The 72,089-nt window shown below is 36.4% G+C and overlaps 1 protein-coding gene across 1 annotated transcript; it reads right to left on the bottom strand.

Moving 5' to 3' along the window:
- Positions 1–17,655: 17,655 nt before the first annotated feature.
- ASHR2 (ASH1-related protein 2) lies at positions 17,656–70,132 on the bottom strand. Its single transcript, XM_089800426.1, has 2 exons — positions 69,371–70,132; positions 17,656–18,441 (listed from the first exon to the last, which is right to left on the bottom strand). Exons 1-2 carry the CDS (start codon positions 70,054–70,056, stop codon positions 17,943–17,945), a joined length of 1,185 nt encoding a protein of 394 aa, XP_089656552.1. The 5' UTR covers positions 70,057–70,132; the 3' UTR covers positions 17,656–17,942.
- Between the last annotated feature and the right edge of the window lie 1,957 nt (positions 70,133–72,089).

The raw sequence follows: 72,089 nt of genomic DNA, 5'->3' as shown, positions 1-72,089 counted from the left end.
AATGGGGATTTTAGATGTTGGCAAGAAGGGGGGGAGGGGATAGGGCCAAATGAGCTTCCACGTTCACGTGGTTGGCCTTGATTAGTAGAGAATATTAAACAATTCTCAAAACTAAGTGAAGCTCAATATTAACCTATGATTGCATTACAAACTAACTATGTGAATCTCTTGGTTTCAAGCAATGCAGAAGGAGGCCATAGTTCAATACGCAATCTCAATTCATATGCATATGACATCAAGTGGACCTAAAAAAACCCAACAAGTTTGCATTTTTGTTAGAGGTATTTAATTAGGTATTTTAAGTTATAGACCATCACGAACATTTTAACTTTGACTCTTATAGGAAAGGGTAATGTCCTCAACATGCAAGCAAATCAAAACTTTTTATGTGTTGGCTTGTTGAGGACATTCTCTCGTCCATAGAAGCTAGAGTTCTAACATTCATGATGTCTTATAATTTTATAAACTTCATAGACCTATTAAATAAATATAAATGTGGTGGGTTTTTTTAGCTTTGCCTATTGTCCATACATATAGAACACATTTGCACATGCATTCTCGATTCAGAGTGGCTTTCACAAGTAAATCAAATCAATGGTATGATGTCATTCACATCTACAATTTTGCATTAGCAAGTTTAGTTAATTACTAGGCTATTGTTGAAAACTATACATATGCTTAAACTTAAGATTTCAGAGAGTGTTCACATAAATTTTTATTGTCTTTGCTATCAAACCACCAAAAGAAATAGTATACCTTGATTTAAACTCTAGTTGCAAAGCTATCCTTGATGTAAGTTAGGATTCCAAAGAAATTATTATTTGAAGCTGACTAAGTTCACTTAATTGCTCCAGTATTGATGAGTATATGCTCTTTAGAAATATCCCATAGTCCATTTTTAAAAAACAAGATTAATCTCAATTTGACACTACATCAAAATGTTATGGCTCCTCTTCAATACAAGTCCTTTTTCCTCTATGTATTGTCACTGAAGTAGAATGGCTATAGCTACACAAAATGAGTAAATATGTGCTCCCATGTACACTAGAAATGTATTAGTCACCCTTTCAAGTCTCCATGAGAGGAAAAATTCTCTCACTATAAAAATTCTCTCACTACAAGTCACATCTACATAGAAACATTGTAAATTTGCAAGTGAACCTATGTGAAGTAATTAGTAATTGATACCACTACTTGCCATCATTTATATTAATTAAATCCTGTGACAAAATATAGGCTTAAGAGCATAGTATCTCATTTATATTACTTAGCAAATTATCATGTTGAGGAACACTTTATATTTTTCAAAAAGATTTGATTGCAACAAATGGACATTCAAAATTTACAATATCAAAAACTTTTTTGAGAATCTTGTGCATATCTGTGTTCTTTTGTTGCATAATCAATCCTCACATTAGTTTCCTCACTGTGTTACCTCAACATTAAGAAGCTTTTAGGTCTTTCTTATTACAATTCATAATTTGCACAATGTTTTTAAAATCAAGTAATCTATTGTTTCAAGAAAAACGTTCTTGAATCATAAATAAGAATTCTGATTCTTATTTCAAAATTATGTTTCTTCTATATATCAAAATTGCTTGTAAATTTTCTTCTTTTATTATATCGTTTCCTCATTGGGCTTCATTTCAATTGCTTGGAAGAACTTTTTTCCGACATGAGCTATTGTGCAAGTAAAGTTCTGTCTAAGTTTTGTGCCAAGTTTCTACATCAAGTTGTGAAAGTAAGGAATAATAAAAAGGGTCATATATGTGAAAGCCTTCAAGCGGCATTTTTCAAGTTCTTTACTTTTCATCATTTTACAATGAATTGATAACACAAGTTTTTGTAGATTAGAATTGGAGAAAGATTTTTCCTTTCTTCATACGCTTTTAATCATATCTAAACTTCTTAATCTTATGATGGTTTGATCATTCAAATTCAACTTTTCTACAATGAAAAGTGTATAAACTGAATTTCATTAATAGTATCTTTTAATTATCATTTGGATTGTGGTGTGGAGACTCCTAGTTAAAACCTCTCCTAGCTTAACGCAAATTGCAATTCAACCAAGCTCCTATGTCCTAATCTACTCCAGTGGTGTTTTCCAAACCAAAAGATAGTTATTTGTTCAGACAAATCTTATGCATTTCTCTATTTGGAGCTTCTATATACATTGCATTAAAAATATTAAGAGCCAAAACTTCAATGTGGTGAATCTAGAAGCTCCTGATCTAAAAAATTATATTTTGAGCTACAAATAAGGTAAAATGTTAAATTACTCAAACAAGATTGGGGTATCTTATCAAACTACCCAATCTTGCAGCCTTAACATATCATTCAACCCAGTATATGAAAAAAAAAATGTATCTTGATTATAACTATCATTTGTACATTTATACAACACACTACCTGAAGAACAATTACACACATTAACAATTTACATAAGAAAGAAAATACATAATTTTTACAAAGGTGTCTAGACATCTCATGCCTGGATGTCTTCAAACCTTCTTGACTTTCAATCATCTTTACAAATTTGATTGTATTCTTTATCCTATAGGTCTCGTGGTTTTCTTGAACATCTGCAACACACCTAGAAAAAAAAATTCTTCTTCTATTTCTCTTCTCCTCAAAAGCTAATTTCCTACATTATTCCTTATGAAACTCACTAGATAAATCTACAATTTCTCTCTCCAACCTTGCTACCATTGGTTGTTACTTCTGAACACCATGAAAGGATACATTTAATAGAGGTTAAAATGTTTGTGAGACAAAGAGAGACGACAATATGCTCTTTCATTTCCCATATTATGGCCTTTGGAATTCCTTCAAAATTAATGAAATAAAAATATAGTTTTCTTCCAAAATGTGTATTATGTTGCTTCATATCAAATGCCTTTCTGTTGTAGATGCCTTTAGAAAGTGGACAAAATACTAGACCAAGTTTTGCTAGTTTGGTAATGGAAGAGTCATTAATTATTTTTCCTAAAGTTAGTATCTTTTCATTCCTTATTTTGACAAGTGATCTGCCAAATCCTTCTCTTTCGATCAATTTCCATGTGACAAGACCCATTGAGGATGCACAACAATTGAAACTAGCCCTTCTTTAATTGTATCCATGGTGTGAAGGGAAAGTAAATGGGTAGGAAAGTTGGTCATCCACTTTAAATTTGAGCACCCAAATATTAATATCATTTAACATTAAGAAATATAACTAATGTCTTGGTAGATTAAATGAGTTGAAACTCTGTGGCTAGCAACAACAATCTCTTATTAGCATATGGGTTGTGTTATTCACTATTTGGTTGAGACTATAAATTTTGAAAGCTTGAAATATGTTTCCACAATAACATTCATGACACCCTATGCACAGATTTGTGGTGGGCCAAGGTTAATCTATAAGGCTTGAGCATAATTATTCATTTGAAATTCAAAATCAGTAAGCTATTACACCTCAAGACACAATTTCCCATCAAATGTTAAGTACTTTTTAATAGAGAAATGATGTGGTATTTACCTGTTATCATGATCCCTACACACAACAACAAAATACAAAGACTTGAAATTGGCTAGTAAATTGTGAGTAAATAAACAAAAAAATGCCCAAAAGCTTTTGTTCTCTTTCTTTGCTTCAAAGCTTTCAATTAGTTGAAAAAATTGCCATTTATGGCTAAATGAATCAAAGTCTATGGCTCAAAGGAAAGAATGATCTTAAACCATAATTAATAATAAATAATAGTAAAGATTTAATAATACATAATAGTAAGGTTTCAAAATCTATGCTTGAACTTGTCACAAAGGCCTCAATGTGCAAATAGTTCATTCACCTTAGAGTGGGCTTACCCAACAATATGTTTTGCATTATTGCTTGTTGGATACAAGTATCACTAGTCCAATTGCAGAAGTGAACATAAAACAAGAAAATGAAAAATTAGGTGTTACAAGCAACAATTGTTTTTTTTTTAATTATGGGGTTATCTATCGCGATTGTGATGACATGTTCTGATGGAAAGTCGTCGCTCCCACAACACATCTATCGCAAAACTATCATACTTACAATGGCTAGTTCTGATGGTTCAACATCACTTCCATAGAACAATTTTCATATGGACATCCCAATTGCGATGGCAGACTGGAAGATTAAGATGTCATCATTGTGACGGTCTACTATCGCAATTGTGATAGCATCAACGTGAACTCTTGCCTCTTCCTTCTTCCAAGTTATGACAATTTTATCCATTGCAATTGCAATGGAACCCCTTGTCATCACAATTTGTGACAGTAAAAGTCTAACACCCATCTGACAGGAGCCAATTCATAGTTATGTTGCTTGGGCAACAGGGGGTCATCACAATTATGACGGCCTACTATCACAATTTAGGCCCAAGTGCAGTAGTGCTTGTATGTTTTTATAATTAAGTTATGATGTGTTGAACTCTAATGTCATGGAGTATATAAAATGATTTTGCATAGGTACCACACATTAAGTAGAGGTAAGGAATTTAAAAATATACAATGACTTTGATGAATGCATCATGTAATTTTTGTCTTCTATGTAATTTGTAGCATACAAATCATGTAATTTTTGGCTAAATTAAGATAAATGATTTGCATATGCAGTAAATTTAATGCCTTTGACTAGGATCATGCACAGTGACATGGATTGATAGGTATAAGTCAATACACCCTACAGATACAATTTATTATTTGTGTGTCAACTCTTTACTGTCCACATCAACTTTAGTCCTACTACATCTCTTATTTGATGAATCGTAGGTATCACCAAATAGGTATTTGTTTGATTTATCTTCCTCAAGTGAGGAAGATGTGGGAATAGAAGACAAAAGTGAGACATCTAGTAGGTCTAAAATAGGGAGATCAAAAGATTAGAAAAAAATTCAATAAATGAATGCAATTTTTCCTTGTTGAGGGGGGTTCATGTCTTATGATAATGAGACCAAACGCAATAGGAAGGTTCCCTTAAGGTACACACATCTTCAGAAAGAATGGATACCCAAGGAACCACCTCTAGTTAACACTGATTTTTCTATTAATGAAAGGATATATCACATAGTTTCATCTTCATTATATACTTTGGGATTATTTCCCATGGACGGTATAAAGGTCACTTATAATAAAGTTATTGAATTAATGGAGTATGTACAACCTCGTTACAACTACAATAATTGGATGTGGATTGTGCAATATAATAAAGTATACATAAGTATGCATTGTCGGAAAGTTCTATACAATGCAATGAAAATGATCAAAGTAAAAGGTTTGCTATGTATATTGGTGGAAGGCCAAAAGAAAAAAGGAATATTGCAAGTTTTATAAATAGTTCTCAACCTGTGTCAAATAATGAGCAATTGAATCATATATTCAAGGCACGCAAGGGAAATTGTGTTTTTGTATGTGTGATGAAACCAATAAGTGCAGGGGAAGAGCTTATGATAGATTACAATTTAAATCGTGTAGATACAAAAAAAAAATCACTATTGTGGGACAGGTAAATATAAAATATTTTAAACCAATTTCCTCCAATTAATATTTATTCTAATATACAATCTATTGTTTTATTAATAAATTTTTTTGGTAAGTCTATTACTTTCACTTCGTGATTGCTAAGAATTACTAATCTTTTTCATAGGGTGACATGGATCCACCACAAGGCACAAGTAGGGATGTTCCTCACACACCTTCAACAAAGGTAAACCTTAATTAGTGTAATTATAAAAATTATATGGAAACAAATGCCATATTATTATGTTATTTTCTTTATGGATTTGGAGTTATTTTCATATAATTTTACTAATATTGATGTCACAACTTGATGTTGATAATAATTATTCAATTGTATATTTTCATTGATGTTACATAAGTTATACTCTAACCAAGCATCACCAATTGGAATTGAGTTTAGAAGACTCCAGTATACGCTAAGCATAAGTTCAGAAGAAGAGAAGTTCAGGGATTCCTATGTAAACCGAGTCAGATTGGTTACCAAAGGAGTTCAGTGTAAATCGAGTCAAGTCGGTTACCAAGGAACTCAATGGTGACCGAGTGACCCAATTTTAGCTAACCTTCAATAGATTAATTTTATCTATTAGTTGGTTTGTGCAAGCCAACTCAGGGGATATTATTTGTTTATTTGAAAGGGTATTCAAGTTGAATTGACATTGTGTCTCATATATATGAAAGGTCAAGTTGTGGATTGAAAAATGAGAAAGTGGTGAAGAAGATAAGATGGAGATAGAGAAAGATATCTAATTACGAGCAGAGTATCCAAGGAGTTGTAAAGAATATTTTGATCAAAGAGGATCCAAAGGATAAGCCAGAACAGTTATCTGAATCTGCCATTTAGTTGCTTCATAAATCAGGTCAATCATTGTTACTCTAACAATTGTAGCAGTGAAGAAATCCCTTAACAAAGTTGACATAATAGTCATTTTGCAAATCCTCTAACTAGGTGGAATTTCTAGATTGAAGTGTCTTAAGACCTCTAACAAGGCCACTCCTAACTAGGTGATTTAAATCTTTTAATAGGGTCACACCTAATAGTGTGTTTTATAACATTTAACAAGGTTGGCTCCTAACAGAGCTCACTTCAAAAGAGTGGAAAATTGTAACTAGTTGCATTGGTGGTTTTCCCAAATTGGGTTTCCACGTTACATCTTGGAGTCTCATGTGTTCATATTATTTTCTTATTGCTTTCTCTTTCTGCAACTAAGTTACTTAAGGTTAATACACATTAATATATCAAATTATTTTGTTTATCGAGTTACAGTGAATATCTAGTTCTAACCGAGCTATGAGTTTAAAGGAATTTCGTATTGACATCTAAGGGATTTGGAATGGTTTTAGCGGTAATTGATTCACCCCTCCCCTCTTAGTTACTCTTCTTATATTTCCAACACTTGATACTTATGGATAGGGAAAATAAAAATTCACAACAAATCAAGTGTAGTCTGAAATTGAGGTAGCATTTTTAGATGACATCGCATGTAGCGCTGACCCCAGCTTCATGGCTACTCAGATGATAAAAAATATAGTAAAAAAATTCTTACCCTTGTCATGGAATAAAACAAAACTAAGGAGATAGAGACACTCAAAGATGAATTGATACATAGAGTCAATTGTATAAAGGTAAACAGTAATTAATCTTAAGAAATAATAAAAGTTCAATAGATGCTTATATTTTATACTATCTTATGGATGATGATCTAAAATATGATGTGTTCTTCTTACAGGAATTTTTGACACCTATGAAACGTGGTCAACATGGCGAGGGTTGTAGTGCACAGCCTTCATATAAATAATCCTTAAACCTTTAACCATTCATTTAACCTTTGCATGCATTATTGACTCAACTTATGTTTGGGATGCTTCTAGTACCCCATTTGATTATCCATTGCAAATGTCTTTGCTAACAACGTATACTTCAGCTCATAATGAAGGGTGGACGCCTCCTTCAATCATCGCTCTTATATTGCCGACTACAATGTCAACAACAAGGAGCTTGCAGACATCTTCATATGTACCAAGTACAATTGGTAAAACCTTATTTTTTAATATTTTTTTATGTGCTAATCATACATTGAATTTTTTTGTTGCGTGCATTTTATACTCATGGACCTATTTTATGCATCAATATATACACCTACAACTAATACAAGAACAAAGACCACTACTATTGAAGTTGAACCATTTCCTGGATCAGCTCTTGTTACTAGTACCAATTCATTTGTGGGGTCATTGTTGTTGAACAAGAAAACTATGTTTCGGTTAAAAGTACCAAAGCTTCTAGGTGGTTTAAAATTGTTATTGTTTACATTGTAATTGCAGTTTACTTATATATAACTTGTTTTGGACTGATAATCCCATGATTTTTTTGTAGGAAATGATATTTTTTTATAATACTCTTTTTGAAATGACATTTAAGTTATTTGGGGCCACCATATGTAAAAGGTACATAGCTTCATATCATTGGTACAATATTTCTCTTTTCTTCCATTTATTGTACTATATTAAAGTTATTGATCTAACAATTTTTATTTTTTCATAAAAGATTGAATAAACAAGGTCCAAAATTAAAAAATCAACTCATTACATCTTTAGAGGACCTCTTTGAAAAAAGCATTTTTGACAGTGCCCTACTTAAAAGAGCATCCAAACATATAAAGACTATGAGGGACCAATATAGAAGGGCTCTAAAGGATAACCCAAAGTAGGAGCGTCCTCCTATGATTCCACTGATGGAGTATAATGAAATAATAGAAGATGCAAAAGAGAAAAGGCTACAGGATAAAGGAATTAAACTAGAAGAGGGCAAAAGAAAGTATGTCATGATATTATTAAGTAGAATGTAATCATGTACTGATTAGTGATCTTTGTAAATATAGTCTAACATGTTTAAAACTTTTCATAGACTGGAGGCCACATCAAAAGCTACAGAAGCGAGAGTACAAAAGATTGGCCAACACAAACTTGGCTCCAGTGGCTATATGAAACTTCACTCTTGACTTGTAAGTAGAAGCAATGGAATTTCATATCAATTTTTTTTTATATAAGGTTGCAAATAATCTTGTTTAATCAAATCATACATGCAAAACTTACAATATTAAGTGAAAAATACAGGACACATAATTCAATGTAGAGCCCACGGATGAAGACAAAAAAATTGCCTTGAAGGAAGGCTATAAAGTTGTGGTTGCACGACTACGCCAAGAATTTGCAAGTCATACTGAAGAATCTAGTGCACCAGATCATGAGACAGAGGTAAATTGGTCAAATGAAAAGTAAATCAAATTGAATAGTTGTGAAATTTCATGTTTGACGTTAATTTCCAACATAAATTGACTATTTATGTTTTATATATCAAAAAATGATAATAATGTGCATGACATTTCATTGCAGCCTTCAAATCCTATCACTGAACCTACATGTGACGAAGGCCATGATGTGCATCACAATGGTGAAGGTATTAATTTGTTATTGGAAATAAATTATGTAATTATTTATAAAATTAAACATCTTCAATTGCAATTGGCCATACGTGTAACCTTTTTTTGAATATTTTAGAGCATGTTGAACATCATGGTGAACAAGTGGAGCATGTTTGAAATGTTCAACATGTTGGGGTGGCGGCTAATCAAAATGTTATTGTACATGACGTGACATTGTCTGGTAAAGAAAAATGCATGTTATGTTCTACTGGTTAATGAAATACTTATAACAGTACAAAAAAAAATGTGAATCTAACCCATTTACTTGTAATTGTAGGAGATCCCCCTTTAGTGCAGCAACCTCATGCTCCTCAAAGCAGGAAGAAGCATCATAATTTGACATTACAGCCACAAGAGGAGAATGAGAAAGCTATGATGTTCCTATTAGCCTTTTCCTTAAAAAATCTAAGAAAAAGAAATTAAAATTAAAATGCTCTTTAATAAATGTTATTTGATAAACTTTGTTGGATAATGAAAGAACATTGTTTTAAGTAATTATCTATGAATGTTACGTATTAATGTTGAATTTTATGTCATGTTAATAAATATTGTTATGTATTAATAAATGTTTGATTAGTGTTTACTATTAATGAATGTTATGTGATTGTATTGATTGAATATTATAGTTCATAAATGGATGAATGAAGTATGTAATTAGATGTTAATAGGAATTTAGATTGATGTTAGAGGGAGGGGAGGTGAGGCAAGATGAACTTCCACCTTCATGTGGTTGGCCTTGTTAAGTAAAAAATATTAAAGTATTCTCGAAACCAAGTGAAGCTCAAACTAACATACCTTCATTATTTAATCAATTTCATTTGTTCTAGGTCTTTGCTCATAAGTGAATTTTGAATGTGTCATTGTCAAGCAACTAGCAAATAACAAATTGGAAGGGTCAATACTCAACTTGTCTAGCATGATTTGGCTTCATTTTCTGTACGTATTCTCTTCTTGAATGCATCAAATCTGCACAATTTATGAACTATTTGAGATCTTATTAGTCTATTTCATTTTTTCAAAACTCCCTTTGCTTCTAAAAAACTAACATTAAAATCATATTCTATTTCATATACAAATAAATTAGTATATGGACACATTGACAAGGCTTGCATATAGGGGTACTCTATGTTTAATCTTGAACAATTAATTTGTGCTTAGTGATGATGCTTGAGTTATTTTATCTAAATTTGACTAAAAATACTCTATTCACACTTATGCTATACTGAACTAATTTTATTAGCAAATCATATGTATGATGCAAACACCAACGTAATTTGATAGAGTTTTAGATTTGGGTAGATTAGTTTAGTAGCTATTTTGATGGTATGTTTAGACAAAATGTGGACATAAAATATTCTTTGTGAAATTCATCTTGTACTCATTTTACAATCGTATCATTCCTCCACAAGACACCTGATTGCAAAATTCTATCAAAAATTTTAGGTTCTTTATCTACAATTCCACATTTAAACATGTGGAATTCTATCTATCTAATCTTAATTCATGATCATTAGCAACCTTTCTCACCCCATGGGGCTTCTGGTCATGTAGTATGGATGCTCCTTACTGTTCGCACACTATTTGGTGTTGTTGAAGCTGTAGCCTTGCCCTGTATGAGCGCCACAATTTCAAGGTAAGACTTCAAAAAATCACTTTATTGAATTAATTCAATTCCTTTTCATTATCATTTTAATGTTGTCTTCATTATATAGTATTAGGCACTTTTACCCATGGTATTTAGTCAATGTGTCCTACCTCTTTGTTTTCACTATTCAACTATAGATGCTCAAGATAACTTCAATGTGTTAACTTTTTTCTTGTTATTCAAGGTTGTTTCCTAGTATGGAATAGGCTACAGCAGTAAGCCTCTCAACAGTTGGATTTCATCTGGGTAATGTGATTATCTTACTTGTTTCTCCAATACTAATGTCACAAGTTGGAGTCCTTACATTTGGAGTCCTAGGTTTTCTTTGGCTCTCAATATATATGGGTTCCAAATATTTGTAATAATCCTGATCAATTTCATGCTAGAATATCAAAATCAGAACTTTTTCTTATTCATGACGGAATTGAGTATTCTCCAATGTCTACTAAAAAATCCATTTTCTAAACTACTCAAAGAATGCCTCCTTTTCATTTGTTATTTGCTAAGTTACCAACATGGGCGATTATAGTTGCAAATGTTACAAATAATTGGGTAAGATGTATAGAAAAGGATATATGTACTTGAACATTGCAAGTCCATCTTTTTTATGTCTAATTTTATTCTTCTAATCGTAATGCATACTCTCTTTTTTTAAACAATTTTAATCAAGGAATAGGTCAAACCAAAATCACAAGAGTCATGAATACAGTTTTAGTTCATTCATATTGAAATTTTCACTACATTTGCATTCAAGCACAGATATGATAAAGTCACTTTCATCTTTGCATATAGGTATCTAATGTAAATTTGAAGCAAGCTACATGGTTTAGTGTTATTCCATGGGGAACAATGGCAGTTGCAAGGTATGGTGTTGGTGTTGTTTTAGATTTTTTGATTCAATATAGCTATTCAGTCACTACGATGCACAAAATCATACAAGTTAGTTAAAGCTTATTCTGGTTATAGCTAAATTGCTTATGTAGTCATAAGATTTTCAAGTAAAAACCTTGAATTGTGACAATTTTAAATAATGCTTTTGTTGTTAAATTGTGTCTTAGCTCCCAATACCATGTTCATCATCTGTTTGCCACCTTTGCAATGGGTTTGGCTGATTTACACTATTTTAAAAAAATAGATTAGCTAATTTGTTGGATTTCAAAAAAAATATCGGCGAACATTTTATTGATTAGATTTTTACAAAATTTTGAGTATTCATAAAACTCCATGTCTTCAAATCTTATGACTATTTTTTAGTTTTCTAAAATGGAGAGCTCCACTAACTGTTTTATACATTTAAAAGTACTCCACAAGGCCATACAACCAAGTTCTAACTTAAATTGGCTATTTAAAAGTACTCCTTCATTTGAATTCAGTGTGTGTCAATAGCTTTAAGAAACTTGAACAATGATATCATGATTTTATCTACCTAGAAAAATCACTTTCTGAATATTTGGATTCTTCTTCTTTTGTTGTATAATTAGGATATAGCACCATAGTATGTAGGAGATCTTCATGGTATGATGGTTGATCCCTTTTTAATCCTCAAGTTTCAAAGCAACGGATTGATTTCTTATTAATTAGATTCATTCATGACAATAATCTTATTATTCATATCTATACTAGGCAGATATCACAAATTCAATTGGGACATTTGCAGCCATTGTGAGCATAATTGGAACAGGGTATTTAGTTCAGTGGTTGTGTTCATTCCAGTGTTTCTTGACTACTATCGTTTTGGGTATCCTAAAATAATAGGTTGACATCAAAAGGCTCAAGCGTCATAATATAATTTTACTCCGAAGCGTTCTAATAAATGTTCTAATAAATGGGAATAGCATATACCCAAGCCATAATCCAGTTAAATTGGTCTAGTTGTTGATTAGCTGGGTTGATTACAAATTCATGTAGAACTATCATCATATTAGGTACAATAAAACAAACAATCACTTGTTCCTAGCTAGCAGGATCAAATGCAGTTTTCCAAGGTGATAAAATTGCATATGCAGATGTATCACTTGCATAACAGGCATGAAGCACATTCCCCAACTTATAAAGAATGGTTGGCTATAAAGGCTCCATACACTGGCCCAACAATGGAAGCCAAGGATGTAACCATGCATGTATTGGCACAGTCTCCCTACTAGGATCCCAATTATCTACTATTGTTGTTAATTTGGGCATCACTATATGATCCATAATGTTATGAAGTATTGAAGCCGGTAGTAACTTTTCCCATGTCGCCATAAAATGTAGGATAGGTTCAGGGTTCCTTGGCTCCCAGGAATTCATAGCAGTTATTCTCATTGCAGGAAGAATAACTTCAGTGAAGAGTTGAGTGTAAGGAGTTAAAGAAGCAAGTTCTACTTTTGTGTAAATGTCGTAATCACAAGGCTCATTCCCTTGTAGAAGCATGTATCATAATGACATTACCTCTAAACCATGCAAAGGATGTTGAAGTGGTTCCCAACCTTGAAACACTCTTATAAGCAATGGCAAAGAAAATGAAGATGCAACACATGAAAATTGCACAACTTGTAGTCCTCTCGCTATTTGGACTGTAAATTCTCAAAGACACTTGCAAGTGATTCCAATGTCATAGTACCTACCGCAACACTTTCCTGGATTATATCCAGTGCTCCCATGAAATCCTCTATGTTGTCTAGTTGTTGTTTTTGCTATGCAGTCTCTTTCTGAAGCCGCTCCTTCTCCTTCTTGTATATTGCCACAGACTCAGTCTAGATGCCTTAAATTCTAATCAAACTTCTGAATATCTGCCTCTAACATATCTAAAATCAACTTCACATTGTGTTGTAACTCTAGCTCCATCACCCTAAGATAGCTTACATTCTCTCTAGCCCTAGGTTGTTCCACAGTCATACATGGACTAGCTTCTCATGGATTGGGTATTAAGAATGCAAAGTAACACCTAAAAATAAATATCCAGGTTAATCACCAACCAGGATGTCGTTGGTGATTAGTCTAGATAATTATCTTCAAGTGTGTTTTATTTAACCTTCTATATTTGTCAAACTTTCAACCAATCTTGGTTGAAATCTAACAAAGTTTAGGCGAACTTTTGACCAACCATAGTTGAACTTTCGAACAGTAGTAGTCGAACTTCTGACCAACTCACCGACAAGGGCACCGTTGTGGGTTTGGCATCCTCGTCGAAAGGACCACCCTTTGCAACCAACATTGGTGGAAGGTTCGACGATCACATATGGAAAAATGTAAATGTTGATTTCTAAACCTTAACCAAGGGTGGTAGAAAGCTCGACCAGCCTTTGTCGAAATTTCGACGAAATGACCAACTAGGATATCGTCGTCAGTTTGGCATCCTGGTCAGATGAGGCACGTGTTTCGACCAGCAATGGTCAATTTTTTTATGACCACAATGACCAAATGTTGGTGCCGCTTTCGACAAGGACTTGTGTGGAAAGTTCGACCTGAACAAGGATTCATCGAAAGTTCAACAAAAAAAACACCGACAAGAGCATTTGTGGATCATTCAATCAATTTGGGTAGAAAATTCAACCAATTTTCTTCAAAAACATAGGCCAATTCTACTAGTGTAAGGAATAGAAGTTGCACATCCTATTGCTTAAGTGGTGCAGCCCATAGGAAGTATGGATGCCTAGAATAAGACACAAGCGGAAGAAATCAAAATGGTTAATGAAAACATCCTAGTTGAGGATATAGTATTAGAGGAGGCAAATAAATTGCTAGAAGAAGGAACGATACCTCCACCCTCACCAACTCCCTTGGAGATAAAAGGGGAAGACAAAATAGAGATACAAAGGGAGAGCTTGGGACCCTTGGAAATGTTCTCATTAGAAGACAGAGTGGAAAGATTCCTTAAATAATTGAAGGATATGGAACATACCACTAGGGAGATTATAAAGGAAGCTAAGAATTAGAATTTGGGAGCCATAGTTAGAGCAGCAAAATCCTTGGTAGCATTCATGAAGAAGGATTGCCCTACAAATTCGGAGTTTCTTCAGCAGAGCAGGTACAAGCATGAGGACATAGTTGTCAAGTAGATAAACTGATTCACAATACCTCGAGCTAAAGAACAATCACCTCTTCTACAGGTACTTGCAGAAAAGGTAGTTGCATTTAGAAAGCTATACTTAGAACTTCAACAAGAAAAGGACTTGACAAGAAAGTTGGGTAAGAAATGGGAGGTAGAAAAAGCAGCCCTAAAAGAAAAATGGAAGGTAGAAAAAGTTGTCTTGGAAAAAAAATGGAGGGTAGAAAAAACTACCTTGGAAAACACCTAGAGGATAGAAAAGGCTGCCTTGGAAGAGAAATTCACAGCAGCAAAGGCGAAAAAGATGGATGTATTGCATGTTCTACTGGCAGTTCATGCCAAATAGAAGGTTATTGAACGAAATCTTCTACGCCTTCATGGAGCCCTGAGTCTAGGGATGTCTTCTCAACCCTCTTCTTGAAATCAATTTTTTCTTTTTGTCTTGTTCGATAGTCGTCTTTTCTTTTCTTTTTTGGCAAAACAAGGGGGTGGAGGTGATAAATGTAGTATGTAATAAAGCAATGTTGTATTTAATCATTACTTTGCTCTGTTGGGATGGGTAGTTAGGAAGCAAGGGGTGCGTCTATTGGTTTTCCCAACTGACTGACCATTATATAAGAACTTTGGAATATGGATGATGTACTGAGGTTTTGGTAATCAATAAAGAAATAACATTTCCTCGCCATCCTGGTATTACTGGTATAAGTAATGAATGTTCTATTGGTATTGATACGGTTAAATCTATGTTTTATTGCTCTATGCAACTTGTGCTATTAACCATTCTACAATTAGCCTAATTTCAGGATTCAACATGTCATCAATGATGTTAACTCCCTCAACCTAACTTGACTTTCTACGATTGAATTGAAGATGCCACAACAATTTTCTAAAGGTTTTTAACTCATTTCATCCCAAATCCTTTGATTTCATTTTTTAATTCTTGACAGACTTAGCTCAACTCTTGCTTACACCCCAAACAAACATTACTTTGTGGCAGGCCAAACTTGTACAAACTCACTTCCCCTACTAGGAGACTTAAAAATGTTGCCAACTAAAACCACCCAAGACCACTACCACTATTGTTGCCAAAGCAAAATGAAAGGGTTCCCTTTTACAATGGGGTGGTGCTATGAAAACCTCACAACAAACTTCAAATATTAATATCAGAGTAAGAATCAGTTAAGTTTGCCAATCTCTCCATGTCATAAGCAAGGATACAATTGCTATCAACCATGAGTGCTGCAAAGAATACAAATGCAAGCAGTGCCTTCAATAGAATTCCACATGAAAACTGTGAACAAAAACAAAAGTGAAACAAAAGAAATAGAAAAATTTTGGGTGATGTCAACCGCCAATTCACTTGGGATGCTCTTGCATCAAAGAAATTATCAAATATAAATGAATGGCCCAGTTTATACATTGTGAACATAGACTTAAATTGGATGGGTGAAACATAGCTCTTCTAATGCTAACATTGAGTTTTCTAGTTTCCAGTGAATCCTCCTAAGCATTTGCAAACTCATACACAGCTTTGGGGAAGAATGAAGCTTCTTAAAAAGATTGAACACCCCTACCAAGTTATTGTTTCACTTGATTGTTAGATAATTCTGTCAATATGCAGTGGTTTGACAGATTACACATAGCACTTCCAAAGCAACATTTGGTAGCAGAATAGGAGCAAAACATTACACATTTCTACACCAATGTCAAACCTCAGTACCTGGATCTAGATATCAACATAAATTTTGAAACTGGAAGGCAGACATCCAAACCCTTGAATCATTTGCCACTAGTAAGAAGAAAGCATAAAAGCAGATGGTTAGATCTAACTACAACTCATTTACAGAGCCTGATGGGGCAATTACATGAAACAAAACAATGCAAATGCTCCCATAAGTGTATTAGAACTCATGGCACGTAATCTAAAACATATATATCATTAACACAAACTACAGGGATTTGGGCCAAATTTAAGAAGTGAATAGTTCCATCTTGGGCATTGGAGTACAGGCTCACTCTTTTGAATTCAATTAATGCAGTTTATTTATTTGATTGGACATTTATAATAATCTCAACTACCTATCAAAAACATTAGCTTCTCTAGGTCCCCTGAAACAGCAAAATCACACTGCTTTAATAGTTGAATCTCTAGCTTAATGTTGTCCATTGCCAGAGCAGAGTGCTCTAATATGCTTTGAAACAGAACCAAGCCTTTATTTACCATTAACTAATTTTACATTTCTCTTAGTATACAATTCCTCCATTAGCACACACAAACAAACAAAAAAATAGGTGAATTATAAATATAACTTCTCACGAGTCCAGAAGAATGCATAATCCACATGAGATATGCATTGTTTGAATGTTCCTAGTTAGATAGGAACCCATTCTGTGGTTAGCTTAATGATGGGGAACATGCTCCAGAGTCCACACATAATTGCATAATTTATGTTTCTCCTTGTGAAGAAGATAAACCTTGCATGCAATCTAAAGCAAGTTTCAATATACTTGTGCTTGCTTATCTATCCTAGTTGAATTTACTACATTTTGTTAATTTATATTCAAGTAATTGAGGAATTCTTGCAGCATTCCATTTACAGGATCCATTGTTCTAAATGATTTCAAAGGCTTGCCATATAGTATAATATGTAAGATCACTGGCTCCCATGATTACCAGTTTATACCATTATTGGATTTCTTTATTTTTTAAAACAAATAGCCTCATTGACGTAGTGCACCTTGTGAATCCAGTATACAACTGTTCTAAAATTGACAATCATGGCAGTGGTGGCCAGGGATGACATTTCACTCAAGAACCAAGAAGCATAAATATCCTCTATAACAGGAAAGATATTAATGGTTAATCCCCTGACATTGTATCAAGTACAAGAAGTGGGGCAACCTGATTATTTCACCATTTGGAGCTATCTGAAAATGCAGCTCTCGTCTTTTGGATGATTAAACAAACAAGCAGCTTTCAAAAGAAACTTTTTTGACATCCTTAAAATTGCATAAAGAATAAATATCAGAGAAAATAGATCATGAATTTTACATCTTAAACCCCTAAACTCCCTTTCCCTTCTAAGGAGTTCTTGGTCATGTATTTATGCAATTCATTCTCCAGGGTGTGGTATTTGCAAGATGGAAAGACAAACGGAGACAATTCCTTCTAAGAACGAATACATAATTCAAGAGAAGGGCATATTATATACAGCCTAATAGCACTTTGTCAAGTTAGAGAACAAAGTCTATTTGTTTTCCTTCAATCAGACATCCCATGATCTTTCAGGTCTTGATTGAAGTCTTCATCAGTTCTCAAATGACCACACATATTGCATTCCATGACAGCAGATGGAGCACCATTGCACGGAGGCAATGGAGCCATAGTTCCTCCACAATTCTCAACTGGGCAAAGATATTTTACAAAGAAGTATGCATGAGGAAAATCGCTTTCTCCTTCACCAGAATTTTCTCCTATTGCATCTGCCTCCTGAAGTTCTATGTCTTCATCTTCCATCTCATCCTCAAAGATAGCATTTTCTTCATCCATGCTTTCCTTGTCACTCCATGTTTCCTCAACCCTGCAACGGTCACACTTGCAGGAAAATCCATAATCTTCTAATAACCTTTTCTGTCTTTCAGCATATGGCCAATTGACAGGGAAGTAGCTCAGGCATATTTCTGATCCCTCTTGAATGTCATGAAGAGCTCTGATGATAATATTTGTATTGTGGTCTCCAGGCTTGTCAATATAATCAAATCTGTAACATGCAACAAATGAGAAAGGTGAAAGGAGAACAGAAAGTGTGCTTGTAAACATTTGGATTTAATCATTTCAAAATCTAAAATGCCAACAACAATATTATCTTCACATTGTGAACATCAACTTTTTTGATGAATAAAATACAAGAAACAACATTAACATAAAATTACATTATTAGAGCATTCCCTGTCATAAATGCTTATACCCAAACAATAATGAATAAGCATTAACCATTTTGGCAGTTGAAAATGCAATGTCTTCCTTGCAGTAATCAAATCACTGATTTCCATTTAAGGAGAAGAAAAAATACTATTTCAAGAATTAAAAATATTAAGTTTCCAATTAGCCATCTAAAATATCATACAGAAGTATCCAGACGATTTCAATAAAAATATGTTATAGAACTGTAATTATGGAATTTGCATATCATGCCAATTCCTATTTACTTTGGCAATTTGCGCCCGATTCAATGAAATAAATTAACTAACTTACATATTGGCAAATGGTGCAATATTGGATGAAGGTTTCATAAGCTGATCCATCTCTCCTCTCCACTTTCACTCACTCCCATACATTAGCTTCTAAAGTATACATATCTACACAGTCCCATACATTAGCCATTTAATAGACCCATACATGCACTTATACATTCATTACCCACCTTGATATTTGTACCTTTCTCTCTTGGGTCAACCCACAACATGCAGAATTTATCCCACACCCCATAGGATCACTGCTCAAATTTCAAAGATCGAAATTTAGAATTTGTGAACCTCCACCCATTTCATTCTTGCCATGAGTTGACTCGGTGCAGATTTCAAATGACAAATTGCTATGTCATGGTATTTCCTATGCATTAAAGAGAAGAATCATTCTAGAAATTTGTCAATTTGGAGCACTAGAAAGAATTTAAATTCCACATCAACATCCAAAAACATTCGCATGACTAAAAAATGTTATGTATTGATCCAGTTTTCCATTGTTGTGGTATGAATTTCTGTTGTAATCACTAATATTGCAGAGCCGTTTAAATTTAATAGTCACTAATGTAATAAGAAATCAGAATTTACATGTTTTATTTTTTATTCATTTTAATAAGAAGATCAGGAGTTACGTTTGTCATTTTCTGTCTGAAATGTAATAATGTTTACTGATGCACAAACAGTATTTTTGATCTGTGCTCTCTAGAATCTGATTGAAACTATTGAATACTGGGGCCTGATTAAGTTTTCCAAAATATAAGTGTTTGCAGAAGGTTAAGAATTGGATTTTCATTATTGTTTTGGCTCAAGATATTACACTTGATTGATGCACCATTTGTGAATTTTATATTAACTCTAGTGTGAATTGATTACCAAAAATAATAGGTAGTCCAACACAAAGAGTTCCAAATCCGCCGTTTCATAAAATCACTGTGGGGAAGGCTTCCTAGCGTCCTCCTCCACAACACCCATCCACTCGTTATCAGAAGTCCTTATATGTGTCCGTGACTTAGATCTATCCTATAAAACCAAATTCATCCCACACATCATTCAATCTCCTCTCAAGAATTGGCCATGTTCACTTGGAGCATAGCCCTTTGGATCTCCTATCTAGCCAACTATATATCCAGTCTCACACACTTAACTTTGATGATGTCTAAATCCAAGTGGATTTGCCTATGCTCACATCTAAGAAGTACTCCTTGCCATGTTTTGTCTCTTTGCTTTCATGGCATTCCTCTCTTCTTGGAGTGTGGCACAACATGAAACTATTACTTTTTGTGCCTCAATCACTAGCTGACTTTATTGAATGATGGAACAAACCATCTAGCATGCATGTGGTCACAAACAATCCTATCAGCTAGAATGGCGAAAATGGATGAGATGCTCAATGATCACATCAATGACACCCAATCTGCTACATTCCCACATATCATGATTATCATCACACACATAAAAATAAAGTACAATGAAACCCTTACAAACAAATTGACAAAATCATTACAATATAGTTATGTCACCATCATATTACTCCTTGTTGACTAGGAAGCACAGAAATGGGAAAATAGTAACAGGTTCCCACACATTGTCTCCCCCAATTGTCAGTGGCTCCTTAGAGCATCCAATACATAGAATAAGGAAGGCCTCTCCTTATCCCACCATATGCAAATCTATGGCCATTGTTGCCGCGTCACCTAAAACCAACTTAACCGGATCATGTCTCCCATCGGCATCTACCAAGGCTTGACCAATGATCTATAGCCTATCTCTCTAACCCGTTCTAGTCTTGCAAAACTTGAAATAACATTAGACTCTTTCAATCTAACTCTCCTATAGTCCAAAACTAAATAAAAGTTATGATCTACATCAATAGTTGATTGGCAATATGGCTTCCATGTAGCACTGGCCAAAATAATCTATCAAGTACCTGCAATCATGCCCTAGGTGTCTAACTCTCTCTCCATCAACCTATGTTGCTTCTATCCATCAGAATACTAACATTGTGCCTACTCCTATTGATGTAAGACCTAAAGGATGGGGAATTCATAGGTGCTAATGTACCCAAGTCTACAATAGAGAGGCAGTCTGAATGCTTGTATGTGTCCCATCAACAAACTGGTCCAAATCATCATACATATGAGCTAACATGTATTGGCCCTAAGAAGATCGATGTTGATGCTGCTGAATCTCCCAACAGATCTAGGCAAGCCCATAAAAATTATTGAAACCTTTCCCATCCAACCCACCAAAATATGAACAATCAACATTAAGCACTTGCACTTGAAGGATGCACCACCAAAAACAATCTCATTGTGGAAGGCTCCAACCCATCTATACATAAGATGTCCCATACATTGTTAATAGAGGTCCCTATCCTCGTTCCATATGACGAATCTCGACTTGTCTCACTCTCACTCCGAGGCACATAATTCACATCCTTTGATGTAATGGTGAGCTCTCTAATATGGGCAAACAGAAAATGTGTACTTGAGTCCCTCTTTACAATCCTCTCGTCTAGTGTGATGGTGGTAGCATCAACATGTGTCAAGCCCCACCACCTCTAGGTGAGCCTAATCACTCAGGTAGCAGTGAGCAAATACTCCAGAACTAATGGTTTTGCAATCTCTCAAAAATCTCTATATGGTGTTCCTTGTGTGACTCAAAAGTGCACACACAATAAAATGGTTAAGGCATGGTGCCCTCAATATGATATGGTAGTAAGATAGGCTTGATGAATGGTATGGGCATAGTACAGCAATGTGTACCTGAAGCAATAATAAAATAAAGATAGCTCTCACGAATATTTAATGTTGTTGTAGTTGAAAATAACTATTCAAACTGATAGATAAGTGTATAGGTGCATATATGAGTATGTGAAATCAATGAAAGCATTTGAAAAAATTATTTATCAGCAAGATGGAATGACAAAGCTCGAAAACAATGAAGGGGCAAGTAGAGATGATACTGATAACTTGTATTGGTAAGACATGTCCTATCAATTTTCAATAGGTAAGTGCACTATCAATTCTCACTCTTGATTCACTTTGCAAAACAAGGCTCAAGCCACATGGCATATTAATGAAATTTATGAGATTGAGAAGTGTGGCCTATGCATGTCTTAGAATGTATAAATAAGAATCACAAATTGGCTGTTTCATTAATATGCATTGTATGTGATAAAAGTCAACACAACATAAATGCTATGATAAATACAGAAAAGTGACGAGAATGGCTTGAAAATCAGGTTAGGTCACTTGACATCTCAAAAAATATGTATCATCATCAGTAAGATTGGTTTTATACAAGAACAGGATTCATGGGATAGCTCGTGATTCATAAGTTAGCAGTTATTTATATAGAGGAGATTGAGTATTAATATGTTACTTTCTTCTTTCATGTGCACCCTGAGATTCTTACCTTGCAAAGCATAGAGCAATCCTTTTGACTTGAAAAAATGAGAGATATAGCCATGTTCTTGTACAGGGTGTTTAGGTACAATCCAACATTTTCCTGAGTGAGCACCTAGATGCAATGAGTTGACTTTTTGTACCAAAATTTCAAGTTTTGCAAAAGAAGTTTTTAAAAAATGTTTGCTTTTTTATGAAACATATGAAACATTTTGTTTTGTCTGGTATGACTTGTGGATCTAGGCCTCTAGGCACTGGATTGACTTGTAACATTGATCTTGGGACATGAAATTGACTTTTGACCATTCAATTAATTCTAGCTTATACTTGAGTTGTTTTGCCCTGATTCTTCAATTGGTTGAGAACTAATTATGGCTTTACTTTATGTTTATGGCAGACGAAGCTAGAGATCTTTAAGAGACTGCAAAACCAATAAATCAGGAGCATGTGCTCACTTCTTCCCACGTATTTCTCCTAAAATATCACTCAAAAGTTATAAAAGAGAGACTGGGGGTCTCATTTGACATGTTGAAGTTGATATCAAATGTTATGCTACCGGAGTGATCTTAGAGTTCATGTTTTGACTAATTAAGGGTGATCCCCATCTCTCGAATTGCTGGTTTTGGTAGTAAAAGACCCACCCAAGCTGTTTGGCTCTCATAGTCACAAGATTTTTGATGTCCTTGAAGCTTTCAAGAAGGTTTTGATTTGGAGTAATGAAGTACTTCACAGTTTTCTAATGTAGGTTTCTAGTATTTGGTGTGGTGTGGTTTTTAGCTGTGGTATGATTTTCTATGTTAAAAATCAGGCTTTTTGAAAGTCCGAAATCTGCTCATTTTGTTGACTTTAAGAGAGGTATTTGTTGGTTAAGTTTGAATATTGATTATTGGGGATTTTGACACTTGCATACACCCTTTTTTGGCATGTTTAAGGGAGTTTGTTTCATACTTTATGGTCTGATTTTAATTGTTGAATTCCAGAGATCGATGCTACAAATGTAATGGCACTGTCATATTGTGGTATGTGTTTTCCAATTGCAGCCTCTCCTTATATTTATAAGAGAGTGGGAGAATAGACATGTCCCATGGCTCATTATCCTAATTAAACTCTTATAATTATATGTAATGTCTCCTGATATATATATCTTGATGTGATTTATCCGAGTAAAGCTACAAAACATCAACATTAATGATCAAAAATTCTGATTTCAATTCCTTCTCCTTTTATATTGCAATTAAAGCTAGCTCCATATTTGAAGGGTTTCAACTTTCAAGTTATTTTATACTAGTTTTCAAATTCAGGGGCAATGGTGTCAAACCCCCACTTAACACAGTAGCTATAGTTTATGTTTAAAATTGACACAAAGAGGTGAAGGCTCAGCCCCCTCTCACTTGATATCAGAAAATACTCTTTCTTCCTTCTATGATTTGTACTGACCGAGTAGCGATGGTTTCAAAACCCCACTCCACATAGTTAATTGTTGTGAGCATTGCATTTGTTAGTTTATGTATTTCCATGTATCAGAAGCCAACAATCAACAACCATTTTACTTTAGTTTGAATATTGCATTCTATATATTCTAAAATAAATCAGGGGTGGTTATTCCAATGGTACCAGAGCACATATTTCCTGTCAACCTGTGAAAGTAATCTTCAATCAAATTTGAACTTTCTATGACTGAGTGGACTCAAAGACACTATATTAGAGAACAAAGAAAACATCATTGGCAGCCCCCAAGTTCCAGAGGGAGAAACAGTTTCAGAGATCTTAGGCATCTATCAAGAACCTCGCAGAGACAGTGAGAACAGAATGGAGAACATGGTAGATAAAGGCAAGGAGGGAGCTCGTTCTTTGAGCCCAAATGCACAGATCGGAATGAGATTTGAAACCAAGATTGATATGATGTCTCAAATGTTTAGTAAGCTTAATCAAAGTATGCCCAACAATACACACGGTAATCAGAAAGGCTCACAGAGTAACCAAACAAACAATGTTGAGAGCAGTTCTTCAAGCCAACAGTTGAATACTCAAAGGCAGACTATAGCAACAGGCTCACACACTTTCTCAAGGCCCCACCAACCCACTTTCATTGAAAAGGAAGGCTTACAGAATGTCAATGAGACTCCTCTACCTTTGGTGGATGGGTTAAGGCATGCCTATGCTGAGTATGATACCCATCCTTTGCCACTCAAGTACAACTTGACCTTCAATGAGTTCATGGCCCTAAAGAAGAGTGGAGGGAGAGCTGATCATAGAGGACCAGCAGTTCAAAGAGACTTAAATTATGCTTTTGGTAAGATCACACTCGATCACTTTTATGAGAGTGATAAGTGTTCAACTAGAGCTTGGGTGCATAAGTTAAATAATTATTTCACTCCAAAACTCATGGGGCCAAAGATGAGGCAATCAAGTTTGGTATTTGGACAGAGCTGCACAAGAGTGGTGATATTATGGTCTTGTTACATTGAGTTATAGATCAATCACCACCTAAGATGAGCAAGCTCATTGATAGGTTTGATAAGAACCCCAAGTCACATTTTAGGGAGCTTGCACAGCTGAAGCAATATGGTACAATGGATGCATACATAAAATATTCTCTAAGGCTCGATGTTATGGTTTCAAGGATTACAGAAAAGAGATTGGTTGTCTTATTTATTCTGAGACTTGTGGAGCAACTTAAGGGATGGATTAAGGCATTTGATGCTTCCATCTTATGTGAAGCAATGAAGACAGCGAGAAGCATGGAGTGGGCTTTCCCTAAATCAAAATATCACTTCAAACCTTTCTCTCACAAAAAGGACAGGCAGAATTTCTCAAGAGACACCAATTAGCAGAAAAAACAGTCACTGGGCTTGATGGAAATGCACTAAAAGACTTAAGGAAGAAGAAATTATGCTTCTTTTGTAAGGAGCTTTGGAATCCAGGAGACAAGTATCCATCAAAATGGACATAAACAAGATAGAGTGGTATTCTACTAAGAAATTTTCATCAGAAAAATCATACCAGCAATCTGATTCAAAGGAGATGACAGAAAAAGAGTCTTCTGAAGGTAAGGAAAATGATAGGAAGCTTGCCTAGTTACATAGTTTCCAAAAGAACGAGTCCCTACATATTAGAGAACTATTTAGTCGAGGATGATTTCTATACAGTAAGTATGGGGATACTGATGCAAGTGATGGCAATACTGTAGCTTTGATACTTCAGTGAGATCACACTTAATTTTCAGACCATGGAGCTAACATCCAAATCAAAAGAAAAGAAAGTGGTCTTGAGAGTAATTTTTAATGAAGGATACACATTGAATATGATGTATGGGGAGGATATTTGAACATGATTAGGTTGATTGGACAGTAGAGTGTGTGGTTATGCCTACAATTACAGAGGAGGTTAAGAGAAAATTCACCTAACATTCTGGCTTTGCTATCTAAGCGAAAAAAGGTGTTCAACAACATCCCTACAGGTAGGCCTCCCAATATAGGCAATGAGCATATGATTGAGTTAGAGGAGGGAGCTAAACTAGCCATCACCACTCCCTACAGACATCCTAAGACATAAAGATGAGATAAAATAGGCAAATATAGAGCATTTGAACATGGGGCACATTTGACCAAGTAAGAGACCATTTGCTTCTTCGTAGATGTTGGTGAAAAAGTATGGTACCATGTGTATGTGCATAGATCACAGAGCATTGAACAAGAAGATTATCAAAAATAGGTACCCTGTTCCATGGATAGATGAGCTACATGGAGCGGTTTATTTCTTTAAAATAGACTTGAGTTCAAGATACCATTAAATTATCGTCATTATGAAGAAAAGCATACATGCCACTTTGGTTATTTGAGTTCCTTGTAATGCTCTTTGGTTTGACTAATGCTCAAAAAGTAATTGCATAAGTGTGTTCATGTCTTCTTTGATGACATTCTCATTTTTAAATTTTAGTAGATCTTGGGAAGAGTATTTGAGACATTTGGATGAAGATTTGGGTATCCTTGACAGTAAATCTTTATTTGCCAAGTTGTGCAAGTGCGAGTATGGTATGACTGAATTGTTATATCGTGGACACATAACCAGCTCCAAGGGAGTTACTGTCGACCTATCATAACCTGCCTTATTAATTGTGTCTTTATTATTGGCACTTGATCAATTGTTATCACTTGCAATTATTTCATGATCATACCTTGTCAATGGTCGGCACTTAATCACATTATGCTTGTTGTATCATCTGTGGTGTTAACTAATAACATATGCAGATGCAACTCTACAATGCATCTTTTGTCATGTCCCCAATTTGGAGGCAATTTGATTTAATTAATTTAATTAATTAGGTTATCCAAAATAATGAATATTTTATGAGGATGACTAATTAATTATTTTAATTAAATAAATAAGTGATATTAAGTTAATTATTTATAAAGTTATCAAATAAATAAATATTAAAAGGTAACTTTATATTTAATTAATTTAATAAAGTGACTTGAATTATAAAATATTTTATAAAGTCACTTAATAGATAAAATAAAATAATGTTCTAGAAGCTTCTGGAGAAAGTGGAGAAAAAAGAATAAATAGGCACCCCGGGCTTCACTCTAATCATCCAGTTGTCTATTTCTCTCTTGACATCAAATTGTGATTCAGTCACATAGTCTATTGTGGAGCCAAGTGGTTTCAGCTAGTCAGTTGATCTTTGGGAACGAAAACTCCCTTGGATTAGCATAACTGAGGAAGTGAAATATCTTCTGAAGGGTTGCACAATTGGAGGTGATACTTCAGTCACTTTAGCTAGGGCATCATTGGGCCTAAGGCCATTTTCAGCATTTCAGCATTTCAAGAGGCAATTTTAGCAGGGCCGAAATTATTGGAGGTCATTTCTAGCAGGTCTGCAGGTTGAAAAAGCAATCCGAAAAAGCAGGCCGAAAAAGAAGACCCGAAAAAAGCAGGCGCAAAAAGCAATCCAAAAAAGCAAATTCGAAAAAGCAAGAAAATTATTACAGCCATCTACAATCAGGGGCGACAGCTAGAGAGGCACAACTTGGGCACTTGAGGAGGTTATTTTCTGTTTAGTGGTATTGCAATACATCTATTCTCTAAGGCGACTTCATATGCCAGGTTCGATGTGTATTTTCATAGTTGCCTTTCACTATAGAGTGCTGTTGTAACTGCCATTTCGTATCAGACCTATCATTCATTAATAGATATATCATTCATTTTTACATTTCTCACAATGGTATCAGCAATCCATGGCTTTAGTTGTATTTAATCATGCATGTGATTAGCGTACTGCTGTAGGGGAGTACTGAAGTTAGATATTTAGTATTGCATTAGTTTTCATTGGCAACTGTAGGTGCATATTACTTTATCAGCAATCATCATATTTTGATAACTTTGTAAATGCCAAGAGTCTTGGCTAACTTAGTATGAATATTGTATTGGATACTCATTCTCAATCAAGGAGATACAATTGCTGGTCAATAATAGTTGTCTTTGAGCGTTAATATATCATTTCTTATCAGCCAGTTATCTTGCATACCAACTGTTTGTTAAAATACCAGTTGGCTGTAGGTGATCATTTTCATGATTAGAACTCATATATGCATTCACTATTGACAAAATTAGTTGCATATTTATGTTAGGTTATTGTTTAGACAATTTGGAGTCTTTTGTAAGCATTCTCTTTGAGGCAAATCCAAACAAGAATCACTGCAGCAATCTGAAAAGTTATATCAGTCATATGACCCCTTGTATGCAAAGTATTTGACAAAATTCTTCGAGCCTTCAATCAGTATTTTAAGGTCGGATTTGAGCAGGGTCATTACAGTGGTATCAGAGCTTGCTTGCAAAGTGTTTGACGGAATGTCAAACAACTGAAATATAAAGATTTTTTTGGTGTTTGAAGAAGTTATAACCTATTGGGGTTATTACATCTTTTCGGAAATGTATATATATTCCATGCTATGAGATGGAGGAAATGTGATTGATTATATAATTTTCTCCCTTTGTGGATTTATCACTCAGATTGAGCAAGCGCAGTTACTTATGACCTTCGAGTATACAAGTGCAGGAATCACAATAGCACATATCAGACACAGCAACATTTTTGAGCATATATTTTTCTTTTTATCACAGACTGCTTGAAACATTGCAGATTGCATACATAATAAAGTTATATCAAAGAATGCATACTGCCTGTGACCATCCCATCATCAGCAAGTTGCAACACATATTATAAAGCAATATCAGAGAATGCGCATGATCCATAACAGCATATTTCAGAGACATCCATAGCATCACCTGAAGGTCTGGATATCTACAGACTTTGATTGTAATATTATTACGTTGGCATTTGAAATATACTTGTAAACAGATATATCATTTTATCTGCATACATCTGCATTACACCATTGCACTCAGTCATATGACCGAATTGCACTATCAGCATTTCATTGTAATCATCAGCAACACATATTATAAAGCAATATCAGAGAATGCGCATGATCCATAACAGCATATATCAGAGACAGCCATAGCATCACCTGAAGGTCTGGATATCTACAGACTTTGATTGTAATATTATTACGTTGGCATTTGAAATATACTTGTAATTAGATATATCATTTCATCTGCATACATCTGCATTACACCTATGCACTCAGTCATATGACCAAATTGCACTATCAGCATTTCATTGTAATCATTATAATTGCATTAATACATCACCATTCATTGGATTTAAAATACAATTTTCTGATTGTCATTACATTGTTCATATTATAGCACTTGAAACTAGCAAACTATTGTGCAAATTCCCATAGTGTCCTAATTCTAGCAAAAGGGGACATTACAATTGGTATCAGAGCTAACCATCCTGCAAAAATACCGCAGCTAGAACAAAAATAGAACAATTAAAATTCAGGGAACCCCAAAAACAGATCAACGAAGATTGGAATCAAGGAGCATTGCAACATGCTATTTCACTAAAAGAATTTATGGAGATCAGACTCCAATATGAGCCAACAAATAATTTTGATACCTGAAGGAAAAAATTACTTAGGAAGCTCAAACTTCCCCACTATGATGGCAAAAAGACTCTATCAGCGTGCTCATGGATCCAGAATCTAGACACATACTTCCAATGGAATCATATGACTGAAGAAGAAGCAATAAAATTTGCTGCATTACACCTAGAAGGAGACGCCCACGAATGGTGGTATCATGATTTAATCAACTCAAACTACTCTAAGATTGTATCATACATAAAATTCATGAGAAAGTTATTGAAAGATTTGACCCAAGTGACCCTGAAGTTTACATTAAAGACAGCGATGTTGCAACAGAAAGACCGAGTGGAGACATATATTCAAGAGTTTCAGTCTTGGTCACAGACGTCTCACAAAAAGTTTAGTTGCACTCTTCATTGGTGGCCTTAAGCAACCACTTAAAGAAAGGGTTAAAGCCTTACAGCCAAATTCTCTTCAAGAAGCCATAAAAGGAGCTCGAAATATGGAAAATTCAGTACCCACCTACCAGGTTCAGACCCAGCAACTTACAGCCGCTATAAACGAAATTGAAGTGTGTTTTACTTGCAAGAAAAAATGGGAAGCAGACCATAATTGAGGGGATAAAGGAAAGAAACATTACATTGAGGCAGACCTTGCATGCCTGAAGAAGACACTCCCAGAAAAGAAACAGTGGAGCTATGCACAATTTTATAGACCACACCTTAGTTACAAAACTTAAACTACCAATTCAGGCCCATGGAGGATTTAAGGTAATGGTTGCAGATGGGTACCAAATACCCTGCACCACCTTGGTTCCACAGTTGGAAATCTCTAGCAAAGATCACGCAATTAAAGATGACTTCTATATTGTTGAATTAGGAGACATCAATTCTATCCTAGGCATCGAATGGATGACCTCGACTGGGTTCCATTCACAAGATTTCCCATTCATGGAGTTTACATTCAACAGTGATGGCAAAAAGATTTACCTTTCATAGATTATCAGGAGAAGGACCTAAGGTTGTTTAAGCCAAAAGGATGCAAGGAATTTTTAGGAAAGTAGTATGGGAAGCACAATGCATAGTAACTCCAAAAAGAAAAAATAAAGAACTCCAGTACTATCTAAACAAAGATATTCAAACAATCATCAATAAACATAGCTTGGTGTTTGGAGATATACCCACAAAAAGACCCCCAAACCATGGATTCAAGCACTTTATTGAATTGGAAGGAGTCAAACTAGTTGTCATGACTTCCTATTGACACCCAAAGAAATTCAGAGATGAAAATGAAAGAACCATCAAGGAACTATTGGATATGGGGCATATAAGGCCAAGCTCTAGCCTCTTTGCCTCATCAGTGGGAATGGTCCAAAAAAGGATGGGACATTAAGGATTTGTAATGACTATAGGGAATCAACTAAAAGAACCATAAAAAACCGATATCCAATACCTAGAATCGATGAGTTACTACATGAATTACATGGAACTGTTTACTTTTCAAAAAATGATCTAGGGTCAGGATATCACCAAATTAGGGTCAAGGAACAAGATGTACATAAAACTGTTTTCCACTGCCACTATGGTCACTTTTAGTTCCTAGTTATGCCCTTTGGCCTCACAAATGCTCTTGTTGCATTTCAATCTTGTATGGATCACATTTTTAGACAGCAGTTGTGCAAGTTTTTATTGGTCCTTTTTTTTATGACATACTAATATATACCAAAACTTGGGAAGACCACCTAAGGCACATAGATGAAGTTTTAGAAATAATGGAAAGCCACTTAGTCACAAAAAAATAAAAGTGTGAATTTGGGATGACTGAAATGTTGTACTTGGGTCACCTGATAAGCAAGGAAGGAGTTCAAGTACATCAAGAAAAGATCCAAGCCATACTTGATTGGCCCCCGCCCAAAAATATATTACATCTAAGAGGATTCTATAGACTCTACAGTTATTACCGAAGATTTGTATGAGGATTTTCTCAGATAGGAGCTCCTCTAACCAATCTAACCAAGATATGAGCATTCTTATAGAACGAAGAATCCCAACCAATCATTTGACAAACTGAAGAAGACTATAAGCCAGTGCCCAATGTTAGCACTTCCAGACTTCAATAAGCCCTTCAAGCTAGAGTGTGAAGCTTCAAAGACAAGGGTAGGCATTGTCCTCATGCAAAATAGGTATCCTATAGGCTTTGAAAGCTCCTCTAACCAATCTAACCAAGAAAGGAGCATTCTCATGGAACAAAGAATCCCAACCAATCATTTGACAAACTGAAGAAGACTATAAGCCAATGCCCAATGTTAGCACTTCCAGATTTCAATAAGCCCTTCAAGCTAGTGTGCGAAGCTTCAAAGACAAGGATAGGAGTTGTCCTCATGCAAGATACACATCCTATAGCCTTTGAAAGCAAAAGGTTGATAGATAATGAGAAATTTTGTTCAACATATCATAAAGAAATGTTGGCCATCATCCATGCCCTCACCAAATTTAGACAATACTTGGTGGGAAGTAAGTTCACCATCAAGACTGATCACAACAACCTTAAATGCTTTCCGGATCAAAAGGACAAGAAAGGATCACCAAGCTACAAGCTTTTGACTTTGACATACAATATATAAAGGGAAAAAGAAACGTCGTAGGTGATGTCTTATCTAGGAAGCTACCTATATGCTCCCTCAACACATTCTCTAATGATCAAAGTCACATCTCGTAGTTGAATATTCCAAAAAAAAAATCACCCAAGCATTATTAGAAGAAGAAAAGCATGAAGATCAATATTGTTCTACTGCATTTTGTCACCAAAAAATGTAGGTAACAGTACGAAACTTTTTCAACTTAGTTTCGCATTTCTCTGAGATAGTTCATTATTTAATTGGTTAACATTGATCAATCAATCAACCCCAATTTGTATACTGAATCCTTTTACTAAAGGCTTTCGTCAAGTCCTTTTCGTTTTTCATTTTATTAAGCTGATGCTTGATTTTTGAAGCCTTCAACATCCTTTTTTGCATTTTCAAGTGTGTTTAGTTATTTTTAGACTTTCGGTTTTGTCCAATCCCTTGCTTTTGGTTTTCCCTGTGATTTGGTATATCTTAGGGCTTAATCAAACTTGGTAGTCAAAAGATATGATCATTTAGGTGCCCAAAAGGTGCACTCTCCGGATGCAATTGCATATTTAAAATATCATGTTATATTTTAATGGTGACATTCACTTTTTGAAAAATTTAACATAGAATTGACTTTATATTATGTTTTTAATCACTTAAGTGACTATAGAGCACTTTATGTTATATTTTCTTGTTGAGTTGCTTTTAAATTTTTCACTTGAGTGACATTATTAACTATATAGTTTAATTTATTTTGAGAGTTACTTTATGTTCTATTTTAAATCATCTAAGTTAAATATTACTTTTTGAATTATATTTGCACGTGATCACTTAAGTGAATATAGAGTACTTTATGTTATATTTTTTTGTTGAATTGCTTTTAAACTTTTCACTTGAGTGATGTTATTAACTATATAGTTTAATTCATTTTTAGAGTTACTTTATGTTTTATTTTAAATCATCTAAGTTAAATAATACTTTTTGAATAATATTTGCACTTAATGTATAAACTTTGTAGTGTAAATATTATTTCTGACCCAATTAAGTAATATTGACTCAAAAATTCAATTAAACATGTGCTTAATGTTGTGATGTGGAACCAGGGGTTTGGAGGCAGCGCTCCCAAGACAAGGTCAAGAGGCAATGCCCCTTGCGGGGTCCTGGGGCACTGTGCTCCTTGTTGCAATATAGGGTGGGGTTGCAGCAATGCCCTCGCAGGGGTTTTTGGGGGCAGCACCCCTGAAGCCAAAAATGACCTTATATTGTAAAAGGCATCGGCTGCTATTTTTCTAGTGGACGACTTATTCTAGCCCTAATTTCGTAAGCGAAAAAAGCTTGTATAAAATGGCTTAGGGTAAGGGATTTCATAATGTATGATGATATTGTAGCTTCTTGTGGCAGTATTGAGTTGTAAGGGATTGTGGATTGTAATCAATAGATACTAATAATATTAGACTTGTTGTTGGTGGACATAGCCCAGGGATTGTGTGAATCATGTTAAATCCTTGTGTCTTGTGTTCTCTTCTGTGTGATTTATTATTTTCTAATATTAGTTATATTTGCATGTAACTATTATTTATGTCTATGGTTAATCCTAACACTTAATTGGTCTTTTAAGTTATGCGAACTCAACTTACATGTCTTTTACATGTTTTCATACAAAAGCATTCCTAGAGTCTGATTTTGGCTTAGAAATGCATGTAATGGACTTCCTAGAGTCCACTTCACAATAAAAATTCCCTTTACATGTAAATCACTTTGTATGTAATTGCCTCTTGAGAGTGTGATTTGCACTAGAAAGGCAATTTTTATGGACTTAGGCAAATAAATACTAAGTTTTTATTACATGTAATGGCCATCCAAGGGTGCGATTTGCATAGAAATGGAATTTTACATGCTATGTGTTACATGTAATGCCCTATGGAGATGTCAATGTACCCCAAGTCCATGATTTTGCCTTCCAAGGGCAAAAACGCACAAAGCATAATACATATTGCATATTTTTAAACATGCAATAGGGCTGGGAGAGTGCGATTTACATCTCCAACTCCATTTACATGCATCTTTAAACATGTGTTTACCCATGGAGAGTGTGATTTGCTTCCCCATCCTCATATGTATGTATTTTGAACATGTAAAGTTCTCCATAGAGTGTGTTTGGGCATTTTAACTCATGCAAATGTTATTGGAGATTATGATTTTGCATCTCAAAGCTAAAAATGGCTCATGCTTTGACATTTGGAGAGCACATTTTTAGCAAAAATCCCCAGAAATCTTCATTTCCAAGCCACAAAATCCATCAACAAGGGGACATTTTTGAGTTTTAATGCATACACATGCATTTGGAAATCACGTTTTTGACCTTTCCATGCAAAAACGACTCATGCTCATACATTCAGAGGGCACGCTTTTACCCAAAAACGTCCCAAATACATGAGTTTTTTCCAAAAACATCTTGCACTTGGAGGTTTTTAAAATCACGTTTTTTGCATCTACATGTAAAAACGCCTCATGTATTTGACATTGGAGGATCACGTTTGCAAGCTTTGAAATAGTCAAAGAGTTGTTTGAAGAATTTGAATTTGGAGAAAAGTCTTTCATTCCAACTTCTCTCTCTTCCACATTTGGCTCTTTGAGCAAGTAGAAGATTTCAACTTTGCTTATCTTTTCTTGCTTACTTTGCTATTTTGTTTCATATGTTGGCTTATCTTTGTCCATTTGTTCAAAGTCATGCCATGTATTTTGCAAATTCCCTTTAAACAAGATGAAATCGTCTCTTTTCAAATGCTTGTAACTTCCCCAAACTCCAAAAACGAAATTGCAAGTAGGAGAGCATCTTGATATTTGTCATGTTCAAGCAATAGCCAAAGGTATTTTTTTGTTTTGTCCATAGTTTTGCTTGTTATTTGCTTGCTTGTTTGGTTTCCTTTTTTGGAAGAAAGTTGAAAAAAAATTCCCAAGAATGCAAGTGCATCCACATCCTTTCACATTTGACCTTTTCATGCAAGTGCATATTACGTCAATTTTCCTATATATGCAATCACATCCATTTTCTCACTCACATGTAATTGCATCTTCCGAACCCAATTACATGTAAATCCTTTAGATGTAATTACATCGCAAGAACCCGATTTTGTTAGGTCACTCTTTTAAATACCAAAGTCATCATTCGCATGCATCCTTATGCACCTAGCTTGCATTCTTGGCCAATTACATGAAAACCCATCCTTGCCCACATACAATTCATCCACCTAAGTCCAATCTTGGCCCTCTGCATATGCTTTCCGGATCGTATCCAAGTCATCGCATATGTTCCATGAGTATCTAATCAATACTCTGAACATATTGTTCTTCATAGATCCACCACTGCCAATCAAAGATCAACATCTTCATGGAGTCAATACCTTCCGATGATGTATTCACCCTTTGGAATTTTCATGTTGCAGCACAAGACATGCTCGCATCTATGAAGTCCAAAGGAAAGATGAAGTACCAGTATGACAAGGAGTTAGCTCTTGCAACTGCATCTCTCATCTCATCTCCTCTATATCAAGTATCCGACACATAGATTTGTAATGTTGATATAAATGATTTCTTGCAAAGGGTTGAAACTCCTACAAACAAAGAGATGAGACGCATCAAGCGAAGTAACATTCATCTACTGTCTACTTTTCCTACGGCTGTCCTAGAACTAGAATTTGTCTTAGGATGTGCTCGACATTTCAATCCTAACACCAAAACAATCAAGAATGGATGGTAATGTTATCATCAGCCTAGATCGAGTGGTTATTGAACAAATCTTCAAAGTGCAGAGTGCGTAGACTTGTAAAAAGAGACATCTCTAGAGTTATGGAATGAGAAAAAGTTGGATTACCAAAGGTATATGAAAGCATACTTGTTTGATATCAAAAGAAGTAACTTAAGCAAATCGCCCAAGACAATACACAGATCTGACTTCAAGCCGGAATGTAAGGATTTGATTACCCTCCTTAATAGAATATGTGGCCTCAAAGAATCTAGTGCCTTTGAACCATGGATGTACACGTTTATCTTTTAGATCTTTGATAACAAAGAACCCATCTTTTGGGGAGAGCTTATCAATATAGCATTATGTGAACAATTGCGTAATGGGGGAACATCAGCACCATTTCACATGAATTCATACTTGGTCTACATTGATGTAGCCATGGGATCCTTCTCAAGACTTTCTGCAAAAGGGGATCCACTCACAAAATACCCTTGTTGGATGATATAGGCAATGATGTGGATTCATTCTCCACCATTTTTATATCTACCATCCCTGCCTCAGAAGAGAACATGTCGACACTCCCCATCTCTTCGGCAGCTCCTATTCTCATAGCTAAGTAGTGTGAGAATTTGGGAAATGTGTTTGAAGATTTCCCAACTCTTAAGGTCAAGTTTCCCAACTAGATACCTCAATTGTTAGTTTCGAAATGTTCATGACAGAATCCACTCACAAAATACCCACTCAAAAGGGGATCCACTCACAAAATACCCTTCTTGGATTTGGATGACAGAATCTTCTCATCATGCACCCATGAATTCAGTCATGGAAACTGAAACATGCACAGTCATAATGAAAATACAATTAGGATCAATGATTGTTGTAGCCATTGTTCCTGTTACTTCAGGTGAGGATTTCAGTTTGCTTGCATGGTTGGGGAAAATCACTATGAAGAGAAGGAAGTTTGTAATACCTCTAGACAATCTTCCTATTAAGAAAACTAAGTCAAAATCTTTGAAAGGCAAGATTGTTTCAAGGATTGTTGTTGATTATGAAAAGACAAAGTTTGCAGAAATTGCAGAACCTTTGGTAGATAAACCAGCTGAGGAGCTTAACCATTCAGATTACAAGTTCACCAAAAATGAACTTAGTAAACAATCACGGGTCGGGTGTTTGCAGGATGCCCAAGATGCACTTTCCAATGAATCTAAAAGCAATCATGAGCTTTGGGAGAAGAAGAATCAGCTTAAGCAGGAGGTTACTCATCTAAATGAGGTCATCTGTCAGCAATATTCACAGCATACAGTCACCACATCTCAAACAGCTCATGAAAAAATGAATAATTGAAGCAGCAAAGACTTGGTTTGGAGAAATTGTCTTTGAAGGAGTTCAGGCCATCAAAGATGCAGTCAAAGTTCTTGAATGTATCAGAGGTGTTGAAGAGAAATTACATGACCTGATTGCTTCTTTAAATCAAGAAGCCAACCCCTTGAAAGAAATTTTGGGTGATTAGAATTAAATGGCCAATGTTGATATAGATGGCATGATTGCGTGTGAAGTCACTCCCATCTTCAAATATGTTTTACAGATGTCGAGGACTCGTGGGTCACAAAGAAGAGACACTAAGAAAACTTCTAACAAAGTTGCATGCAACCTTAGAAGACTATCAATCAATTGAAATGTTTATCATGTGCACTTTGGAACAAATGGGATGCACTGTCCTTACTGAACATGACAATTTGGTCACAAAAGAGGAAATGACCTCAAATTATACAAACAAAGTCAATGTTGATCTTGATTCTAAAGAATTTGGATCACACACAATGAACAAGTTAGCTGTGTACAAATCAATAGTAAAGCGCATATCGGATTCTCTTGTAGCAAACTACAAGGTTGTAAAATCAGCATATACTGATGAGTCAAAATTGAAGCTATATCAAAGACAATGGAGATCTTAGATCTTCCTATAGTGTGTAATTGCATCGCCAAGTATAAGGCCCTTCAGAACAATCCCTAGGATTGTTTCCACTTCTTTCTTCTTCTTTCTTTATTTTCCATTGTTTGTAGTTGGAGAGGATGAATTGCATGAAATACAATTACATGTAATTCGATTTGCATGTCTTTCAGACATGTAATCAATAATTCTTCTCACCTAGTCAGACCAGGTCAAAGTTGGTTTTGTTGCTCCCGCTTTTTCCTCCTTTTTCTCACTTCTTTTCCTATAAAAGGAGTGTCTCTCTCATTGTAAAAATTATCTTTTGTTGTATGCAAGAAAGCTCTGCCAAACTTGTTGTAATGTCCCCTCTTTAGTTCGACATGACATTGATCATGGATTTTGCCTATTCCAGACTCTCGTAGGCAAATGGTGTGGAGAGAGAGTCAATTCTGCGGATCAGATGGTCATATCTTGCTCTTGAAGAAGTGTTAAGAGGTTATATTTTATTATTATTGTGTTATTGGGGCCTACATGTTATAATTTTAAGTTGAGTTGCACTTTTTATTTTATAAAATTACTTTATTATGAAAAGTGCATTATAATGAGATTTTATAAAGGATGTTTCTAGAAGTTCTAGAAAAAGTGCATTGTAATGAGATTTTATAAAGGATGTTTCTAGAAGTTCTAGCAACTTCTTAGAAAAGTGAATAAATAGAGGGTTGGGCCTCTCATTTTGGACATGCTTGGATTTGAGATTTCTTCTACTTCTTCCATTGTGGAGCAAATTTGTAGTCTCTTGGGTCTGCAAATTATTATTTGATCTTTGGGAACGAATCACTCCCTTAGATTGGCGACTTTGAGGGTGTGAAATATCACCTGAATTGTTGCATTTGAGGAGTTGGTAATTCAGCCATCTCATTTGGACTTCATTGAGATTCAGTTATAAGGGTTTACTTTGGTTGGAATAAGGGTTTCAATTGTGCCCTAGCATTTGTGGATTGATTAACAGGGTTTGAAGACACAGTTGTGCATTATTTTCAGACTGCCAGTCCAGGGTTTGGACCCACGTTTTTGCTCATAACTCCTAATTGGCTTGACGGATGAATTTCATATTTTAGGGGGTTATTCAGCAACCCTAGGCGCCCAGATTTATTGCTTTTGGAGTGACAAAAAACGCTGCAGTATTTTTATCTAGCAGCCGTACCAGGCCGTACCTGTACAGCCCTGTCAGTTGGGCAGCAGCAGCAATTTTGTGAGTCGATTTGGGGCAGATTGTGAGGTCTTCGTGTGGCATTAATTCAGCATTCATAACCGGCAAAATTGGAGCTATTTCAAGTGCACAAACTGAAGTTTTGATTGCCAAAATATTGCATGTTATGGATTAGAACAGTCAGCACTGTCATTGCATAAATAGTTATTTCCAGTTATTAATAACTGTTGTAAAAGTTTCGTCCTTTGCATTCCAAATCTGAACTGGGTTATTGTTCATGTCATAACATTGCATTGTCAAGAGCTTGATGTATTAGAAGTGCATAGTTGTCTCTCATTGTAATCAGTTCTATTTGCTGTCATAAAATCAGAATTGCATTGGACTTCATATTTGAGTTTCATATTGTCATCTATCTCTTAGATTGGTAGTGTTATAATCTGGAATTGTTGTTCATACATTATTGGCATCATATATTGAGGTTTTGTTGTACAACAATTAGTAATATTGCAGCCTTATTCGGTTACATGCCAACTGTTTGACAAAATTCCTAAGTCCAGTTTGAGGGTTTCAGTGGCCTTTATAGTAAGGGTCATTACAGTGGTATCAGAGCCGGAGGTCTCGAGGTCGAGACCCGCGGAGCGTGGTGGGCTGTGATGTCCCCAGAGTGGGCCCCTAACGAAAGGTGACGTAGGTCTGTCCGTGCGGTTTGTCGCTACCACGTGTCCGGGGTCCTCGCCAGCGAGGCTATCCTAGGGTTGCCCCCTTAACGCGGGGAGGTGCCGTTTACTAACAGTCCGGGCTTTTGGTGCAACGGTTACTAACTTGGTATCAGAGCTATAAGTCCTGCCATCCTGTGGAGGTCTTATAGGGAATTTGGAACAGATGGATAGAAGGGAAAGTGTTTGACGAAATGTCAAAACACTAAAATCAGAACATTTATGTTTGAGCATGCGATAGAGGCTTTATAATTTCCGCAATACCAAAGCAAGACAAGATAGGATTTCAGACCTGCAGAGCGAACAGTCTAGCTCATCTGTACAGGTGGACATAGAATCCAATCATACAGACACAGCAGAGGTATTCTTTGATCAAGACTACAACTACAATATGGATAGAGGCGGGAATGCCGGTCCAGATCAGCGAGAGGAAAGATTTTTACAGTTATTAGACACCTTGGCACAGGGACAGCGATTAGCCGAACAAAGAGCACAGGAACAGAATCAGAGAATGGAGCTTATGATGCAGATGATGGCTCGTCAAATGGGGTTGAACGCTAACATAGGTGGAGGAAATAATCAGAATGGTAACAATCAGAATGGGAATAATCAGGATGGGATACATAATGGAGGCGAACAAATTGGGAACAATTTCGGTCATGCACCCCAGCAAGCTAGGACAGTGAGTTCGAGACCTATGATTCCCACGTTCCTTCGTAGAGCTCCAGAGCAGCCAGTACCAGAACCCCAGATCACTAACATACAGGATCAGCTGAGGAGAGATTGGGAAGCAGGAGGTCCAGATTTTACAGCTGCAATCACCTTTAGAGAGTATATGGATGTGCGGATGAAGCATATGCCCCGTGGACATGACAGGACTCAGAGCTATGAGTTACGAAAGAAAGTAGGGAAACTTCAGTTACCATATTATGATGGCTCGGGGAAGTCTACAGCAAGAGCTTGGGTTCAAAAACTTGACACGTACTTTCAATTGAACCCTATGTCTGAGGAAGAAGCTATTAATTATGCAGCAATTCACCTGGATGGGTTAGCACACGAGTGGTGGCATCATGGTATGATTACTATGGGTCATGCACACATTACCTCATATGTGGAGTTTACGGAGAGACTGATTGAACGTTTTGATAAGAAGGATCCAGAACTCCATTTCAAAGAGTTAGCTCAGCTTAAACAATGGGGATCATTGGAAACATACATTTCAGAGTTTCAGAAACTTGCAGTGTTAGTAACAGATGTATCTGAACGGAGGCTATTGGTTTTATTTATGGATGGGCTAGTTGATCCGTTGAGAGGGTGGATTAAAGCTCTCAACCCTCCCACTTTGCAAAAAGCCATTAAGAAAGCTCGTGACATGGATTCCTCTTCAGCTTCTAAAAATAAATTACAGGCAAAGAGTTTCCCTTCAGGAAAAGATAGGGACAAGAAACCCTTTCATAGAGAGGCACAGCTACCTAAGGAGGAAAGTAAGAGGTTGGACAAGGAGACACTTAATGACTTGCGTAGGAAGAAGCTATGCTTCTATTGCAAAAGCCCGTATGAGTATGGCCATGACTGTCCTATGAGGCCAAAAGGGAAGACCAACCGAGCAATGTGGGCTTATTACGAAGGCTCAAATTCAGATAGTTCAGAACATCATGATGAGGATCCTGATGAAGCAGAGGGAGAGCAAGAGATTGACAGTGCAGGGCAACAGTAGGGAACAGAGCTACATTTACAGGAAGCACGACTGTCTAGTATCCAGAGAGAGGGATCTTTCAGACTTCGGGGAGTTTTGGCTGGGCAGAAGGTTATTACATTATTGGACAAAGGTGCCACACATAATTTCATTGATGCACAATTCGTGGAGAAGCGTGGACTCATTACTGAGGAGTTCGTGGGACTAAGAGTCAAGGTAGCTGATGGATACACTCTTCGTTGTGACAGGATGGTACGAGACCTACCTTTGCGCCTAAACAACTATGAGTTTAAGGCGGACTATCATGTGGTCAACATGGGTGACATGGATATAGTACTTGGAATGCAGTGGCTACATTCATTGAAGGTGGTTACCCTGAGACTAGAGGATATGGAGATACAATTCGAAGTGAATGGTAGGACTCATGTGCTTAAGGCTATCCGTAATGGAGACATCAGGACTATCTCATTTAGGCGGCTGGAGAGATTAACTAGGCATAATGATATAGAGTGGGCAGCAATTTGTACTTTGACACCTACACAGGAGGAGCAACATAAGACGGAATATCATCCTGATATTCAGAAATTGAGGATTAAGTACGAAAAGGTATTCAGTGAGATTCCACCAGGCAGGCCACCGAACAGAGGCATTGAGCATGTTATTGAGCTGGAGGAAGGTGCTACGCCTATCATGATCACACCATATCGACACCCAAAGTGACTCAAGGATGAGATCGAAAGGACCATCGAGGAGTTGCTAGCTATGGGGCACATCCGACCAAGTAAGTCACCTTTTGCATCTTCTGTTGTTTTGGTGAAAAAGAAGGATGGAACTCTTCGGATGTGTGTTGATTACAGGGAATTAAATAAGAGAACCATTAAGAACAGGTATCCCATTCCTCGCATTGATGAGTTGATAGATGAATTGCATGGGGCTTGTTATTTCACGAAAATTGATTTGAGATCAGGATATCACCAAATCAGAGTCCGTGAACAGGATATTGAGAAAACTGCTTTCAGATGTCATTGTGGGCACTTTGAGTTTGTAGTCATGCCTTTCGGCCTGACCAATGCACCTGCCACTTTCTAGTCCACTATGAACAGAGTTTTCCACCATCAGTTGAGGAAATTCGTGCTGGTATTTTTTGATGAGATTTTGATCTATAGCCGATCATGGCAGGAGCATCTAGATCATTTGGAGACAGTGTTGAGCATTTTACAGAAGGAGTCCTTGTATGCAAAAGAGTCCAAATGTGACTTAGGGATGACCGAGCTGTTATATTTGGGACACATTATTAGTGCAGATGGAGTACGGATGGATCCTAAAAAGATTCGCGCTATTGTTGATTGGCCTCCACCAGAGAACCTTACACAGTTGAGGGGGTTCCTTGGTTTATGTGGTTTCTATCGCAAGTTTGTCAGTGGCTACTCACGACATGCAGCTCCCATGACAGATCTACTGAAAAAAGGGGAATTTGTGTGGACTCAGAAGGCACAGGACTGTTTTATGAGATTTAAGGAGATAATAACTACGTGCCCAGTTCTAGCATTACCTGATTTCACGAAGCCATTTGAGCTTCAATGTGATGCATCTGGAGAGGGAGTAGGTGCTGTACTTATGCAGAATAAGCACCCCATAGCTTATGAGAGCAGGAAGCTCAGAGGCCCCGAGCGTTTATTCAATATATATGATAAGGAGATGTTGGCCATCATGCATGCTTTGGCCAAATTCAAACAATATCTTGTGGGTAGCAAGTTTTGTATTAAAACTGATCATAACAGTTTGAGGCATTTCTTGGGACAGCGGGACCTGAATGATCGCCAACAAAAGTGGGTAAGTTGCAGGCATATGATTTTGACATCTCATATGTCAAGGGAACTCAGAATGTTGTTGCAGATGCTCTTTCTCGAAGGCCACACCTCACTCTTATGGTTCAGATATCAGAGGATTGGCGACACTTGATTATAGCAGAGTATGCCAGGGATACATGGGCCTCCGATATAGTGGAGGGAACAGTGATTGATACCAGATACACACTTGTAGATGATTTAATCATTTACAAGAACAGGATTTACCTAGTCCCAGGATCGAAGGTTAAGCAACTGATTTTGAGAGCATTTCACGACTCACCGACAGCAGGCCATCCCGGGTACTTCAAGACTTACAGGTCAGTTCGAGAGCGGTTCACTTGGAAGGGGCTGAAAGCTAATGTTTTGCAGTACGTTCGAGAGTGTCTTGTTTGCCAGCAAAACAAACAAGAACACACCTATCCGGCAGGGTTCCTACAGCCACTTCCGATCCCTGACAGGAAGTGGGAGTGCATCTCCATGGACTTTATCACAGGTTTGCCCAAGGTACAAGGACGGGATTGTATTTATGTGGTGGTAGATAGATTAACAAAATATGCTCATTTCTTTCCTATCACCACTACCCACTCAGCAGCTCAGGTGGCAGAGGTTTTCTTTCGGGAGGTTTTCAGATTGCACGGATTGCCTCGGAACATTGTGAGTGACAGGGATAGCCGTTTCATGAGTCATTTTTGGCAGGAGGTATTCCGGTTATGTGGCACGGAGTTTACACCCAGCACTAGCTATCACCCACAAACCGATGGTCAGACGGAGATTGTGAACAAATGGGTGGAAGGGTATTTAAGGAATTATGTGGCAGCTCAGCAGCGAGCTTGGGTCAGATGGATATATCTCTGCGAGTATTGTTACAATACTACATATCACATCACTATACAGATGACACCCTTCATGGCACTTTATGGTTATGAAGCACCTAGTTTCTTGGATTTGTTGTTGGGCGACAGCCGGGTACCCAGTGCAGGAGAGTAAGGATATAGTTGCTACTCTCAAAGATAATATTGCGAGAGCTTAGAACCAGCAGAAGCAGTATGCAGACCAAAAGAGGACTGAGCGTAGTTTTGAGGTGGATGATATGGTTTACCTCATGTTGCAGCCATACAGGCAATCTACTCTTAAGAAGAGTGGTGCAGAGAAACTCAAGCCACGCTATTACGGACCATTCAGGGTTATTAGGCGAATTGGTGAGGTGGCCTATGAGTTGGAGCTTCCGGCAGACAGCAGGGTGCACAATGTGTTTCATGTGTCCCGCCTTAAGAAGGCGTTGGGTCAGAATGCGGTGCCTTCCGCAGTATTACCTCCTTTAGACAATGAGGGAAAATTGATTTTAGTGCCAGAATCCATCCTGGAGAGCAGAGAAAAGCAGCTTTGCAGAAGAGTGATCAGAGAATACTTGGTTAAGTGGAAAGATCTACCTGTTGAGGATGCTACTTGGGAGGGGGAAGCTATTTTGCAGCACCCGGTGTTGAGATTGCTTGAGGCCAAGCAATTTCAGGAGGGGCGGACTGTAATGTCCCCTCTTTAGTTCGACATGACATTGATCATGGATTTTGCCTATTCCAGACTCTCGTAGGCAAATGGTGTGGAGAGAGAGTCAATTCTGCGGATCAGATGGTCATATCTTGCTCTTGAAGAAGTGTTAAGAGGTTATATTTTATTATTATGTGTTATTGGGGCCTACATGTTATAATTTTAAGTTGAGTTGCACTTTTTATTTTATAAAATTACTTTATTATAAAAAGTGCATTATAATGAGATTTTATAAAGGATGTTTCTAGAAGTTCTAGAAAAAGTGCATTATAATGAGATTTTATAAAGGATGTTTCTAGAAGTTCTAGCAACTTCTTAGAAAAGTGAATAAATAGAGGGCTAGGCCTCTCATTTTGGACATGCTTGGATTTGAGATTTCTTCTACTTCTTCCATTGTGGAGCAAATTTGTAGTCTCTTGGGTCTGCAAATTATTATTTGATCTTTGGGAACGAATCACTCCCTTAAATTGGCGACTTTGAGGGTGTGAAATATCACCTGAATTGTTGCATTTGAGGAGTTGGTAATTCAGCCATCTCATTTGGACTTCATTGAGATTCAGTTATAAGGGTTTACTTTGGTTGGAATAAGGGTTTCAATTGTGCCCTAGCATTTGTGGATTGATTAACAGGGTTTGAAGACACAGTTGTGCATTATTTTCAAACTGCCAGTCCAGGGTTTGGACCCACGTTTTTGCTCATAACTCCTAATTGGCTTGATGGATGAATTTCATATTTTAGGGGGTTATTCAGCAACCCTAGGCGCCCAGATTTATTGCTTTTGGAGTGACAAAAAACGCTGCAGTATTTTTATCTAGCAGCCGTACCAGGCCGTACCTGTACGGCCCTGTCAGTTGGGCAGCAGCAGCAATTTTGTGAGTCGGTTTGGGGCAGATTGTGAGGTCTTCGTGTGGCATTAATTCAGCATTCATATCCGGCAAAATTGGAGCTATTTCAGGTGCACAAACTGAAGTTTTGATTGCCAAAATATTGCATGTTATGGATTAGAACAGTCAGCATTGTCATTGCATAAATAGTTATTTCCAGTCATTAATAACTGTTGTAAAAGTTTCGTCCTTTGCATTCCAAATCTGAACTGGGTTATTGTTCATGTCATAACATTGCATTGTCAAGAGCTTGATGTATTAGAAGTGCATAGTTGTCTCTCATTGTAATCAGTTCTATTTGCTGTCATAAAATCAGAATTGCATTGGACTTCATATTTGAGTTTCATATTGTCATCTATCTCTTAGATTGGTAGTGTTATAATCTAGAATTGTTGTTCATACATTATTGGCATCATATATTGAGGTTTCGTTGTACAACAATTAGTAATATTGCAGCCTTATTCAGTTACATGCCAACTGTTTGACAAAATTCCTAAGTCCAGTTTGAGGGTTTCAGTGGCCTTTATAGTAAGGGTCATTACACTAGTGCAAGCATAACTTTGATTGTGTAGTACCAATTTGGGAGAAAAGAAAATAAAGGAAGCAATTGGATTCGAAGCTTTGACTAGAAGTAATTGTGATAGCACAAATTAGAAGCTTTGATTGTAATTTGTGCCTATTGTCTTTGATTTATGTTATTATTGTGTGTTTAATCATAGATCATAGTGAGTTAAGAAACAATTGGAGTCAGCTTTAACTGGGAGCAGTTGTGATAATACATAGACTAAAAGCTTTGATTGTAGCTTCTATTGTCATCTCAATTCACAAAAATAGTTAGAATTCCCTACTTCCAAAAGTCTTTGGGCCCCAATGGTAGAGGTTATTCTTATAAAATCAATTAAAACAGGACCTAGAGCCAAACCAATACGCTTTCAATCAGCCTTTGAGTTGGTGTTGGTTTATCGGTATCACCATTTCTAGCTATTAGATAGAAGTGTAGTTAGAGATTTCACCTTGTCCATTACTCGCTCTGCAGGTAAGTGGATTCTTCCTAAAAGCTAAAAGGAAAGAATATTGGTAACACCTTTTACAGATCTCTCAACTTCTTGCTTACATTGAGTTGATCCAAGGAACGGTGGGAAGGGGGAGCTTTCCCTTTTAAGGTAGGAGAGACTTTATCTTGTACACTACAATTGGTCATCCTATTTTGTCACTGGATTTTCACAAAAGTGCCAGTTGCAAAATATCCACCCAACAAGTACAAAGTACAAGATGGTAAAGATGGTATCATTTATTATAAAGGATATTCTTGGTTCCAGAATTCAAGATTAAAGAGAAGATACTCAAAAGTCTTCCATGACAGCCCATTGGTCAGTCATCCAGGATACTACAGGACATAAAACAAATATGGGAAAGATTCTCATGGAAAGTATTGAAAGACGATATTTACAACATGTCAAGAACTGCCCCACTTGTAAAGAAAGAAAGGATGAACATGCCTATCCAACCAAGCCGCTCCAAGCACTACCTATAACTGAGTAAAAGTGGGAAAGTATATCTATGGAATTCATCCCTAGACTCCTTAAAGCCCAAGCAAATGATTGTATTTTTGTGGTGGTAGATCGCCTAACCATGTATGCACACTTTTTTTGCTATCACCATAGAGTTTGGTGCATTGCAGGCAGCAGGATTATTTTTGAGATTAAATGGTTATTATCTTGGGGAACATAGTTAAAATACCACACATCATGTCTATAGGAATGGCCCCCTTCAAAGCGCTCTATGGATATAACCCGTGTTCTTTCATAGATATCATTCTGGAATAAAGCAAGGTTTCAATTACTGAAGACTGGATATCATTCATAGATTCTTCATTAGATTGTAAAAGTTGATGTGTCACATTCTTTTGTACCATAACCAGCATTCAACCTTTAGTGCCAATGAACAACAACCTCTATTGTTCTTCTTCAGATAGTAGACACTACCATTTGTTATCCTTTCTGTTAGAAGCTTTCTAGAACCTTTTCTAATTTCACATTTTCCTCCAAGAAATTGACTTGAAATCCTTTATAGCACAACTGACTGACACTTAAAAGACTTCATCTTAATCCCTTTCCATAATAGACATCAAAGCTTTATGCTTTTCATCACTTGAAATAGTTCCCTTACCACAAATAGGTGCAAAACCTTTGTCAACAAAGGAAAGTGATCCTCCATCATAGTTTTCAAGATGTACGAACACCTTTTTGTCATTGGTCATATGAATTGAGCAACTGAAATCAACAATCCAAGACTTGGGTTCTAATGTAATATATTCAAAATTTTGTTCATAAGTATGAAATTTTTCCCTAATTTCGCCAAATCGAGATGAAAGAAAATACCAACCTTCGATTTCGCAATTTCGGTATCTAGCTCAGGACCATTTTCTGATTTCGCAATTTCAGAACAACAAAGTCCCTTGAAGAGGAAGGACAGCTCAATTTCGCAATTTTGAAGAGACCTTTAAACTATAAATCCAAAGTTCCAAAATTTCGTAATTTCAAAGGAGAATTCAAAAGCTGATTCTGTAAGGGTGAAATTAATATTAAAAGATATTGAAAGATTGAAATGTTAATTATTTTACTCAGAACAAGAGGTTGAGTACTCAGTGATGTGCCATATGGAGCAAGGCATGAATTCTGAAATGTGCAAAAAGTTATGAGCATTAAATAAAGAATGTCTTAAAGCTAATAAATCATTGAGAATGAGTTATTTAGCACAAACCAAAAAAGGTGGAGCGGAGAAGAAGATGGCGGCATTGGAGCTCACCTCTAGAAACAATTGGCTTTCAAACCAATAAGTTATATTTTCCTCCTGTCTAGCGACAATCCTCTCAAAATGCCTATAAAGAAAGATGTTAGCAGTAAGGAACAGAAAGAGGAACAAGTGGAAAAATTTATTCAAAAAATGTTGTTAGAAGATTTTCCCAGGTCATCTTCAGGTGGTCAGATGTCTATATTTCAAGATGAATTCAAAGAGTGTGAGGATGCAAAATTGCCTTTGCATGGTAGGTCCTTGTTCTGAAATTTCTTTGCAAATAGAAGTGAGAAGGAACCCAGAAACAATCCTTGGAGACTTGACCTAGGAAAAGTAATTGTTCCTAATTTTTTTTTGTGGATATTGAACTTATAAATGTACTGGCAAAGCATTATGAACCCACCACCAAAGCAGTAAGAAAATTGGATGGCATGTCCTTGTTAGTAATTACCAAGTTATGTGTTGAACAGTGTTTTGGATTAGGCACCCAAGCCCTCACCAAAATTGATAGGGAGCATTTCAAGAATGAATATCAGAAAATCATGAAGTTCGGGAGGTGTAGGGAAATTGCTCATTTCAGGTGTAGGGGTCATAACAATAAATTGATGTATGTGGACAATATGGGCCCTCGTCCAATTGATTCATTTATGAACTTTTTTAAGAATACCTTCTATGCATGGCTTCAACTTTTCTGAGAAGATGAAAAGCAAAAGATCCCTTGGACTACATGTACATGTGTATGAAGATTCAGAATCCACATACCTTTCTGGAGTTTGACTTTGCCAGTGAGATTGAGAAGAATTTGCATAATCAATTAGTCAGATGGAAAACCTCGAAGTCATATAAGATTATCCACTATTGTGCCACTTGATATTGTACCAAAATGTTGACCAGTTCAGAAATTCTATGAAATTAGTAACTACTGATGATGACGGTAATCCTATGCCCATTCAAATGTGGTGCCCACTTTGGGATACTCATGCTAGAGATATGGACTTCTCTGTTTTCAGAAATGAATCTGAGCAATGGATAATCAGGATGATTGGAGAACCCATAACGAGGATTCCTCAAGCAATAAAGAATATGCTAAGGCTTAAAGATCGTCAAGGTTTTCTTTTCAACTTGGGAGATTGGATTGTGAAACCCAAGTATACACTGTTGAGGATATATGGATGTAGGCCGCCTTCTCATAAATTGTTATTGTTTGTTCCAGAGAGATTGAGTTTTTTGGAATTCATTTGGCAGATGATGTGGGTAGAAAGGGATATAGCCCAACCAAGAAGGAAGGGTAATATGCTCCCACATTTTATTCGATTTGATGGTTTTGTTAGTGGGTATAATATGATTCAGGAAGTACAGGAGTATATTATGAATGGTTACTAGTTGGCGAGTGAAAAGAGTATGGAATATGACCCTAAAGGGCATATTAGAAGAATGAAGGCCAAATACACTCATCAGCTGAACTTGGAGGATGATGTTATCAAAAATTGTGACGATTTGGCCCAATTTTATCAGAGACTAAAGAAGTGCCATGTTTTGTCTAAAATTAAGGGAAAATGGCTACATAAGGGTCTGCCCCGATTCTATTCAAATATAGAATTGGAAGTGATGAGAATTGAAAAATGCATTCAAATCTTTGATGAAATATACCAAGAATACGTGAAGCAAGAAAAGGCTAAGAGTGTTGAGGAAACATCAGTTTCTCCTCAAGCTAAAAGGAGAAAAGTGGACACAATTGCACCTAGCCCTAGCACTTCAACCTCCTTACCACAGCGGATGGAGGAAGCCAGCACATCATTGGTTTCATATGATGATTCTAATAATGAAGCATCTGAAGAGATTGCTCAAGTTCTTGAGAGCTTGAAGGATGATAAAGGGCAGGGCCTGGACTCTCAGGGCCTTCTCTCAAATGTTCAGAAGAAAAACATGGGTATTATGCCCAAACAATGGAGACTGATACACAAAAAGATACTGAAGATGACAGAGAGGCCATTTCTCTACGGTTTATTGAACAAGAAAATTTTATTCAATCATAGGAATTCAAGGATTTCTCGATTAAGTACAAAATGAAGATTTTGATGAGAAAAAGGCCAAGAGACTTGAGGGAGTAGATGAGTCATAGCATGCTGCAATTATACAGCAGATGATGAGTGAATTGGATCTAGATAATATCACCAGCATTGAAGAAGAAACTAGAGAAATAGCAAAGAAGAGTGATATCCAGATTCTGCTAGGTTTGACTCTCAAGGAGTTGTTCTTACTTGACCAAATATGGAAGAAGGAGGATTCTACCTTTGTGTCAGAGTTTGAGTCACTGGATAAGGTGGAAGGAACAGGTTCTGATCCACAAATGGAGACACTAGCCACCTGGGTAACATTCAAAGGAGACAAGCCTAGGCTGATTGACATCTCACAAGGTGAAGAAGGAATGGCCCTAATCTAGACTGTGGAAAATACAGATCCAAAACTTACTGCTGTCAGACTCACTCATGAATCAATGTTCAACCAAAAGCTCAAATTAGGCATATGAAAGAAATGATTAAAGAGTTGAAATAGAGAGAAATGGATATGAAAGCCATTATTAATAAAATGTATGTAAAAAATTGAAAATTGGAAAAGGAAGCATGTTAAGAAGGATTCCAGTGAGATCTCCAGTGTTGTGTTTGTTCAAAAAGCTCCTGTCATTGCTGAAGAGGAGATTCCTAGCACAGAATTGACACAAAAGATTGATCACCATGATTATGTCTTCAACACACTAGAGGAAGTGCTTACATACAAGGTAAATGTTCTTTTGGAAAAATGTAAAGAAGTTTTTGAGGGATACAATAATATTTCAAGCATGTTAGATTTCTTTGCAAAAGGAATAGAAAAGTTATCTGAATTAAAAAGGAAATGGGGCCCATCAAAGTTTGAATTAAATAGGTTGATTGAAATTACCAAAAGGGACCTTGATGCACCTGTTCAGATTAGGAATACCATTGATTTCCTTGACACAGTAGCAAAGAATCTGGTCTACGTGAATCAAGAAAAGCAGAAACTTGGAGAAAAGCAAAAGGTAATCACTATTGTTGAGCATTCATGTACTCCTTCAATTGTTGATAAAGATGGAAGGATTAAATCACTCGAAGATTGGAAGCACGAATTCCAAATGTTTCCACAGTTAGTGATACAAAATACAAGGGTGACAAGGCTTTTCAAATAGGTACATTTCACAAATTACTTAACAAATTGATTGCCCTGGAGAACAAGTTTGCCAAATTCATCGATGAAGTCAAAGTAGCCTGGGGAAGAGGTGGAGTGATCTACAAGCTTTCGCTCCAATGGAATCTGCTTTCACATAGCCCACTCACACCCAAATAGCCAAATGGATTGAAGTGTACATGAAGGTGCTTGAGGGGATCGAGGATGTGACTATTACTGCAGAAGAAGAGACCGAAGAAACCTGATAATTGTCTTTTTTTTTGCATAATTAAGTGATTAGTTATAGTTATGTAAAGGTCTGAAGCTTGTTCGCACCTTTTCATTTTATAAGGAAAAGGTACCAAGACCTATATTTATTTGAGTAGCATTTTGAAACTAAGACATGACAAGAATATATTGGAGACAGCAGTTGTAATTTTCAGTATGAATTAAATACTTTTATCTCTGTGTATTTACTGAATGGCTCTTGAATCCTAACTCCTCTTCTGCATTTCCTTATGAAGAAATAGAAACAATGATAGTTCCTTTAAATCTTTTTTGGCTTATGGTGTATTAAATGTCTTATTGGCCTGGTTTTTTACGTGTTAAAAATTCTGCAAATTTGTAGTAAAAAATCCAATTGTTGTGGAAAAATTAGGGATTCTATGCTTCATGATTGATTATGCCCTAGAAAAATCCCTATTTTTTGTTGCCCTAATGTCATTTATGCCCTAGGTCTCAAAAAATTGGTTCACATTGTTCGTATTTTCAAAATGTGAGCGGGAAGATTTTTATAAAGCCCTAAAAGCCTTTGAAAAGCCCTTTGTTATATGCTTTCACGCAGCCTTTTTTAAAAATATTTCACGAAAATCTATTTTACCCTAGTGCATGATCCTTTTCAACCTTAGGTTTTCCTTGGGTTAGCTCGCCCATTGTTTTGTTGAAGTTCTTAACCCTTGGTGAGTTTGATTTCGTGATCGTTGATCAAATAAGGATCAACGATTGTCGCTTTCCCACTTTCTAAAGTTGTGCAATGTTTAACCAAAGCAGGAATACGACATTGTGACATATGTCCCTACAGGCCCCTTTCCTTTTAGATTTAAGCGATGTAAGATCGTGCATGTTCCCAAGCGTCGATCAGATGAAGATTGACGCTTGTCACATTCTCGCATTTTGAAAGTGTCTAATGTTTAGCTAAAGTGGGGAAGCGACAAGCTGCCGCATGGAGATGGTGGGTCCGCATCTTGTTGTGGGCCACAAAAAGGAAATGTGTCAAAACAAGGTCCAAATGGCATGTTTTTATTGGCTAAAAACATTGTTTCTAACAAAGGATCATCATTTTCTCGACATCGCTCAATCTTGTTTAATCAACGGTTGTCACTTTTCCACATTTTGAAGTTGGATGATGTTTAACCAAAGCAGAAAAGCAAGGTGATGACACGTGGACATGGTAGGGTCAGCCATTTTCATGAGTTGTCAGATGTTGCTATCAGTACGAGGTTCCAGATGGCAAGTCCTGATATGCCAAAAATGCAGAGTATAAAAGAAAGTATTGCCTTTTCCGTGATCGTTGATCAGAAATCGCCGCTTTCCCGCATTTTAAAGTTGTATGGTGTTTAACCAAAGTGCGACGAAGAGACAAGCGTATCAGTGGGCCCAAAGTTTTGAAACAAATGGAGTGACAGCTAGGATTTTTTAGGATCGTCGATCAGATGAAGATCGACGATCGTCGCTTCCCCGATCATCACTTCCCCGCATTATGAAGATGCTCGAACTTTAGCTAAAGCAAGTAAGTGACGTGTTGACACGTGTTCGACTTCTCAAAAAAGTAACTCAGTCTTTGGAGTCTAAAACAAAATCATCCAACTTTGCCTAGATCAACAGTTAGGGTTCAAATTTTGCGGCAGGGCCTGTAATGTGATTGTTAGAACATTAATGCTGATCAATGTGAATTCGTATGAAGCTAATTGGCATAAAAATTGCGATTCATTGCATTATCGAGTACCAAGCAACAGGGATTTCAGAGTGCACCAAGATTCAGAGTTCAAATTGCATTTTCTCAAAGACATGAATTGTTGCAGACAGAATTTTCACTAGAGCAAGCAAGTTTTTTTGGGTAAGTACTGAAAACCCCTGGTTATTCGAGAAATTGCAGTTTTAGTTGTGATAATAGATAAGATGCCTCCACGAAGGGATTTCTCGGGAAAAGTAGATTACCAAAAGAGAAGTATACACGATGATTTTCTAGAGCAGTTGCCTTTCTCTACTAATGACACTGCAAAAGGAAGAGAGCTAGTCCCAAAAAAAACCTAGGTTACCAGTTAGTGAGGGGTTTTACGACAAAACCAATTGTTTACGAGATGCTGAAACATCCACTCGAGGTTCAGAGCTATTTTGAAAATGGTTTTCTAAGAGAAAACATGATACTCCTCTGAGTAATGTTTGGTAGTTCGACATTGGCAAATTAGTAGTTCCTGGTGTGTTCTTTGATGATGACCTCCTAACAATGATAGCTAAGAGATATGACCTAATGTCAAGGATGGTCAAGAATCATGCTGGAGATAATCTTATTAGGGATACACCAAAGGTGATTAGGGAAGTTTTTAGATTAAACTCTAACCACGTGGTGCATGAGAAAATTGATTTGGAGGATTCGCAAGCCAGGTATGATGCTCAGAGAGTGTACCTAAGGAGGAGGCAACTGCAAGAACACTTTGTAAAGATAGGTCAATTGTCATTGGTGACAGCAAATACCCCAAAACCACTATTAAGAAAATATTTCAATCCTAGGGCTTGAGCACTATACTTTTCCCTCTGCAGACTTTTTGGGATAGATGAGCAAGATCACATCCAAGGGTCTATAGCTTTCATCATTGCTCAAACATTGCAGTATGGTATGAGCTCAAATTTTGACCTTGCCACATACTTAGCAAAGGAAATCTACAATGGATTAATAGGCATAGACAAAGCTAAAGTTGTAAAACGTTTCTGTTGGTATTCCATGTTGATGTACATATGTTTGTAAAAAGGAATTTATGTATTCTCCAAGGAGATGAAATTGGAATTAGAGAAGGATGGAGAAAAGCTACCTGTTCAGTTGTGGAGTGTAGATATGACTTGGGAAGTCACTAATGCCAACTTCGTGAGATTGACAAATATTTTGCTTCCAAGTTGAGGATTTTATTAACTGGAGATAGTCCTAGGATACCTCAATCATTGCTAGAATTGATTAGGCCCAAAGATCATGCCAAGGGATTGAAGGTAAGCCATGACTGGGGGGATATCATCCCATACTCATTCTCAACTGTATTCAGGGTGTATGGTTTCCAAGGGAAACCCCATGTCTTGCCATATCAAGTGCCATTGAAAGTTGGGATTGCAGAATTCTTGTGGCAAGTAGTAGGATTAGAAGAAAAAGAACTAATGGGCAGATCCAAAGGTACATTCTTTCCTTGGTTTACTGTAGTCCACAATTTTGCTTTTACTAAGGGAGGTTGGAGGCAGTTAGGAAAAATTTTGGACAAATACCAGATGGCCGAATCCCATTCTCGCTTTATTGATCATGAGGGTTTCTATGATATTTTCAAGGATAGGGTTAAAGGTAAATCTTATAAACATTTTGTTTACTTTCTTGAAGATATAATTAGGAACAAATTTTCATTGCAAGAGCAGGAAGTTAGGAAAGAGAAATGGAAAGTTTATAGTAGGGTTCTTGAATTCATTAATGCCTTAGAACCAAAATATGATCCCCTAGCTGATGTAAAATATTGGGATAACAAGATTCATATGCTTATGAGTAATTTTGTTGGGTTCATGCAAACCCTAAATGAGAAGAAAGCAAATTTGGTTCAAGCCTATCCAGATCAGGCTTTTGAGATAGAGAAGATGATAGCAAGTAAAGCTATCATAAATCCAGGCCAGTATGCACTACAGAAAAGGGTTGGGTATGTTGTGGCAAGAAGTGTACAACCTGTGCCTCTCTACAAGAGACAATTTTCAAAAAGTCCTCCTGCACCACCTATTGTTAAAAAGAAGTTAGAACAAGGATCCTCGTCCAAGGTTGAGGAATATTCCCCTTCACAAACCCCCATACGTATAGAAGATGAAGACTCCTTGAGGGAGCAACTGAAATAGATGGGTGACCAAGGGAATATTGTTATCACTGCAGCAGAGGTAGAAGAGGAAGCACCTACAGAGCCTCTCATGCCATCACTAGCTCTCACAACAAAGGATTTTAAAGGAAGAGAAATTGACCCTGTGGTGGAACATGCATCCAAGAAATTTCTGGATGATGAAAGCTTTGTCAAGTCAAGAGCATTCATTCAATTTTTATGGAGAAAAAATATAGACAATTTTGAGGCAAGGTGTAAGAAGATCAAGACAGAGCAACCTAATAGGCAAGACTCTGATATTGAAGAGGAGGTCAAGGCCAACCTCATGGAAGAGTTTGGACAGATAAACCCTGAGGGGGGAAGACAATTGTTAAAGGATTCGGGATTCATGATATTACCTAAATGGGACATTACTAATGCAATGGTTTTTGATGCAATCAGAAAAGAAAAAGAGACCCAGTTTAAAACTGAGGACGAGGTTTTGCAAGCCCATAAAGGGGTCAAATACAGTGATGACCACAAAGCATTGGTCATGGGGTCTATTCAGAAGAGAGACACGGCCAGAATTCAGGAAGTCTCATATTCTAAGCATACAGGCAGTCTCATGGTCTACAGAGTTGAAGAGGTAGACAGTGAAAAGGTGGCTTTAATAAATAAGGAAATGGCTGACTTTAGTGTGGTGGTAGCAACCAAAGGTAAAAATAAATTCTTGGAACTAAATGAAAACTTTGAAAAGGTTTTGGAAGCCTAGGATGAAAGGGGTAGATAGATCTACCAGTTGGAGAATAAAGTTGCACAATATGAGAAGCAATTCGGAAAGAGAAAAGCAGGCAGACAATCAAGCCAACTCAAAATTGTTGCTCCTCCTCCCCCTGTGCTACCTTTCAACACAGTGCCAATTATTGAAATTCCTACCACACCTCAATAGCCAGATATTTACACAACTAAAGAGCTTGAGGAAGAAAAGGCCAAGATATGGTCATTACATGTTGAACTAGGCATTCAACAGGAGGATAGAATTAGAGATACAATTTTGTATCTGGTAGACAGGGTAGGCTGGCCCCTATTTTACTTGGAATTATCAAGGTCAGTACAGATATGGAATGAATTGATTAATAATGAAGCAACTTTGAGGCCTATTTTGAACAAATGGATTAGCAAGGATGATGCCATCACAGCCCTTTGTTGTTCTTTCATTGATTTTTCTGATGAGTGGATTGAGAAAACTTTTGATCAATCCAATGATCTCATAGATTTTGATCACAAGAGGGACATGCTCCAAAAGAAAATAAATAATTGTTTTATCAAATATCTTGGTAAAAAATTTGATCTCTTTCCACATGCACTTAGAGGCATAGGTAAAATAAGAGAGAAAGAAGAGTGGGCAAATAAGTTGAATGAACTAATGAGCATTAGGTTAAATAAGGTAGTAAACAAAGAAAACTACATCTAGTTTGCCAGGACTATTGAAGAAGTTGTACAGGTGCAAATATTTTTTGACTCTTTCAAACAAGACTTCACTGAGATAAAAAGGATGGGGAAAATATTCTAAAAAGAAAGCAAGAAATATTAAGTTTCAATTGGCCTGATGATGCACTTTTTGACAAGTGGATAGCTGACTATTCACCAGCAACACAGTTGCTGCAGATGATAGTTAACAAAGAAAATGTGGACGAATCAATTGCCACAGAAAAGGTGTAGTCAGTTGATGCAGCAGTTCAAACAGAAGAGAAGGAAAAGAAGCAACAAACTGCAATAGTAGACATGGCCATTCAAACTGATGCTCTGGCAGAAGAGCAACCAATTGTTATAAACATCCAGATATCAGAGCATGATACATCACATGCGAGCCAAGTGGTCCCACAGCCTGGAGAACAACAAATGGAGCAAGACCAATCATTAGATGCAGCGAATTAACAAGAAGTTGCTACAACAGAGTTGGCCCCACCACAAGAAAATCAATGAGAAAGCCATTCTCTTGCAAAAGGAAAACAAACACCAAGTTTTGTCTTTTCTGTAATAGTGATAGTTTTTGTCCTTTTTGTAAATCTTTTTGTTCCAAGGACAGTTGTCATTTTCTCTCTATGCCTAAAACTTGTTGCAACTCATGCTATATAAGTGAGTTTCCAAGGCTAGAGGATGGTCTGAAGTCTATATAATTTTTAGTGTTTATGCTATTTTGCAGTCGGTCTAGTTTTCTTTGTGTCAACTTTATGATGTATTCAATTTTGCAAATCTGAGAATACAAGTGAATCTTGAATGACAATTTTTGTCATGTCTTGAGTTATTTTAAGTTTACACCAATGATGTACTATTCTCAAAGAATATTAATACAGAGAGGAAGTTCTAAATATCTGTGTCCCTAAATTTTGTCTCCATTTTCATATGCTTATTATTTTGGGATTGAATGAGCAAAGCTCATGCAATTTAATGCAGCTGGGATAGGTTGTATGTCAATTTATTGTTGCTTTTAATTCAAGGAATTAAGTATATGCTTCTATAAACTAATAGGGTTTCTAAGCATATAAAAGGGATATCATAAGAATGGAGTGTAGGGTTAACAACTGATGAATTTAATTGCAAGTCAATTAAATAGATCAATTATTTACTAGTGTGACTCTGTATAACAATGGATAAGGCATTGATCATCAATTCAAATGCAAATTGACAAGTTCATTTGGTTGCACAAAGCACATTTAAAATCAAATCAATATTTACTTTCTATAATGAAGAATCAAATTCCTGGTCATTACTTGTTTGTAATAGCTTGCCTATGAGTTATAGGTGGCTATTGTAATGAAGGAGTTTACTGCAAATTCTAGAAGATTGTTGGCCTTTTCTGCTATAAGGGATAGATCTAAAAAGAAGAGTGTGAGTGAAGGAGTTTTGAAGAAGAATATCAAATAACTACTCATTTTCATCCCTAAGGTGCACCCGCCTTGTCCCTGCAGAGCCTAAAGTGTAGAGAGTCCTTGTACTCTGTTGAAGTTGGTCCAGATCTGAGATGAATTCAATTGAATATAAGAATTCACTAATTTCTAGACTGAGTTTTGTCTTCTGCATCCTGGCATTGGGTATTTTGCAACCTAGTAGTTTTAAAACTCCAACATGTCTCATGCTCTTCATTATTTTCTTAGATTAATACTACTATATCGATGAATGGAAATAGTGCATGAACTTGTTCTACGTTGGTCTCCTTAAGTTGGGGTTAAATTCATCTAGGCATGAGATTGCATTTATCTCTCCTTTTATCCAATGGTTGATGGGGTGCACACTGTCTCTAAGGGTTCAAATAATAAGATTATGTGAGAATTAACTCTAGTTGCCCAAAAGGACTAAGGGACTGGTCCTTGTACATTTCTTGTAAGTGTATATGTATGTTTGTAGGTTAAAGAGGTTCAGTCCATCAGTATTGCACAAATTATCTCATAATACTATCATTCTCTCTAAATCCTTTCAAGCACTCAATTTTCTCCTTGAGAATCTTTGCTAGCTCAAGTGTATCATTAAGACTGCATTTATAACCATTTGCCATCTCTAGTATAGGTACAACCACCTAGGTCTTGCAAAGCCTAATGTGTGGATGTTGAACAAACAAAGATTCAGCCTTCTTCGTTGACCAAAATTGTGTTGAGTTTCCCAGCATTGAGTAGGCAAACTTGTAGGAAGTCAACCAACAATTTTGTGCACCAACAGGTTCTATATCTTAATTATAGACTCTTATAAAACACCATGAAATATCAACCATATTTGAAAAACTCATACTCAACATCCCCCCAAGGGTCAAAATAAAGGGCAAAAAATCGGTGATTACTCGGCAATTTCTTGGCCAAAAACTCAGCAACTTAAAATGTTTAAATTTAAAAAGAAATGCATTTTTTTGGCAAAATTCAATGAGATGCATCTAATTGTTAGAATGTGAAGTTGATGCTATTCATGTTGTTGTCATTAATGGTTGTCATTGATGCCAACATATCCTATGCATATTCATGATTTGGTTGTATCAGCTTGTGTACCGATAGTCTTGGTGTATTGGTTGGTGCGTATCGATGGCCTGTGCATATTGGTAGAAGTGTTCACCAATAGATCTGCTTCAAATGCTTATCTTTAGCCTTCTTGATGGCGTTCCTTGTGTGCAACATATGGGTGATTGATTGTTTAGGTTCGATCCTGTTTGGAACACGTTTGTTTGTGTTTTGGTCCAAGTAGCTATCATGTAACGTGTTAGATGGTATTGTATGTTGCCATGCTTGAAGTGTGTAGCATTGATCAAGGTGGTCCACATCTCATTCCTTACCATTGCGGAAATGTCTTGGTGGGACCTATTTTTGGCTGACATGGTCGATGGCATCAAGCAGTACAAGAAGAGTGAGGGTTTCAGTTGCTCATGTGGTTTGTGTGTTGCTTGTATGCAAAGTGATTATGAATTTGACTGCAGGAGATCTTTGTCTCGGTGATTGTGTGTGTGGATGCAATCAGTAGTAGATTTATATATCTTTTATATATTGCAATATATGGATGATAGTGATCTCAGTCTGGATTCAATCTCTATTCATATTTTTGGCAGTAAGCCTTATTGTATTAGCAAATAGCCATTTTCATATCTAAGGGAGTCAGCCCAACCAACACCGAGCCTTTGTGAAAATCAGCTTAATATTTTACCCCTAACAAGTGCTCATTTCATGAAAATTAGCTTCTCCATGGTTTTCCCCAGTTTGGGTTTCCACATAAATCTTGGTGTTCTCTGTGTCAGTGTTTATGCGCTTTCATGTTTACATTTTCTGGAGATGTTTAATGTGCTTAGCCGATAGATCTGATATTGTTATTGTTGTTGTCTACGATTTTACCGACAATGCAAAGTTTTATAAACTGTGTGGGAATAACTGATTCACCTCTCTCTCAATTATTCAGCATGTTCAACACTAATGAGTCAATAAATGAGTTAAAAAAAGAAACAAGATGAGTCTAGATTTATTTAAATGCAATTTGGGTACAAAATGAAATCCTCGTGTGGAATGTTGATGGCTGGTAGTTTGATAGTTTGAAGCAAAATTAAAATAGCAAATCGCCTTTGTAAAAATATAAGTAAATACAACAGCAAAAAAATGAATATCTTTCTCTTACCAGCCCTAGTAAAAATAGGGAAGAGGTAGAAGGTCTAGTCCTCCAAGTCCACTGTGATAGTGCCTCTCACTCAAAATGACTAGTTATGGCTTGACCTCCATCCTGAAAAAAAATGGTATTAAATCTTGTCCATTAGACTCTAAAGCAATTTAGAGTACTTAGGAAGTGCCATTATTAAGTTCTACAAACCTAGATGCAACAAAAAGGAGATAACACAATGTTCCATTGCCCGATAGGGACAAGGACAGTGGACCATTGAGGATGTGGAAAACTTAGTAAAGTGGGTATAAAAAACATCAACTTAATTTGATGTGATTTCCACATCAATTTCTTCTTTTTCTTTTAAATTTGGAAGCGAGGGTCTAGGGGCGGCAGCCCCCAATGGGGTCAGTATGATGCTCTCTGCTATATCTGATTCTATACATTTGCATATCTGATTCTATACATTTGCACTTAGTGCACTATGATAATCTCTGCTATATTTGATATTACTGATTTGAATATGCAATATGATCTTGATGTTCAATAACTTTCTCTAATTTGACAATGGGAGATATGCTATTATATTGTTTTATAATTACTAATGGCAATTGAACTGTTGTATCCGATCCAATCTTTCCAATCATGCAACTGATTTCCACTTGTTGCTTAACAATACATGCTGTTTCTAACATGTTGATATGCTTGTGTCATTCTGGCTATGCTGCTATGACTGATGTAATATACTAACCCTTGCAACCACGGTGCTGTCTCTAATCTTGACTTGATGTGCTTGCAACTGGTTAGTTCCAAATGGATGATGCTCAATTGAGAAGATCCAAGAATAGAAAAGGTAACAGATAAAAAAATCCAACAATGATTGGTGGAGTGAGATTGAATGTCCTGTTATACTTGCAAATGGATATGATGCCTTCAAAAGACAAAAACTGTTTTTTATCAATCAGACTGCCTTCATAATCCTCTTCCTGATTGATGTCTGATTATCATAAATTGCTGTCCAGTTAATTCTTAAAATTGTGCCTCTTCATAACAAATATCGATTAGTTGATGATCACCACTGTTGTCTTAATCGATATTGTAATTGGTATTATTAATCATTGTTGGCACTGGTTTGAATGATTGCTGCCACTTTACGCTATTCCTCGTTTATCAATTTGTGATGTATAAACGATTACTTAATTGCTGCCATTATTAGTTGCTTATGAGCAACTTTGATTATTGATGATCAAAACTAATCATTGATTAGTCATCAATAATATAATCTCGCCTGATCGATGCTTGTATAATTTTGTCAAGATACTTAATCTCAAATGGTATCTCTTGCTTGATCTGTTTACTGATCACTGCTCTATGCATTTCTCTGCTCATCATTGGTGAATCATCATTAGATTAGTTGATTACTCCTTAATTACACTTTTATTTAACATTACTCAATGTTTTCTAGACTCCATCGACCTCCTTACTTTCCTTCAGTGTACATGCCTTAATCGGTTACCTGATCTGTATATCATACAATGATAGATATCCTCAAAGACAATCATTATATACTTATAGCCTTATAAATGCTTGGTTATCGTTGTTCTCTGGGTTTGGTCAATCCTTATCATGAAGCATACATACTAAAGGATGAACACAAATGATGAGATCTAGTGAGTTCCATTGCTCCACATTGACCTCCATATCCTTTTATGTCAGATATATAGTTTACATGAATGCTTGTGTATTTACTATTCATTAACCTTATGAAACATGTTCATGATAAGACTTGCATGAATCTCAAAGTGGAGGTAAAATGCATTTGGTGAAATTTGCATACACGTGCCAATTACCATTTATTTCTGGGCCTACTTTGATGGAATGACTTAATGCAACTAAATATAAACAAATGGTATAGTCTTGTGCAAAATTAAATTCATTTCCCATTCTGACAACTTCATTTACAGTCATTCCCATATAATTGATTCTATATTTCTGTAACAGCACCTTCCCATACCTTAGCCAGCATTACATTTAAATATACTGATAACTTACAACCATACATCCATTACCCACCCCAATACTTGCAGCTTTTTGTCCCAGGTTAATACCATGGCATGCAGGATCACTCTTGTATACCACACAGAATTGACCCTCAAATTTCGAAGATTCAAATTCAAAACTTGACAACTCCAACTCATTTCAATCTTGCCATAAGCGATCTTGGTATGTTAGGCTCTCGGTCATAGTACTTGAAGGCATTCGATGTGCATCTTTTAGCATTGATTATCATCTACTCCCTATCTGAAATCCTATGAAATAATGAGGAAAATCATCTTAGGAATCTTTCAGTTTAAAGCACTAAAAGGAAACTAAAATCTACAACAGCGTCCTAGGACATTTTTATTACAAAGTAATTGGTAAAATAATAGCTTGTTATTAACAGTGATCAATAGATCAATATATACAAATGAATAAACGATGTTTCCTTAGGAAACGATCATTTAGAATAGAAACTTTCTATCCTAACTAACAGCTAACTAAATATTAGAGACATTCTAATATTTACAAAAGATAACCATTAAATAATAATAGAAGCTATCTATTATCGTAATACCCTCCCTTAATGGTTAATCTATCCACTACACCAAGCTGTCCTCTGAATTTGGCAAACTTTTCTGGACCAAGAGGCTTGGTGAGAATGTTTGTAGTCTGATCCACTGTAGGAACATATTGCAAGTCTATTGTATGGTCCTCAATCAGCTATCGTATGGTGACGAAAAACATCCACATGCTTGGTTCGTTCATGGAAGACTGAATTCCGTGCTAACTTGATAACACCTTCATTATCAACAAACAAAGTGGTCAATCTTGTTGGTGGTGACATTTGCATATCCCCAAGCATCCAACAAATCCAAACAGCTTCACAACCTACCTTAACAATCCCCTTGTATTCAGCCTCTTTATTGGTCCATGTGACAGCACCAGATCCCAAACTAAACACATAGCCAGAAGTTGACTTTTTATTGTCAACAGAACCTGCCCAATCTGAATCTATGAACCTATTGAGTCTAAGATTAGAATTCCAAGAGTAAAGAAGTCCATGATCTGTAGTTCCCTTCACCTAATGAAGGACAATTTGCTGCCATCCAATGATCAGCCTTAGGAGTTGTCATAAAATGTGAGATGTGGCTGACTACGAAGTTGATATCAGGTCTAGTAGCAGAGAGGTAGATGAGGTTGCCTACTAGTTGCATGTATGTACTATCATCAACTGAAGGAGTATCAGAGTTGGCTGATAACTTCAAACCTTTCTCCATGGGTGTGGATGTAGGCTTGGAATCTTGCTCACGGAATTTGTCTAACAGAGCCCTAGCATATTTGGACTGAGAACTTAATATACCAGAAGGTTGTTGCCAAACCTCAACACCTAGGCAATAATGCATGAGCCCAAGATCAATCATATTAAAGGACTGACATAAACTCTGTTTAATTCCCTGAATCAAAGATGTCGAACTACCAATGATGATCAAATCATCCACATAAATGACCACAAGGATGATGTCACTGTCAATAGTCTTGATGTACAAAATTGAGTCTAAAGAACTCCTCTAGAAGCCTTGATGACTAAGATACTTATCAATTTTCATGTACCATGCCCGAGGGCCCTGCTTCAAGCCATAGAGAGCTTGCACTAACCTGAGAACCTGATGTTCTTTACCAACAACCTTGAAACCAAGGAGATGCGTCATGTAGACCTCTTCTTGTAGGTCACCATTCAAGAAAGCACTCTTGACATTCATCAAATCGACCTTCCAACCAAACTGAGTTGCCATGGCTAGTACTAATCTGATAGTACTCATCTTTGTTGTAGGAGCAAAGGTCTCCTCATAATCAATGCCTTGACGCTAAGAAAAGCCCTTTGCAACTAAACGAACTTTATACTTATCTAAAGTACCATCAAACTTGTATTTTATTTTGAAAACTCATTTGTAGCCAATTGGTTTCTTCCATGGTGGAAAATCAAAAAGGACCCAGGTGTGATTCTTTAGCAGGCTTTGGTGTTCAGATTGCTTGGCTTGTTCCCACTCTAGAATTCCTTTAGCCTTTGAGTATGTTTGAGGTTCAAACACAATGTGAATGTTGGCCATAAGAGCAAAATTAACTATGTAGGTTTGCTCTTTTTCCGAGCAATTCTCCCATCGATGAGTTCGTCATCTCGAACATCAACAAGTGTCTTAGCCCACCACTTAGGCCAGAGAGGAGAAGGACCAACATTAGCATCATCAGATGCTCTATGATCAAGTTCCTCATCAAAAGAATCTGGATAAGGTGAAGCATCTACAAATCTAGGTGATCCTGCAAGAGAAGCCAAAGGTGCTTGTACAAGAATCACTGGTAGAACTAGAGTTGTAGGAGCTGTTGGAGCCCTCCCATTAGGTGGACCTAATGGAAGTCAAACTCCCAAATCATGAGCCTTCATAGGCTGATCTACTAGATCAGGAACATGAGACATAGGCATGAATGGTCCTCGCTACTCATCAAAGACTACATCATCACTGTACAGGAGACAAGATGTCTCAGTGTCAATCAAGTTGTAGACTTTATGAAGATTACTATATCCAGCAAACATGAGTTTCTAACTCTTGGCATCCAACTTGGTGCATGACGCATCAGGGATCCAAACATAGGCAAGAGAGCCAAAAACCTTCAAGTGACTGATTTTGGATTTGCGACCTAACCAGGCCTCTTTCGGAGTCTTAGCTTTGACTGCCACAGTGGGTGACCAGTTCAAAAGATCGACTGCCCAAAACTTCTTTGGAACATGTGTGTGTTCGAGCATGGATCTGGCCATCTCAGTGATCATTTTGTTCTGACGTTCAACTACAATGTTTTGGAGGGGTGTGTAGGGTGTGGTTAACTGGCACTTGATGCCATGAATATCACAAGAGCTAGAGAATTTAGTAGAACAAAATTCCCCCCATTATCTGTCCTAAGAGCAATAATAGATTTCTCGGACTCTTTTTCAACTAGAGGCTTAAACTTCTTAAATATGGTAAACACATCTGATTTCTTTTTAAGAAAATATACCCACATTTTTTGCGTAAATCATCAACAAACAATAGAAAATACCTAGACACAAGAATAGAAGTAGTCATAGGGTTACAAATATTGGCATGAACAAGCTAAAGTACCTGAGAAGCGCAACATGAATCACCAATAGGAAAAGGTGTGCGATGTTGCTTTCCAACCTGACATACATCACAAACTCCAAGCTGAGTTTGAATCTTTGGCAAACCATTGACAAGCTCTTCCTGAGAAAGCTGAGAGAGATAATGTGCATTTAAGTGCCCAAGATGCCAAAGTGAGCTGACAAAAGACCGCCAAGCAGCCATAGCTAGGCCCTGAGAATCACCAAAATCAACAAGTCTTAAAAGACCATGATCCTCAAGGCCAATTGCAACAACAGACTGAGTATCCCTATTAGTGATTGTGCATTGATGTAAATTGAAGGTGATATCCAACCGTGGAGAGTGTCACAACATCTGACTAACTGAGAGTAGATTAAGTTCCATCCCTGGAACATAGTACACATCGAAGAAAATGAGATTCCTTCTAGTAGACTAAATCTAAATGTTGCCTTTGCCAACAATAGTGTACTCTTCCCCTCCACCAAAAATAACTGAAACTAATAAAGGTTGATAGTTAGTAAACCAATCTTTGTGGTGGGTGAAATGACGAGAGGCACCTGAATTAATGTACCAGGCAAACGAATTTACATGATCTACAGGTCTTTTAGCAATGAAGGTGCAAAAGGCAGATTATATTTGTTCAATGTGCTCTACGTTGTTTGCTTTGGGTTGCGAACTAGATTGCTTAGCCTGGGTAGCTAAGTGTTTCCGACATTCAACCTTCATGTGACCATACTTCCAACCATTGAATTTATGATTTCCCTTGAGCAAAATATTTGTTAAAGATGCCATAGCATGTTTTTCAGTTAAAAAGCATGAAAATCTATGAAGGTGTGTACTTTGTGGAAAATTTCAGAAGACCCAAATACTTAAGAGGTACCCAAAAGAGAGCTCGAAAAACAAAGAAAAAATATGTTGCCTGTTTCTAGATCCATTGGCTTGAAAATTGAGGCATCCAAAAAAAATGGAGAACAACTCAGTTGAGCTCCCAAAAAGCTCACCAAGAATCTATTTTTAAAAAAATTGATCTGGTACAAAAAATTAGGGTTTTGAGCAAAAACGGTTTGGACTGTAAAAAACTTCAAAATAATGGCGGATTCACAGAAAAACAGCAGATTTTGGGCATGAATCTAATGCTGAGGGTTTTAGAAACCCTAGACACCTCCAAATAAGAAAACACAACCATAAAATAGGTGAAAATGGCCACAAATTTTTTGCAGAAAAAACTCATGAAACTGGGCAGGATTTGCAGCAGAAATAACTCCAAAAAACAGCAACTTCAAAACCCTACAAAGGCAGGAAAAAAAAGACCAAAAAAAACAAAAGGCATGATTTGCAAACTGAAACCCTGGGCTGAAAATTATTTTTAAATCAAAAAAAGCACAGATAATTTCAAAAATGGAATTATTATTTTTATTCGAAAAAAAATTAAGTATTTTCTCTGATACCATATTACGAAGTAATTGGTAAAATACTAGATTGTTATTAACAATGAGCAATAGATCAATATATACAAATGAATAACGATGTCTCCTTAGGAAACAATTGTAAAGAATACAAACTTTCTATTCTAGCTAACAGCTAACTAAATATTGGAATGCTAAATATTAGCAACATTCTAATATTTACAATAGATAACCATTATATAATAATAGACAATAAAAGAAGCTATCTATTATCCTAATAATTTTCATGACTAATAAGTGTCATCTTTGATCATTTCCACGACCATAAAACCAGTCCAATCAAGAGAATCAACATAGGAGAACACATCCCTTGCAATCCAGCAATCCAGCCAACGTATATTTTGAATATTGTTAGTCCATAACACTTAGCACAGATCAGAGATCACGACAAGTTCAATTGCATAAATCCAGTGTGTGAGTTCAATTCCACATGGCAGACTATTTCCATGGTGAGCATTCTTCCTAGCATGGATTCAACCCAAAGCAAATTCACGGAGTGATCTGATCCCAAGGTGAGAAACAAATCCATTATTAGTTCCAAGGCAACTGTATCTCAGCATGAGGTCAGATTTATTTTTCACCGTTGTTCTTAGAGTAGAGTATCTCAACCCCTCAAATTATTTCCAACACTGATAACTTCAATAATTCCAATTTATCACTCCAGCTGCTCTAATTAATTAATTTAGGATTATTTATATGGTGTGTGTAAATTATTCAATTAGCCTAGATCAAACTAAGGGATGTCCAATTTCCTCTACAAAAACCAATTAATTATTAAACAGAGATAGTCGTGCCCTGTAGTAAGGTACTTATTTTAATGATATGGATCTTGAATTTGAGAAAAATAGGAGAGAAATGCCTACTTCCCAAAACATTTTTAGCTGACATAATGCCTAGATGCCTCCAAGAATATCTCCTGCTATTCAAAATAATGATGTGAAAGATTAGGAAAATTTAAAAAACCATCAAAGCAATTTCCCCACTCATTAAAAACAAGAAAAATAGTGGGAAATTACAACAGCAAGCAAAAGACATCAACAGAATTTCAAGGACAACCATAGGGAACTCCAATAAAGTTGCAGGTTTCCTCTGCATAATTGGTAAGGATTAGGAGTATTACCATAGTAGAGGAAAGTCAGAGAAACCGACTCAACTTCATCGGCTGGTTGATGTTGAGGTCGGTTCCTTTTAACATTACATATTTATGTCTATCATCCTTATCATGTTCCCTCTCCCAACATATGTCTGATTCTAAGGGCATCTCTTATGTGCGGTCATTTCTCCTTGCAGGTACGATTATCATAAATAATAAAGTGTTTTGAATCTAAGTATTACGTCCCAGTAACCATATTGAAATCTACGTCTTCACAAATTAAACAATTGCAAAAACTTCTATTAGGGATGATAAATTTGCAATTAACCTTAACAAGTGTATCATAAAGCAGCATCAGAAATGTCAAGAAAGCATGTTACGAAATCAAGTTGTCTTTTGGAAGGCTGTGACCGGTCAAATCTCAATAAAGCACATGAACAAACACAGAATTTGACAGCAAAGGCCTTATTTCTCTTTCCAGGAAGAAAAAATCGTTACTTTCCTCAGCAGGCCCTGCAAATCTTTTCAGTACCATCCATTAAACAACTAGTTTTTGATCAACACTTGCAAAACTTCTCAGTGCCATCCATGACAAATAAAGCCTCTGCTTTCCACTGATTGAACCTTTAACAGAAAAAGGGCAATTCGTAGACTCTAATTAGACCCTAGAAATAAAAAATAATCATGATTTTCAAGCAGGAGTTGGCTTTCTTGTTAAAGCCAATGTTTTCGTTAAAAAGTTGAGCTACTGCCATTTGTGGTTATGGTTCAGAGTTTAACCTTTCTAGTCTATTTAACGAGCATCCTTGAAGCACCATATTTAAACTAAATAAAATTATTTGTTCCTGGAATAATATATGATACTAGACTTTTGAAACCAAGACCATAAATTAAAAACTGATCATACTGACCTACAGGCGTTTGGAAGGCAGTCATGATTGAAGAAGGAAGCTTGTGCATATATTGCATATGCCCTGACCTGTCTCTCTCCACCTTGCTGGACAGGTGCCATTAATCCAAATGCATTCTGTTTATCCTTGGACAGCAGGGAGGCAGTCAACTCAGGAGAAAATCCGGGCAGCTGTCCTTGTAAAGGCCAGAATGATATAACATTGACCATAAAAGAATGCAACAAGTGCGCCTGTGAGTCCACTGTTGCATCATTTCCTTGCAAAAGCGAGAGAAGCTGAAACTTCGCAGGGGAAACAATGGCCGTATTGTACGCTGCAATCAGAAAGCATGCCTGTGTGTGTGTTTCAAAATTCAATGAAGAGGAGCTGAGAATGTTGAGCGATTTACAAATCCACTGGGTGTGTGAGGAGCTTTGAGCCCCTGACTGGCACTGTGCGGAGCAGAAAAATAGAGGATGTGTGCATGATGGGCATGTTAAAAATGATGGCGAGGGACGCAATGCTGTAAAGCAATGGGCGCAGAATGAAGTGGTTATGCATGGATTTGAGTGTGTACAAATCAGAAGAGGAGTCTCTTGCAGAAGTACCTGACCTGCTTTAATGGGCTGGGTTGCAACCAGACCTCTGCCTCTGCCTTGGATCTCTTTTACTCTTACCAGTGATGTTTCTGTTGCGTCGGTTTCCATGTCGGATGCCTTTCCTCCTCCAAGGCTTGAGAGTTAATAATACTCACCTCTGGGTGTTTTGAAGGTTCAGAGGAACATGACAAGCTAATAAAACTAATTTTCAATATTGAAATAGATAATAAATTAAATTAATTTCAATTGTTTTATTGAATGAAGGATTATAATCTCATGTTGCAAAAGTCTTTAAACTAAGCATGTTTATATTTTCAACAAGGGACGTGATGTGTCACAGTTCCTGCCATATGCTATAAAGCTAATGAAGTAAAGAAATAGTAAAGTTGTGTGAAAAATTAACCCTAAGCCACCGAAACCCAAAGCGATGGCGTTGATAACAGTTTAGGCTGAAGCTCACAGTCTGTTCTTTAGAGGTTGTCAGAATGTTACAATGGCGTTGTGAGTACAAGCTATTAGGAAAAGTATGTCAACATAACGTGACAAAGGAAAAGTATGTCAACGTAACGTGACAAAGGAAAGTTGGAATTCAGAAATGGGTTTGCTTTCATATTCCATTCCCAGCACGACTTTTGTTAATTTAAGCCTACCGTTTCCAAACACGCAAGTATTCCTTCCAGAAGTATGCTGAAGTTCAAAAAGGAGCACATCGTACTACCCTACCGGTGTGAACAGTGGTTATTTTAGATAATATTCAAACTGTACCTTATATTTGCTAATGTGTCCAATTCTTATACTTAAATCAAATTCAGAGAACTTGACATGATCAATTTGAAGAAACATTACTACGCCAGCCTATGGCTCCCTATCAAGAGTATATGAAATTATTCGATAGAATCACTAAAGGATATAGTCACAGGTATATCATTGAGAGAGCATCAAATTAATATTATAAGATTATATAACCACATAAGGAACAGTAACTCTATCACTGCTTAAGCTAGACAAATGCAAGTATTTATAATCCATCTTTGGGATATGGTTTATGTAAGCAACATATCAGACATTCATCATAATACAAAATTTAAAAATTCATCATAAGTTCTATGATTGATCGTGCACGATTACAGTAAAAAACCCTAAGATCGTGAAAAGATTGTTTTCATACAGCGAACACATAACCTAGACAGAATGAACTAAGCACAAAAACAGAAGATGTTGTTTTTCAAAATTACATAGATTGCTGTAATGCATGTTCATTTTTGTGAACTGGAGTAGAGTTAATCGATAAATTAAAAAGAGGGTTCACTGCACATCTATTAACTGGTCTTGAACATAGAACAAAGAAGATTGTATTTAACTATTTAACAGACTTTGAAACTTTACAATGTTTTCTAACAAAAGCTATTATACAGTGGTTGAAATCTCGAGTGTAGAGAAGTTCAATACAAGAATATACAGGAATGCACATGAGGAGATTCGAATTAAGTTTATCGTGGAAAAAATCAAAATGAGCTTCATATTTCTGTGCATTTTGATAATGCAAAATCTGGATTGGTTTGCCATTTTCTGAAGTGGGAACTGCATTCAAAGAAGCAAGGACAGATTCCTTCACAAGAATATACTGATAAAGGTGATCATGACTGTTGACTGTAAAGAATTTTAATCTTATTAATATAGCCTTTGGCCGCATTCAACAGAAACATTATATATTTGTAAGACTAGCTAGAAGCAAATAATTTCATAGAGGTCCATCCTTTTTAATGTGGTGCAATGCCATCTTTAATAGCATAACTATATGGGGATTAGAATCCTGAACATCAATAACTTAAACTCAATGACTAACTAAACTGTTTAGAAATTCTGTACACCTTATCCAGGCCTAATGCAAGTTCCTCAAAAGAATCAAACTCTTAATTGTTTCACTTCATTTCTTGCAATAGACTGCAAAGAAGTAAATATATGTTAATTTTCTATGCTATGTGTGGTCAGCAGTGTGCTTATGGTATAATTGTTGTTTCCTGTGCATTTACGATTTCAAGGGGGTTGTATTAGCTTTGCTGATATGCCTTTGCTTAAGAGGTTTAAAGATTGAAGTGTAGCTTAGCATGTCATATCACACACATGGAGTTTCAGCTATG

This window comes from Cupressus sempervirens, chromosome 9 (assembly GCF_028749045.1).
Source record: "Cupressus sempervirens isolate cs-2001-9-10 chromosome 9, ASM2874904v1, whole genome shotgun sequence".
Taxonomy (NCBI): Eukaryota; Viridiplantae; Streptophyta; class Pinopsida; order Cupressales; family Cupressaceae; genus Cupressus; species Cupressus sempervirens.
Note: the sequence above shows the minus strand (reverse complement) of the source record. Positions and strands in the feature narration are given on the sequence as shown.

Coding starts and splice junctions, on each gene's coding strand:
- ASHR2 (XM_089800426.1), bottom strand. CDS start 70,056: ATGGAAACCGACGCAACAGAAACATCACTGGTAAGAGTAAAAGAGATC. Junction 18,442..69,370: donor TGCCTTCCAAACGCCTGTAG/GTCAGTATGATC, acceptor TGCATGTTACAG/ATTTGATTATATTGACAAGC.